The sequence below is a fragment of the Oncorhynchus mykiss genome, chromosome 22 (genome assembly GCF_057628025.1).
Source record: "Oncorhynchus mykiss isolate SJ-2025 chromosome 22, ASM5762802v1, whole genome shotgun sequence".
Lineage (NCBI taxonomy): Eukaryota > Metazoa > Chordata > Actinopteri > Salmoniformes > Salmonidae > Oncorhynchus > Oncorhynchus mykiss.
Genome location: NC_143043.1, coordinates 43,223,490 through 43,275,871, shown reverse-complemented (window position 1 = coordinate 43,275,871; position 52,382 = coordinate 43,223,490). Strand labels below are relative to the sequence as shown.

Below are 52,382 nucleotides of genomic sequence, written 5' to 3'. Positions count from 1 at the left end.
ATGTCCTGTTAAGCATTCAAAATGTAAAGACTACTTTTGGGTGTCAGGGAAAATGTATTGAGTAAAAAGTATATTTTCTTTAAGAATGCAGTAAAGTAAAAGTTGGCCAAAATATAAATCGTAAAGTACAGTTACCTCAAATTGACTTGTCGTACCTTACAGTATTTTTACTTAAGTACTTTACACCACTGCATTCCTCCAGATATATATATCACTGACACGTGGCATGTCAGTTAAGTACAAACTCTTATTTACAATGACCCCCTACCGGGGAACAGCTGTCTTGTTCAGAGGCAGAACTACATATTTTTACCTTGTCAGCTTGGTGATTTGATCCAGCAACCTTTTGGTTACTGGCCCAACACTCTAACCACTAGGCTACCTGCTGCCACTAACTCGCTCACACACACACTTTTTTACACATTTTGTTACGTTACAGCCTTAATCTACAATTGATTAAATATGTTTTACTCAATCTATACACGATACCCCATAATGACAAAGCAAAAACAGGTTTTGAAATGTTTGTACATTTATTAAAAATAAAAAACTGAAATTCCTTATTTACAGATGAATTCAGACCCTTTGCTATGAGACTCGAAATTGAGCTCAGGTGCGTCCTGTTTCCATTGATCATCCCTGCTATGTTTATACAACTTGATTGGAGTCCACCTGTGGTAAATTCAATTAATTGGACATAATTTGGAAAGCCACACACCTGTCTATATAAAAGGTCCCACAGTTGACAATGCATTTCTGGGCAAAAACCAAGCCATAAGGTCGAAGGAATTGTCCGTAGCGCTCCGAGACAGGATTGTGTCGAGGCACAGATCAGGGGAAGGGCACTAAAAAAAGTTTTGCAGCATTGAAGGTCACCAATAACACAGTGATCTCAATCATTCTTAAATGGAAGAAGTTTGGAACCACCAAATCAAATTTTATTATACAACAGGTAAAATACACTTGCCGAATACAATATAACTCTCCTTACAGTGAAATGCTTACTTACGAGCCCTTAACAATGCAGTTTTAAGAAAATCCCTAAAAAAGTAAGAAAAATAACCGAGCAGTTGCCATACCAGGCAGTGATGCAACCCCTCAGGATGCTCTCAATGGTGCAGCTGTAGAACCTTTTGAGGATCTGAGGACCCATGCCAAATCTTTTCAGTCTCCTGAGGGGGAATAGGTTTTGCCGTTCCCTCTTCACAACTGTCTTGGTGTGCTTGGACCATGTTTATTTGTTGGTGATGTGGACGCCAAGGAACTTGAAGCTCTCAAACTGCTCCACTACAGGCCCGTCGATTAGAATGGGGGCGTGCCAAGTCTTGGTTGGAATGGACTCCAACCAAGACTCTTCCTAGAGCTGGCCACCCAGTCAAACTGAGAAATCAGGGGAGAAGGGCCTTGGTCAGGGAGGTGACCAAAAACCCGATGGTCACTCTGACAGAGTTCCTTTGTGGAGATGGGAGAAAGTTCCAGAAGGACAACCATCTTTGCAGCACTCCACCAAACAGGACTTCAGGGTAGAGTGGCCAGACAGAAGCCACTCCTCAGTAAAGGCACATGACAGCCCGCTTGGAGTTTGCCATAAGGTACTGTCATGACGTTGGCCTGTGGGTAGGTTTATAACAGTCATAAATACCTCTTCCCCCCCTTTTTCCTCTCTCTACCCTACTGATGTTACATTTGCAAACACCTTGGTTAACATTGAGATTCTGGGAACATCAGAAGGTGGGGGTAAATGAACAATATTCTGGTAATCTGACCAATTGAACATATGCGGTGGTATTTAATGAATATGATGTCAGTTCGGTTGTCATCTGAGACATTCTCATCAATGATAAGATGACAAACTCTACAGTGGAAAGTCTAAATCAAATCAAATTGATTTATATAGCCCTTCGTACATCAGCTGATATCTCAAAGTGCTGTACAGAAACCCAGCCTAAAACCCCAAACAGCAAGCAATGCAGGTGTAGAAGCACGGTGGCTAGGAAAAACTCCCTAGAAAGGACAAAACCTAGGAAGAAACCTAGAGAGGAACCAGGCTATGTGGGGTGGCCAGTCCTCTTCTGGCTGTGCCGGGAGGAGATTATAACAGAACATGGCCAAGATGTTCAAATGTTCATAAATGACCAGCATGGTCGAATAATAACAAGGCAGAACAGTTGAAACTGGAGCAGCAGCACAGTCAGGTGGACTGGGGACAGCAAGGAGTCATCATGTCAGGTATTCCTGGGGCATGGTCCTAGGGCTCAGTTCCTCCGAGAGAGAGAAGGAAAGAGAGAATTAGAGAGAGCATATGTGGGATGGCCAGTCCTCTTCTGGCTGTGCCGGGTGGAGATTATAACAGAACATGGCCAAGATGTTCAAATGTTCATAAATGACCAGCATGGTCGAATAATAATAAGGCAGAACAGTTGAAACTGGAGCAGCAGCACGGCCAGGTGGACTGGGGGCAGCAAGGAGTCATCATGTCAGGTAGTCCTGGGGCATGGTCCTAGGGCTCAGGTCCTCCGAGAGAGAGAAAGAGAGAAGGAGAGAATTAGAGAACGCACACTTAGATTCACACAGGACACCGAATAGGACAGGAGAAGTACTCCAGATATAACAAACTGACCCTAGCCCCCCAAAACATAAACTACTGCAGCATAAATACTGGAGGCTGAGACAGGAGGGGTCAGGAGACACTGTGGCCCCATCCGAGGACACCCCCGAACAGGACCAAACAGGAAGGATATAACCCCACCCACTTTGCCAAAGCACAGCCCCCACACCACTAGAGGGATATCGTCAACCACCAACTTACCATTCTGAGACAAGGCTGAGTATAGCCCACGTAAAATATTACTAGGTCTTTAAGAGTTTATTCGGAAGATAACAGCTCTATAAATATTATTTAGTGGTGCCCCGAATCTCTAGTTAATTACATTTACATGATTAGCTCAATCAGGTAATATTAATTACGGAGAAATTATTTTATAGAATAGCATGTCATATCACTTAATCCGGCATAGCCAAAGACACGACAGTATCTAAAGGACTCGTACCATGAGAAACAATGTTCTCTGGTCTGATGAGATCAAGATTGAATGCCAAGCGTCACGCCTGGAGGAAACCTGGCACCATCCCTACGATGAAGCATGGTGGTGGCAACATGCTGTGGGGATGTTTTTCCAGAGGCAGGGACTGGGAGATTAGTCAGGATCGAGGGAAAGATGAATGGAGCAAAGCACAGAGATCCTTGATGAAAACCTGCGCCAAAGCGCTCAGGACCTCAGACTGGGGCGAAGGTTCACCTTCAAACAGGACAAGGACCCTAAGCATACATCCAAAAACAACACAGGAGTGGCTTTGGAACAAGTCTCTGCATGCCCTTGAGTGGCCCAGCCAGAGCCTGGACTTGAATCAGATTGAACATCTCTGGAGAGACCTGAAAATACCTGTGCAGCAACGTTCCCCATCCTAACTGACAGAGCTTGAGAGGATCTGCAGAGAAGAATGGGAAAAACTCAAAATACAGGTGTAAAAAGCTGTAATCACTAGAGGTCGACCGATTTATGAATTTTCAACGCCGATACCGATTATTCGAGGATCAAAAAAAGTTGATACGGATTAATCGGCCGATTTATTTAGTTGTAATAATGACAACTACAACAATACTGAATTGACACTTCTTTTACCTTAATATAATACATCAATAAAATCAATTTAGCCTCAAATAAACAATGAAACATGTTCAATTTGGTTTAAATAATGCAAAAACAAAGTGTTCGAGAAGAAAGTAAAAGTGCAATATGTGCCATGTAAGAAAGCTAACGTTTAAGTTCCTTGCTCAGAACATGAGAACATATGAAAGTTGGTGGTTCCTTTTTACATGAGTCTTCAATATTCCCAGGTAAGAAGTTTTAGGTTGTAGTTATTATAGGAATTATAGGACTATTTCTCTCTATTATACCATTTGTATTTCATATACCTTTGACTATTGGATGTTCTTATAGGCACTTTAGTATTGCCAGTGTAACAGTATAGCTTCCGTCCCTCTCCTCGCCGCTACCTGGGCTCAAACCAGGAACACATCGACAACAGCCACCCTCGAAGCATCGTTACCCATCGCTCCACAAAAGCCGCGGCCCTTGCAGAGCATGGGGAATAACTACTCCAAGGTCTCAGAGCGAGTGACGTCACCGATTGAAACGTTATTAGCGCACCCCGCTACCTAGATAGCCATTTAACATCGGTTACACCAGCCTAATCTCGGGAGTTGATAGGCTTGAAGTCATGAACAGCTCAGTGCTTGAAGCACAGTGAAGAGCTGCTGGCAAAACGCACAAAAGTGCTGTTTGAATGAATGCTTACGAACCTGCTGCTGCCTACCATCGCTCAGTCAGACTGCTCTATCAAATATGAAATCATAGACTTAATTATAACATAACACACAGAAATACGAGCCTTAGGTCATTAATATGATCGAATCTGGAAACTATAATTTCGAAAACAAAACGTTTATTCTTTCAGTGAAATACGGAACCGTTCCGTATTTTATCTAACGGGTGGCATCCCTAAGTCTAAATATTACTGCTACGTTGTACAACCTTCAATGTTATGTCATAATTATGTAAAATTCTGGCAAATGAATTACGGTCTTTGTTAAGAATAAATGGACTTCACAGTTCGCAACGAGCCAGGCAGCCCAAACTGCTGCATATACGGTCTTTGCTTGCACGGAACGCAAGAGAAGTGACACAATTTCTCTAATTATAAGAAATTCATTTTAGCAGGCAATATTAACTAAATATGCAGGTTTAAAAATGATATACTTGTGTACTGATTTAAGAAAGGCATTGATGTTTATGGTTAGGTTTGGTGCAACGACAGTGCTAAATCATCACCAGTTTGGCGAAGTAGGCTGTGATTCGATGAGAAATTAACAGGCACCGCATCGATTATATGTAACGCAGGACACGCTAGATAAACTAGTAATATCAACCATGTGTAGTTAACTAGTGATTATATTAAGATTGTTTTTTTTACAAGGTAAGTTCATGCTAGCTAGCAACTTACCTTGGCTTCTTGCTGCCCTTGCGTAACAGGTGGTCAGCCTGCCATGCAGGCTCCTCGTGGAGTGCAATGTAAGTTAAGTGGTCAGAGCGTTGGACTAGTAACCGGAAGGTTGCAAAAACAAATCCCCGAGCTGACAAGGTACAATTTTCGTTCTGCCCCATGAACAAGGCATTTAACCCACCTTTCCTAGGCTGTCATTGTAAATAAGAATGTGTTCTTAACTGACTTGCCTAGTTAAATTAAAGGTGTAAAAAAAAAAAATTGGCCAAATCGGTATCCAGAAATATCGATTTCCGATTGTCATGAAAACTTGAAATCGGCCCTAATTAATCAGCCATTCCGATTAATCGGTTGACCTCTAATAATCACTGCCAAAAGTGCTTCAAGAAAGTACTGAGTAAAGGGTCTGAATACTTGTGAATGTAATAGTTTTATAAATTTGCTAAAATTTTTAAAAACCTGAATTGACTTTGTCATTGTGTGTAGATTGAGTAAAAAAAATGGTGTCTGTAGGAAAAAACAATAATCGAAGTCTGTAAAACAATGTGTAAAGTCCAGGGGTCAGAATACTTTCCGAAGCTGCTGTATATAGAATATTTATCTGCAGTAATACAAAAGTAGTTTCATGGAACAAGTGTATTGCAGGAGTGGAAGGACTTTTCCATTTACCCAAACCAGTTGCTAATCAACTGGTACTTCAACAAAGTCTTATGCAGATCTGATTTTTTGTGGAAAATTCATGCATATTCAACTTGTTATCTGTCAAACTCACTCCTCAGCATGAAGAGTCCCCACTTGCACATCTAGAATATCTGCTTGGCAGGAGTATGAAAGAGGCAACACATCTAGATTCAATAGTTGACTTTATTATTGTAACAAAACATGATCAGAATTATTTACAATTGAATAACATAAGAAACAAAAACGAGGCAACCTATATTAGGATGAATGGAGGTTGTAACGCAAAAAGGATTATTCTACATATTTGCCAAGGATGTCAGCATCACGGAACAGGAAGTATTCCTGAAAGACAAATGTGGAAATTGAATAGACAATTAGAAGAATCAATTGCTTTTACTGTGGTCATAATTATTTATAGTCTAATGAACATGTAGATTACTCCCACAACTAATCATTGTATTAGATAAGGATGATATTTTATAGATAACATTTTTAGACATACCTTGTCTTCCAGGTGAACTTTAGTTCCTCCGTACTCTGGCAGAAGGACCTTCTCTCCAATTTTGACACTCATGGGTGTCAGATATCCTTTCTGAATGAGATCAGTAGACAACACATTTAGACACAACAATAGAGAATGATAGAAGCCTCTAGTGGCCAAAAGCCATTTTTGCATGGACAGCACCATTGAGGGGCTTGCACCATTTTAAAGTAGTCAACTGGGTGGGGTTTCCTATGAATAGTAGCCCCAATGGCACTGCCCATGCTGTCAGACGCTATAATGGCACATATATAAATATGCGTCCTCTATCTCTCTCTCTCTCTATGGCCACAAGCCAGAGCAGCAAGCTCTCACATCAAAAGATTACTATATTGTATCAATGTGGTCCATGAAGATAAACACTTCTAATCTCCTTGCATTGAAATCTGATCAACTGCACACCAGACAGACAAGCCAGTTAGTTCGACAGCACAGCCATAAGCTATTGTTTAGCCGGAGAGAGTGAAACAGGAGCAGTACGTTACCTGGTTGGTAGAGCCTGGTCCCACTGCCACCACTGTGGCCTGCAGCACCTTGCCCTGGGCCTTCTCTGGCAGCATAATGCCCCCCTTTGACATAGTCTCTGCAGCCAGACGCTCCACCAGCACCCGGTCAAACATGGGAAGGAATTTCCTGAAAGCCTATAAGACGAAGGGGAAGTATTTAATTTGACAGAGACAATGTACAAACAAAACACTGCAATCTAACTTAAAAAACAAAACAAACTTTGCAACTGATTTTAGTTAAATAGCACATCAGAGTTGAAGAGTTTTGGACTCTTCTACAGTGAGTGCTTAGCATTCAATGGTCATACCCTCAAATAGCCACTAGGTAGAGCCTGAGATCCATTGTGTGAACTGGTAAAGACTTGAGTAACAAAAGCAGAAGGGGGCCCCCCATAGTGGCCCCTTAAATAGCCAAAAGGAGATGCATTGTAGCCATCTGCCACTGAAAATAAGGACATTTTGGTGGAATATGTACATTTAAACCTTTGGCGTCTTCCCAGAGTTCTTGGTTTGGTAAGTTTGGTCAAGTTATCAACTAGGTATTCATAAACCTACTTACTACGGGTTAGTGGTACTCTCCTATACAGACCTCTGTAACAGCAACAGGAAATCAGAGGGTTCATTACATTAGAATGGGGGAGGAATATCCATAGGGATGGACCTTGATAACTAGCAGTGTCCATGCAATTTGCCAAGTAGAGCCTGCCAAAGGCAACAAAGAAACCCTTTGTATTCACTAATGACAGGTATAAAGAAAGCAATTGTTTGAATACTGATTTAGGACGATCTTCAAGCTTAAACTAAGACTACTAAGAAGAGTGTGGGTTCTTTATGTGGCCAGCACATTGCAAGGTACCAAAACAGAAGATTTGCAACACCAGCTGCCAGTCTGCTAGCAAATTTATCTTTGACCTTGAGTGAAGGGCATCTCTGAAACAGGGGAAACAGTGAGGGGGGGGGGGGATGTACTGCCAATGTTTACCATGATCTCAGTGAAGGACAGAACCCTGACCCACAGATAATCTTTTAGACTAATCATGGCGGGACTGTTGGAGTAAATTCCAGAACAAGTCAGCAAGACACACCCCTATACACACACACTAGCCTATATACTACAATAACTTTAGTATGCAACACAATTCCAAGTTGGAATACTACCCATTACCCCATTACCCTGGGGGATCTGAAGCATGAGACAAATCTGAAGAACAGACCTTGAATGTTTTCTCTGGAGGTCTGGGTCCTTGAGACGAAAGGCATGGCGACGAAAGCTTTGTGGGGTCTAGATAGTGGTCTCAAGGACCCAGACCTCCAGAGAAAACATTCAAGGTCTGTTCTTCAGATTTGTCTCATGCTTCAGATCCCCCAGGGTAATGGGGTAATGGGTAGTATTCCAACTTGGAATTGTGTTGCATACTAAAGTTATTGTAGTATATAGGCTAGTCTGAAATGTTTAAACAGGCAGCAAGTGCTGAAATTAATAATCAACTGAAAATGGTCAGTGCTATCCTGGACTTCCCTACCCTAAACCCTACCTAACCTCCCAAGGACCCTGGATAGCCCAGACCAAATTAAAATGCTCTGACGCAGTTGCACATGGGATCACGACGTCTGAAGCAACGTAAACCAGAAGTGGTTGATAAGGAGCCGGTATTTAATATTGTCGTTGTTCATTGTCGTGTCCTTGCACCAGAAAAAAACAGAATCGATCAATTAATGAAATGTAAAATGAGATTTAAAAAAATATATATAAAAAAATAAAAACTGATGGCTAACGTTTTGTGCACAAAGGATCATCCACACAGCATGCGGCCTCAGATTAGTTTAGGCAAAATATGGTTCACGTCACGTGTCATCACTTCATTCATTCTAAGTACAACGCTAGCAATACCAAATTCAGATGTATATTTTCACCAATAACCAACGATTGGAGATTTAATGTTTCAAGTGGTGTCTGTTAACTGTTAATGATCTGCTTTGTCACAATCATGCATGGCAGCTCGCTTGACATTGTCTGAAGTACTTTGCGCAGTGTGAAGCTGCCAAACTCATCTCATCCTGTATTCTTGCAGTGGTGCTAACAAGCTCGACTATTTGTGCGAACACTGAAAATGGCAACATCTGTCTGACCTTGTCTGAGAGAAAACAAGGCATAATTAGCAAGCTAGCTAGTTTGCTAACGTTATGAAACTCGTTATGCTAGCTAGCTAGCTAGCAAGTATGTTTGTGGCAGAACGTTAAGTATCCTAAATTATATCTTAGCTATGTGACATTGTTTTGAGAAAGAATGCCTTACCATCTTTAAGTGATAGTCGTTGAAACCTCGTGATGTTGAGCCCCGATTTCGTCTTGAGTGTGGATCTAACAGGCTGAAGCGGAAACTCCACGTGAGGAAATATCGAGAACTGGGACGCGCATGCGTGTCTTCAAATGTTCTTACTTTACGGTTCCCGGACAGTTTCCGTTCCAGAATATTCCATAACCTCTACATAACGCAAAAAAAGCACGTCGTAACACGTGCAAACATAACATGATCACACTTGTGCAGGGGGGACTCGTCAGGACAGTTATGATGAAATTATAACTAATACTTCATGAGTTTTTATGTGATTGCAATTCGCAGCAATGTTGCACAATGTGCCAACTTTGACCCCTCTTTTTTTTCTCCAATAGTACATTCTGGAATCTGGGTGCCCAGGAACGAGCATTACAGTGCCAAGTTCATTTTTTACACGATAAACTCACAAAATAAAGTAATTTACCTTATGCATGTACATAGATAGCCCATTAATTTGAAATACAATACATATGATACAAAATGTCACTCAATTTCAGCAAATATAATTTATATTTCCCCTATGCAGGTTTTGGGGCGGACCAGTAAATTACCCGGATGCAAAAAGCCATGTGCAGTGCTGTCTCTGAAGTTCGATTCACCACACCTCTGGTCGTTCTTCTCAACTCTATAACGTTAATCACTCAGTTTCCTCCAGACGACCAAATCGTGCCAGCCTAAAATCTTTCAAACGACAAGTAAGTACTATTATGTCTTTATAAATCTATGTAGCGCATCAGTCTAAACAGCATAATGAACTGTCTCAAACGTCAATGCTTTTGCGAGCATCGTTAGTATTTTCAAGCCTCCATCCAGCAAGGACAGTCAAGTAGCCATGCTCGTTTGGAATGGTAATTTACCTCCTAATGTCCCTGAATATCAGGCACTGGTAATTATGGCATCGCTACTTGTCGTTGTTTCTCCAGTATTTTCCGTAAATCTATCTATTTGGTAAGTTAAATTGGTAGTTAGCTAACTAACATTACAGCTTTTGAAGGTAGCTAGTTAACAATTAGCATTAGTTATGCAATTATTTTCACGTTCATTTCGATGTCATGTGCTCTGATCTTAATTCGGTAATGACAGATAGCCCAATTGGTGACGTTATCTGGCTAACATTGACTCATGCATATCCCTACAACCTATTTTGTCACCATCACAACTAGGCCTAATTCCAAACGATTGCTAAACGTATCATTTTTCTCATCTACATCTTCATCTTCATACATCTACATACCGGCGTGACAAATTAACGTAGTCCCAGTCTTGCCAATATTTTTTTTGTTTTAAATGCCTATTCAAAATCAATTTGGGATATCTAATAAATGGCTACCTCGGGCTGGTATCGGCTGCGATATAAATGTTGTTGTATGTAGCATTATTTGACAAATAATGCTTGTGCTGGACATTTTTACGACAAGTACATTTTTTTATTAATTAAGTAGTTCATTCATTGAGGTAAGGCATTTACTGCGCACTCTCCATACGCTGTGCGATTTTAACCTTGTGACGCATGACCTACGCACACGTGGGGAGAATCAGGAAAAGACCGGTTCAAGACATTTCAGAAACGATGTCGCAAATATCAGCAAACGCCCCATCACAGAAATAAATAATTTACGATTCCGAATGAACGTCTCAGATTAATTTGTAATCGGATGCACAACACTGTGCAATAGCGTGCCGGACATGGACTCAGGCAGCTAAATGCTACTTGTTCTCAGGACCTTGAGAAATGTGCAGTATGTTAACCTGAGCCCTTGATTTGGGTTATATAGACAATACATTCTGCCAACGTGTAAGCTCATTTATGATAGCCTACTGTGACAGTTTATTCAGATTCTCTCCTTTTGACGTTTTCCCTTTTAGACCATGTTCTGCTAAGTAAGATGGATATTTCTTTGTCTTTCTGCAAGACTTCAAACACACATTTGCTTGTAGTCTTGCTCTGGGTTATGTCCTTGAGATTTTCAGGGGTATTTCATCATGGGAATGCTGTCATTCATTGGTTAATTATTCCCTGATGACTCTTGCTGTATCATGGAAGGCCAATAGGTTGTACTGTATAGCTTGTTTTGTCACCTCCAGACAGTCATTATGTGACATATGGGCCGAGGGGAGGGGGGGGGGGGGGTAGAAGGAGTCTTTGGTATAATCCAGAAGATTCATTTGTTACAGGGCAAACATGGACTCCTGTTTGCTACTTTGAGATTTTACCAACAATTTAAGTGCAAAATAAAACAAGATAGCTAACAGCTGACAAATGACATTTTTTTTATTGGCTGCTCTGTGACTGAATGATTGGTAGTGTCGCCCCCCTATAATTTTTCTCTATCTCCCCCTTCCAGAGATGCTGCGTCTACCCACGGTGATGAGACAGATGAGGCCAGTCTGCAGGGCCCTGGCCCCCCACCTCACCCGAGCCTACGCCAAGGACGTCAAGTTTGGAGCCGATGCTCGGGCCATGATGCTGAAGGGAGTGGATCTGCTGGCTGATGCTGTCGCCGTCACCATGGGTCCCAAGGTAGGAGGAGGGAATTGCTATGACTATACCTTCTGCTATATTGCGGTGCCAAATAAATATATACAATTCTGTCCTATTTAAATTTCACCCAGGGGTCAGATGTCTGTTATGTATAACCAATTCATTATTGTATCACTTTTTATTTGGGTTTTATTTCCACCCGAAGAACCGTGTGCACCACGGTGTGTCTTGTTCGGGCAGGAACAACTGAACACAAGTGTTTTGAGCTGTATCCTTTGCCACATTCCTGCAGGGTCGCACAGTAATCATTGAGCAGAGCTGGGGCAGCCCCAAGGTGACCAAGGACGGCGTCACTGTAGCCAAGGCCATCGACCTGAAGTGCAAGTACCAGAACATCGGTGCCAAGCTGGTCCAGGACGTGGCCAACAACACAAACGAGGAAGCAGGAGATGGCACCACTACCGCCACCGTGCTGGCCAGAGCCATCGCCAAGGAGGGCTTTGACACCATTAGTAAAGGCGCTAACCCTGTGGAGATCCGCCGTGGCGTCATGCTGGCTGTGGAGACCGTCATTGCTGAACTGAAGAGGATGTCTAAGCCAGTCACCACACCTGAGGAGATTGCCCAGGTAACCAATTGTGTTAAGAATATGGATTGATCAAATAAGTCAATATTCATATTTATTCAATTGATACAAATAATTATTTAATAGACGGATGCAATATTTATATTCTACTATATATTAAGACAGCCTTCTTGGATGTTGAATGTAAAGTTTTCAATGCTCTGTTCTGTCTGCTAGGTGGCCACCATCTCTGCTAATGGAGACGTGGAGATCGGCACCATCATCTCCAACGCCATGAAAAAAGTGGGCCGCAAGGGAGTCATCACTGTCAAGGATGGCAAAACTCTGCATGATGAGCTTGAGATCATTGAGGGGCTGAAGTTTGACCGCGGATACATCTCACCTTACTTCATCAACACAGCCAAAGGTAAGGTCCCCCGTCTGCCATGACCCCACCACCATGCCCAGCTATTTTGTGGCTTTAAGATTAAAAGAAACTCCAGCACACTGGTGATCTTGATGATCTACAGATTTAATGTATTTTTATGATGTTGATTCTCCACATTTGGCCATTTTGGAGCTTTTATCTCATCTCTGTCCCTCAGGCCAGAAGTGTGAGTTTCAGGAAGCCTATGTGTTGCTGAGTGAGAAGAAGATCTCCACTGTCCAGAGCATCGTCCCTGCCCTGGAATTGGCCAACCAGAACCGGAAACCTCTGGTCATCGTGGCTGAGGATGTGGACGGAGAGGCCCTCAGCACCCTGGTTCTCAACAGGTCAGTTCCCTGTCCCTTTAGCACCCTGTGTCCCAGAGTAGCAGTTCTGATCTGGGATCAGTCTGGGCTTTTGGATCATAATTATATGCACAGGGGGTTCTGATCCTAGATATGCACAGGGGGATCTGATCCTAGATATGCACAGGGGGATCTGATCCTAGATGAGCAATCCTGCTCAGACACTTGGTGAATACAGGCCCTTGTCCTCAGCAGGTCAGTCAGTGTCCTTAATTTAACCAGTAAACACCCTTGAGGTAAAGGACCTGTTTTAAGGACCTTTCCCCTTCACATCAACACTGACTGAGCACCTGGGCCAATGGGACAGAACCAGCTCACATGGCTGCACTACTAATATAGAACACTGAGATATATCACCAACATCATTCAGCTCTGGGTATTGATAACTGAAGAGTCAACCTCAAAATAAAGCTGTAGACAATTTTGCTATTCCTGCCCTCCTTTATGTGTAGATGCTGGATGATGTCAGTTTGGGTGTGTTCATTTAACCTCTACTCTGTCTTTAGGCTGAAGGTGGGACTACAAGTGGTGGCAGTCAAGGCCCCAGGCTTTGGAGACAACAGGAAGGCCCAGCTGCACGACATGGCCGTGGCCACCGGGGGCACTGTAAGCACACTTTACACTAATCATCACCGTAGGGCCTATACAGACATCAATCCATTTCTACTGTAAGAACACTTTACACTGTAACCATCCCAACTTATATCAGTCAATCACTACTTGAGAAAAGGAATAGGAAAAACAGGATAAGTTACAGTACAGCCTTTTCATTGCGGTTGTCATTCCCCCTGCACACAGAAACATGTCTTCTCCTATCCCTGTCTGGCTGCATCCCACAGCAGGCCAGTGTCCCTACACTTGGTCTCAGACACGTCTGCACTGGCATGATTCATCAATCAATCAATCAATGAATGTTGCAAAGTCTTGCTTATCCCATGGTTAAGGGTTTAGCTCGGCACCCAATGGCCCTATTCTAATAATGGTGAAGTGCACCCTCTGTCCCCCTCTTAAAAGATGGATACCATTTTTAAAATATTTTATCAGGGCCAATGATTACCTGTTCAAATCCTGCCCTTCCTTTACTGACATCCCTCCTCTCTCTTCCTTAGGTGTTTGGTGATGAGGCGGTGGGCATTGCTCTGGAGGACATCCAGGCACATGACTTTGGCCAGGTGGGCGAGGTGTCAGTGACCAAGGACGACACCATGCTGCTGAAGGGGAAGGGAGACACGGCATCCATCGAGAAGAGGCAGGCTCAGATCGCTGAGCAGCTGGAGAACACCACCAGCGATTACGAGAAGGAGAAGCTCAACGAAAGGCTGGCCAAGCTGTCTGACGGAGTGGCTGTGCTCAAGGTCAGAGGAGAAGAGGTCGGGGGCTGTATGGAGGGGATTGAAGAGAGAGAGCTTAAGAGGGATAGGTGACAGTATAATTGCATTACATTTGTTTAGTCCTTTTAATTGTCCTGAATATTGTCACATTTTAGTCCTGGCTATTGAAATAAGCCTAGAATATACCCAATGGGCTGGCGATTCACGTCTTTAAAAATAAACGTATACCAAACTTCGAAATCAGTCAATCCGCCATCAACACAATGGGAAAATTATTTATTGAAATAGCATGGGTGATGGAGGAAAAACAATGAAGCCTTGTGGCGAACAATAATGCATGCGGTCTGGGCAGATTTGTGTGCTTCTGTAAGTTGTTGTTCGTTTGTATACGGAGCAAAAAAAACAGGGTAGGATGAGTTGACATTAGGAGATTCCTAATGTGAGACAGGATTTACATTTGAGTTGCTCCTGTATCCACCATGCATGAAAGAGATAGTCACCCACTGACTGTTCTGTTTCAGGTGGGAGGAACGAGTGATGTGGAGGTGAATGAGAAGAAGGACCGTGTGACCGACGCCCTGAATGCCACCAGGGCCGCTGTGGAGGAGGGCATCGTGCCCGGGGGTGGCTGTGCCCTGCTGCGCTCAATCCCTGCCCTGGATGCCCTCGTGCCCATCAACTCTGACCAGAAGATTGGTAAGTAGAGTTCTTAATCTTTACCCAACTTGCCAATAGGCTTTCATCTGGTCACATGGGAGTGGCGAGATACATTTCAAACTTTTAGACAGAAGTAATGTAGCTTAACTTGGTATATCGCTTCCTGTCTATAGGAATTGACATCATCAGACGAGCCCTGCGTGTGCCAGCCATGACAATTGCTAAGAACGCTGGTGTGGAGGGCTCTCTAGTGGTAGAGAAGATCCTTCAGGCCGCGGTGGAGATCGGCTACGATGCCATGGAAGGAGAGTACGTCAACATGGTAGAGAAGGGCATCATTGACCCCACCAAGGTATGGATGCTTTAGCTCGGCACTACAATGTCATTTCGCTGTCATTCACCCAGCATACAATAGACATGTTCATTTTATAGTGATGGAAAATGTACAGAACTAATGTTGGCAAAGTTTTATATGAATGTTTATTCATACAAGATTGATTAGTTGCTGCAATAAGGTTTACAGTGTATGCTTTCACTAGACTGAAGTTGCATAGACAGCAAATGGCTGCTAGTGATATTACAGGTTCTCGGCTGAAGTGCTCTGGCTCCCTCTCTTGGTGTATGTCTGTATTACAACAAGGACTGAGTCTTGTCTCCCCCTACAGGTGGTGAGGACTGCACTAATGGATGCTGCAGGTGTCGCATCCCTTCTCTCCACTGCTGAGTGTGTGGTCACAGAGCTGCCCAAGGAGGAGAAGGAGGGTGGCATGCCAGGAGGTATGGGCGGCATGGGAGGTATGGGAGGTATGGGCGGTGGCATGTTCTGAGGCCCACCTCAAAGCGCTGTAAAAACTTAATGGCAGTGTGGGGCTAGGGGGCAAATTGTCCCTCCAACCCCCAGACTTGCCAAAACTGAATGGCCGTGAGTTTTGTTGGAGCTGCAAATGGATGAACCACACTACTTCTGCTGATTGTCTCCCCTCCACCCTCTGGAAGAACAGACTAGCCTGTCCTCGCTCAGCCTCTCTCCGTCCCTCTACCCGACCAGCCTGTCCTCGCTCAGCCTCTCTCCATCTCTCTACCTCTTTAACTGAGGCTCTGAGACCCCAGTCTGCCCTGATGATCCCCCCCTTATTAACTGAGGCCCCCTCCATTTACCTCACAAACATGGCCGTCTCATCATCCATCAGCAACATGCAGAATATTCACTGTTTATGAAAGATGCTAACCAGTGCGAATAATGCAATGCTGGTATTGATAAATTGTAATTTCTATCAAATGGAAGTAATGAAGCCTGTAACTTCCTGACATTAAAGACGAGGCTGATTTGAATAAATGGTTAAACACAGGATAGCTGTAGCTAGAAGGGGGTTTGCTGGAGAAAGGAAACTTGGCCAGGCATGCCACTGTCAATTTTTGTCGTAACCTTTTAGTTTTAGCTTTGTCCTGTTTCACCCAAGTAATGTTGGGAGGAACCGTAACCTTTTCAGTTGAGTTAATGAAAATAAAATAATTGCGGCGCATGAGCATTCCTTTACTTTGTCTGATTTCAATACTCAAATATTCTAGAACTTTGGAACCAAAAGATTCATATCAGAATTCTATAGGATGGTTATTGTGCATTAAGATAGCTGAATGTCTTTCTAGCAGAGGTGGACTGTAGGTTGGTCGGACTAGTTACAGCAGTTTGGGCCAAGCCACAAGTTAATGTGAAACCCATTGATGTCCTCATGACCGGATTTGTACTTACTGCTCATAGATGTTTAGCCTACGTTTACTGTGTGTTCAATCAGTACTATAAACAACCGTGCAGTCAAGAAGTGTTGAGCTGTGTTCCTCCTCCCCCCAGTACATTATTTCTTTGCAAATAACCAATTGTGATCATTTGACATGTTTTGTACAATGTAGACATTAATTTGTTTTTATTTAATAAAACCAAATGTTCTGAACAAAACCATTGTGCTTTCATGAACAAACACTTCACATATCTGATCATTTCATTGTACAATGCCAGACATACTGAACTGGAATTCTGGAAAACGCAATAGCTAACATCACTTAGATAATCCACCCCAGAATGAAATTCCTGTCAATTTGGTGATCGTTTGTTAGGGCTCACCCACCCTGTTCCTGGACTACTACTGTCCTGTAGGTTCACTCCAACCCTAATCTAGCACACCTGATTTCAAGAATTAGCTAGTTGGTAACCTGAATCGGGTCATTTAGAATTGTGTTTGGAGTGAATATCTACAGGTTAGCTCTCTAGGAACAAGGTTGGAGAGCCCAAGTCTACATTGAGCTCTCCTGGTTAAATATGTAGTATTAGTATCTTAGCTCATGTCTCTGGCAAGGTAACCTGTTGGTATGGTATTTGGTTACAGCATTTCTGTCCTTGAAAAATTGTTTCCTCTTGTGCATGTGGTTCTGTATTTGTCCAGCAGGAGTCATAACTTACTGTCAGTTCTATTCTTACCTCTCACATGATTCCCTCGTCTATAGTCAACCAATCAGATGTTGACAACTCTAAACCCGAGGAAGGCACAACACCGAAACAGACTTCCCATTAAATGTTCTGGAGTCTACATTAACAGTGCAACTAGAACTACACACACCACTTTAATATAAAAATAGTTTATACATATTCGCTCATTGAAACACCTCCGTTTGCACTATAAAACAATCCCCAAAACAACAATTATAGTTCAGCCAGCACTCTTATCTGTGGTCTTTAAAACAATATGTACATGTTCTTATCTTAAATATCTTTATAGGAGTAGAATGCTTAAAGTTATAAAATATAAATATGATTCCACTAGGATCAGGTCAAAGGTCACTGGGTGTACATAAGAGTGACATCTTTAAAAGGTTCTATGGTAAGATACCTCACTGACAGTATTCTGACTGGCAGACAAGAAACCAACATGTTAACTTATTCCCTTTATAGTGCACTACTTTTGGTCAAACGTAGTGCATATAGTAAACTACTTTTGACCAGAGCCCTATGGGTATATTGTATAGGAAATAGGGTGCCATTTGACACACAGTTTGGATGACACTGTACCCTGCCTAGCCAGTCTGGGCCCTTTTAAACAGTGGATATCTCTAGGGAAAAAGTAGCTGCATTTAGAAAACTAAACACATATTGCACAAGTGCCATAACTGAACAACATGCCTCCCATGGTCATTAGAGAACAATGTGCTATATGGGATGCAGCAGAAATGTCCCCGGTAACATTGTTGCAATACAGCACCTCTTGAACAGGTATGTGTAGGTAGGCACGGCCGTGTGTATACATCTGCTCGGCAGTGTTGTGACATTCCTTTAGGAAACGTCGATCTTCAAGTGCTCACACTTCATTCAAAAATGTACAAGCCGATCCTTTGATACAGCCTTTCACTATAAACAGACTTTATTTAGGCCTTAGTAGAAGAGTTTTTATATCTCCACAAGAGGGCTATTATGAGCCCTGTGCTCACCGCATGGGGAAAGCACTAAGCTCTGAGATGTGCCTACTGGCCAGAGGTGCTGATGGTTTCTTTGGGGTGAGAGGGCACCAGTAGGGGTCTATGGTGGTACAGGGGGGAGGGTCTTTTGGGGGGGCAGGGAGGGGGACAGAATCTAGCCACAAGCAGTTAATGGGTATAAAATCATTGGTTTTCTGATAAGGCACTGCAGTGTTCAGGCATTTAACCTCTCCCCCCCTTCCCGCCGTGTGTGTGTGCGCAGAGAGAGGATGAACCGTTGGGGCACGCTACGTGTGGTGCACCTCATGAAACATGAGCTCTCTGGGGATCATGGTCTGTGCTCCGTACAGTTTCCCGGCCCGCCTCTCAAACGCCGACACGTTCTGCTTCACCACCTCGTCAAAGAACACCGTGGCCAGCTGGGAATGCAGCAGGGAGCGGAACTCAAAGGAGATCTGGAGAGGTGGAGAGGTGGAGAGAGGGAGAGGTGGAGAGAGGGAGGTAGAGAGGGAGAGGTGGAGAGAGGGAGGTGGAGAGAGGGAGGTGGAGAGAGGGAGGTGGAGAGGTGTGGAGAATGGTTGAGAAAGTGATCTAGACATATGATCATGTATACATGCATGTGTGCGAGAGAAGGAAAAAAAAAACGTTGAGAGAAGAAAACAGTGCCAAAGATAGTAGAGATGCATAGCTAACTCTTATGGAGACGCATACATGGTTAGTGTATTTTATGTGTGCCCCAGATACCCACAGTGCAGTGTGTTGAGGTACTTACAGAGAAGTCAACCGTGCAGGTACGAGGGTAGCCAGGGAGGCCAGGGCTGAAGCGCCACACCGTCTCCAGGTGGTTGAAGAGCTTACCGTCTGAACAGGCTGCCTGAGGGTCAACACAGCCACGGTCAGACTGCTGATATAACCACAGTGGCTGCATTCCAGGTCATCTTTATTAAAAAGGCCCACTGCGATATTCATAAGATTGCTATATAATATGTATGTAGTTCCTGAGATGGTAAACACTTCTCCAGACAGTGACATCTGATCAGCTATTCAACACAACAGCAATTAAGACAAACAGGAACACACCCGGTGTCCATCTACTTCACAGCTGCTTATCTTAGATCTAGCCAAGTACCCTCACTGCATATACAGTAGTGGTGGGAGTTACCAGCTGCTACTGCAGTGCCTTACCTTGACCAGGTGGGGGCGCACTGTGGTGACCAGCGAGGTGTAGTTTTCCACTACCGGGGGGAAGCCAACTGTCAGCTTGGCCTTACAGAACCCCGAGCGCCGGAACACCACGTCAGACTTCTTACACCAGGGAACGAAGTGAAGGTAGTTCTCCACCCCAGCTACCACTTCATACATCTCCAACATAGAGTACCTGAGAGAGAGAGAGGAGGCCTGGGTCAACATCTCTTACAGAGGGAGGATAGTCCTCCAAACTCTGACCTTAAATTCTATTTGTAATGTAGGTGAAGGTCATCAACGGAAGAAGACTGTTACTTAACAGGGATGATTGACATTCTCTGCCCCCATGTCTCAACTTGCCCGGGGACTAACGCAGTCAGACTATTGCAATTTCCCAGCCAATCATTACATAACAGCCTGGCAAATAGCCCAGGACACAGAATGGGCTGCTTTTAATATAGCCCAGGACACAGAATGGGCTGCTTTTAATATAGCCCAGGACACAGAATGGGTTGCTTTAAATATAGCGCAGGACATAGAATGGGTTGCTTTTAACAGTGTAAAATTGAGTGATTATGACCGTCACTGGATATATGAGAGTCATTGGTGGGAGCAGGACAGACAATGCATAGAGAAACCAGAGTATCTATATTCATTTCTAGGAGGCAGACTTGGGTTTAAATATTATTTGAAATAATTTCTAAATGGGCAACTTTGTCTGTGCTCCACTGAACTGTTGCAATAGAACTAATAGAGAACTCCTAAACCATGACCACCTGGCAAACCATGACCAACTGGCACTCCAGGCAGCCTAAAGCAGACATTCAAATTATTTGAAAGATTTGAAACAGTATTTGAACCCAGACAAAGGCAGGTCTGATTTCAGGGAGGCACAGTGACTGACCCCATGACGCGTCTCTCAGAGTACTCCTTCCTCTTGTTGAAGGTGTCAGCCAGGTTGAAGAAGGAGCGGGTGGGGGCCACGATGACTGTGGACCTGGGCATGACCGCCAGGAGGGGTGGCACCCTCATCATCAGGATCCCACATGAGGAGAGATATCTGTTCCGAAACAAGGAGAGAGGCGAGTCAGAAAACATCATAAGGGCCAAACATTTGCCAGTTTTCCACACACATATCAGCGTCAAATTCACAATAATTTCTAAGTATCTAATTCCTATGTATGGACTGGCTGCATGACAGAATTCTCTGGACACCTCTTCCCGATAGCTGAACAACCAAACCGTCGGTGTACGTATGGGATTAGAAACGCTACGCTCGGCTGCTGCAGGGTGCCCTTTTAAAGCTAACTATGTCAAGATCAATGGTCAGTGGCCAATGGTTCATCAGAGCCTCAGGTCTCTGAGCTCATGTTCTCACACTGCAGACGTTTACAAAACCACCATGTGAAGGAGCCAATACATCCACAGGGCAAAAAAACAGGACATTTTCTGGTGAAAACAGGTAGTGTTGGTTTCTAAGATCAACTGCTTTGAATCCCTTTTCCACAAGCTACCAGTAACCAGAAATATGCAAAGTCAAACACAACATGCTTGGCTATACTTGCAGAAATAAAACAAACTAAAAAAAATACAGTGAAAAGTCTGGGCATTTAATTAAAACTCTAAGAATCATAAGTCAACTCAGTAGGTTTGGCGCTATACTGTAATTTGTGCATGGCTAAAGAAACCTATAGCTTGGGTCTCCAAATTTCATCAAGTTATAAGGCCAGCATTTCATTAACTTCACTGTGGGAAAAGTGATGTTGATATTAGAGGTCGACCGATGATGATTTTTCAACGCCGATACCGATTATTGGAGGACCAAAAAAGCCAATATTTTTTGTTGTTGTAATAATGACAATTACAACAATACTGAATGAACACTTATTTTAACTTCATATAATACATCAAAATCAATGTAGCCTCAAATAAATAATGAAACATGTTCAATTTGGTTTATATAATGCAAAAACAAAGTGTTGGAGAAGAAAGTAAAAGTGCAATATGTGCCATGTAAAAAAGCTAACGTTTAAGTTCCTTGCTCAGAACATGAGAACATATGAAAGCTGGTGGTTCCTTTTAACATGAGACTTCAATATTCCAAGGTAAGAGGTTTTAGGTTGTAGTTAATATAGTATTTATAGGACTATTTCTCTATACCATTTGTATTTCATATACCTTTGACTATTGGATGTTCTTATAGGCACTATAGTATTGCCAGTATAGCTTCCGTCCCCCTCCTCACCCCTACCTGGGCTCGAACCAGGAACACATCGACAACAGCCACCCACCCAGCTAACTAGCTAGCCATTTCACATTGGTTACACCAGCCATTAGGCTGATAAGCTTGAAGTCATAAACAGCGCTGTGCTTGCGAAGAGCTGCTGGCAAACCGCACGAAAGTGCTGTTTGAATGAATGATTACGGGCCTGCTGCTGCTCAGTCAGACTGCTCTATCAAATCAGATTTAATGATAAAAATAATAACACACAGAAAAACGAGCCTTTGGTCATTAATATGATTGAATCCAGAAACTTGTATTATTTCAGTGAAATATGGAATCGTTCTGTATTTTATCTAACGGGTGGCATCCATAAGTCTAAATATTCTTGTTACATTGCACAACCTTCAATGTATGTCATAATTACGTAAAATTCTGGCAAATTAGTTCGCAATGAGCCAGGCAGCCCAAACTGTTGCATATACCCTGACTCTGCGTGCAATGAACGCAAGAGAAATGACAATTTCACCTGGTTAATATTGCCTGCTAAACTGGATTAGTAGTTATAACTAGTGATTATGATTGATTGTTTTTTATAAGATACGTTTAATGCTAGCTAGCAATTTATCTTGGCTTCTACTGCATTCGCATAACAAGCAGGCTACTCGTGGAGTGCAATGGTTTGAGCGTTGGACTAGTTAACTGTGCGGTTGCAAGATTGGAACCCCTGAGTTGACATGGTGAAAATCTGTTGTTTTTCCCCTGAACAAGGCAGTTAACCCACAGCTCCTAGGCAGTCATTGAAAATAAGAATGTGTTCTTAACAGACTTGCCCAGTTAAGTAAAAGGTATTAAAAAAAAAAAAAAAAAAAAAAAGTTAAAAATAATAATAATCGGAAATCGGCGCCCAAAAATATCAATTTCCGATTGTTATGAAAAATTGAAATCGGCCCTAATTAAATCGGCCATTCCGATTAATCGGTAGACTTCTAGTTGATATGCTTCAGTTTGCTGCCATATGACTGGTACCACATTTGTTTTCAGCAACAAAAAGGTAAAACAGATCTAAAACAATTGTCATTTAGAAACCCCAAGTTGTAAATGACAGTACATGGAGAACGGGGTTATTTCTATCTGAAAGAATGAAGTAGAGGTTGTTCCACTTGGAACCGATAGGTCGCTCGACCTCATTCATCGTTTCATCACACATAAAAGATGGTGGAATTAAGTCATGCTCAGAATTCGGCGTATCTGTAGACACACCTTCATCTCTTTGATCTCCACCCCAAACAAATAGCAGGTGTATAGTATGCTATTCTCATGCTTACGTTCAAGGTCAGTATAGGCATAGAGAGAACAGTGCATAACAAAGGGAATTACGTTCCATTTACACCTGCTTAACTAGTGTTGATCTTCTCTATGTGACTAGCCCAATGAAAGGCTTGTCAGCTACAGAGGCTTGAAGCTGAGAAAGACAGGGTCCTCCAGGTGTCACATTTTCGGTTCAGTAAGCAGTAAAGTGAACGTACTGAATTCTGCACAGTGAGCACACCTGCTGCTGCCCCAGTGACAACTATTTCAGGGTAAAAAAAATACAAAATTAAACACTTGCAAAGAGTGAGTCAGAAAATACCTTTGAATCTCTGACTCAGAGGACAACCTCTCAACACACACCTAGGACTATTCAAACAGTGGTTTAATTCCAATGAAAGACTATATGCACACCAATACACACAACTGACTCAAATGAAATGCTGTAAATCCCTAATAACTGAATAGTAGGAGCCGGTAGGATTATGGTGAAAGCCTGTTAGTTCCTTTCAACGCAATAGCTGCGTTGAAATAGCTGTGAGTGAGTGACAGAGAGAGTGACAGAGAGGGAGGCGCATTAGTGGAGAACATGCTTGTGGTGGCAGCTGTGTCCCTGACAGAAACAGATGATGGCCATCTGCCAGGTGCCAGCAGCTTAGCCACCGCTGCACCTGGCTGGTGATTGCCACACAACATACCTGGAGGTCAGCATTGGGGAGAATGACTGATTTGACTACAGTAGTTATCATCACCACCAGCTTGGGTATTGTCACTTTGCTGCGTGATGTTATTTTGTGTAGCATTGCATGGTGTGAGGAATACAAAATTGTGAGTTCCACGAACTTCAATCCATTTATGTTTTCAAGACACTGATAGTCAGATTAAGAGCACCTACTGAATTCACCTACAGCGCAGAAGTAGTGTGTTTTTGAATGGGAACTCCTAAGATTCAGTGCAATTGTAAACTATTTAGCAGCTTCCTAAAACATCCTCCTGGCATAGTGAGGAGTGCAACTAGGAGTTTGGTTTCATCACTCTAGGCAGTGCCTAATGCCTAGATCACACCGACAGGGTCATTGCATTTTGGGTTAACCAGAACTCCATTAATTTCTGATAATTAATTTCCCTCCATTTGACTTTCTGCATTGCGTTGCAGTTGCAGAGCGTTCTGTGTGGTGCATACGTTGGATTTAGCAAACGCATGCGTCAAACTATATGCGTAGACGGTTTGACAAAAATGATAACAGAAAGTAAATGTTTTACTTTTATTGCACACATATCCATATGATGTCGTGTACCATTTTGCAAAAGGACACTGTCCGTGTTATCATGCGTTAAGCCCCAGATAATGTCCAAAGACAGATTGCGTAACACAGGTAGCTGGATACATGGAAGTTTTCCAGACTTCTCTAATAACTTCAGCCACTTAGCTAAGTGGATGAATGCCTTTGACATGTTAACCATTTCAGCCAGAGGCAGAGACACTGCACTGACTGATATCGGAGGTAGTAGACAGTCTAGCCAACTAGCATTCTAATTGTAAACATGCCATAGATAAAATAACAATTTGTACAAGCCTCAACTAACGTTACATACCAATGCTTCAAAGGAAACACCTTGGATTTTATTATTTAACTAGGCAAGTCAGTTAAGAACAAAGTCTTATTTACAATGACAGCCTAGGAACAGTGAATTAACTGCCTTGTTCAGAGGCAGAACGACAGATTTTTACCTTGTCAGCTCAGGGATTTGATCTAGCAACCCGTCAGTTACTAGTCCAATGCTCTAACCACTAGGCTGCCTGGCGGTGCCCAGTTCGAGAACCAAATGAGAAATCCTCCAACGATTAAAAAGAGTGTGTGATTATAGATGTATTCTCATAACTCGCAACCCACCCACTGTGTCCCGAATTCCCATGAGTACCCCTGCCATAGCTAACATTTAGCAATCAGGCAGCAGCCCTAATTAGTTGTCAAAACAGTTAGCTAAAATGACATGTTTGGCTAGTTATACGAATCTGTTAGATAACTTAAGTAAGTAAGCTAGCTAAAGTAGTCTGCTAAAGTTAATTTGAGACAGAAAAGCAGATTGACCGGCTTGACACAAAGCAGCTGAGGCAAACTAAACTAACAACCTGCTAGCGAACTTTAGCTTCATCGAGAAAAAATGCGAACTGTAGGTAGGCTAATGCTAGCAGTAACTTGACCATATTCAGGATTTACATTTGTACATAAAACATGAACAGCAGTTACCTTACGCCAATCCTTTTAGGTGTTTCTCGGCTGGCTGTGACGGGTAACTTTTTTATACATTCTAGTACGACTCTCCTTAGTCCCCGCATTCCTCTCGCCATCTTCACTGCGATGATCGCTTCTCTCAGCCACTAGCTACTTCTCCCGCAGCTTATTCCTTCGTGGACGCGCCTTCTCTAACTACTGCAATGATTGGAGAATAGTTATCTGTTAAGAGTTTTCATTGGTCACTGTATACATCCGTCACCCTAAAACTGTTGACCTGTGTTTTTTTTTCCATTGTGCTGTGAGTGCGTGTGCAAAAATGTCACGAGATGTGGGATTGAGTTGCCTTGACTTGATCGACCTACAGTGCATAGTTGACTCTGAAAGGTTAGTGCTAAATTTGTTGAAAGGACACAACGTAAGCAGGGTTTTCTCGCGATTCAATTTGAAGGGCTTTATTGGCATGGAAAACATATGTTTACATTGCCTAAGCAAGTGAAATAGATAATAAACAGAAGTGAAATAAACAATCAAAATAAACAGTAAACGTTACACTCACAAGCGTTCCAAATGAATATAAACATGGAATATGTCATATTATGGCTATATACATTGTTGTAATGATGTGCAAATAGTTAAGTTACAAAAGGGAAAATACATAAACATAAATATGGGTTGTATTTACAATGGTGTTTGTTCTTCACTGGTTGCCCTTTTCTTGTGGCAACAGGTCACAAATATTGCTGCTGTGATGGCACACTGTTATTTCACCCAAAATTGGGTTTGTTTTCGAATTCTTTTGTGTAATCTGAGGAAAATATGGGTCTCTAATATGGTCATACATTTGACAGGAGGTTAGGAAGTGCAGCTTAGTTTCCACCTCATTTTGAAGGCAGTGTGCACATAGCCTGTCTTCTCTTGAGAGCCAGGTCTGTCTATGGGAGCCTCTCTCAATAGGCTATGCTCATGTGACCGATGTGAAATGGCTAGCTTGTTAGCGGTGGTGCGCGCTAAGAGCGGTTCGATCGGTGACGTCACTCTGAGACCTTGAAGTAGTGGTTTGTGGAGCGATGGGTAACGATGCTTCGAGGGTGCCTGTTGATGTGTGCAGAGGGTTCCTGGTTCGAGCCCAGGTAGGGGCGAAGAGAGGGACGGAAGCTATACTGTTACACTCACTGAGTCTGTATGTAGTCAACGCTTTCCATACAGTGGTCAGGCATTCTGCCAGTGTGTACTCTCTGTTTAGGACCAAATAGGGTGTCAAAACCATCACTGTATATTTTCATCCCCTTGCCGCTAGTTCTTCCCCATAGCATGGTTCTTGTAATGCTACTGACTGAGTAATGTGATATGGAGACAGGTTATGCTTTTACAAGCATATCTGGCCAAGCATATTGTAATAACATTGACTGTATTAATAATATAATTATAAAATGGTCATTTAGAATTTAAGCTAGTTTCTAGACAAACGTCAGCTAACCAATGTACGTAAGGGTGATTGTTATCAATATCAAAGGAAAATAACCTCACACTCAACGTCAACAAAACTAAGGAGATGATTGTGGACTTCAGGAAACAGCAGAGGGAACACCCCCCAATCCACATCGATGGAACAGTAGTGGAGAGGGTAGTAAGTTTTAAGTTCCTCGGCGTACACATCACAGACAAACTGAATTGGTCCACCCACACAGACAGCATCGTGAAGAAGGCGCAGCAGCGCCTCTTTAACCTCAGGAGGCTGAAGAAATTCGGCTTGTCACCAAAAGCACTCACAAACTTCTACAGATGCACAATCAGAGCATCCTGTCGGGCTGTATCACCGCCTGGTACGGCAACCGCTTCGCCGACAACCGTAAGGCTCTCCAGAGGGTAGTGAGGTGTGCACAACGCATCACCGGGGGCAAACTACCTGCCCTCCAGGACACCTACACCACCTGATGTCACAGGAAGGCCATAAAGATCATCAAGGACAACAACCACCCGAGCCACTGCCTGTTCACCCCGCTATCATCCAGAATGCGAGGTCAGTACAGGTGCATCAAAGCTGGGGCCGAGAGACTGAAAAACAGCTTCTATCTCAAGGCCATCAGACTGTTAAACAGCCACCACTAACATTTTTATTTTTTTTATTTTACCTTTATTTAACCAGGCAAGTCAGTTAAGAACAAATTCTTATTTTCAATGACGGCCTGGGAACAGTGGGTTAACTGCCTGTTCAGGGGCAGAACGACAGATTTGTACCTTGTCAGCTCAGGGGTTTGAACTCACAACCTTCCGGTTACTAGTCCAACGCTCTAACCACTAGGCTACCCTGCCGCCCCTAATGAGTGGCTGCTGCCAACACACTGACTCAACTCCAGCCACTTTAATAATGGTAATTGATGGGAAATGATGTAAAATATATCACTAGCCACTTTAAATAATGCTACCTAATATAATGTTTACAAACCCTACATTATTCATCTCATATGTATACGTATATACTGTACTCTATATCATCTACTGCATCTTTATGTAATACATGTATCACTAGCCCCTTTAACTATGCCACTTTGTTTACATACTCATCTCATATGTATATACTGTACTCAATACCATCTACTGTATCTTGCCTATGCCGCTCTGTACCATCACTCATTCATATATCTTTATGTACGTATTCTTTATCCCCTTACACTTGTGTCTATAAGGTAGTAGTTTTGGAATTGTTAGCTAGATTACTTGTTGGTTATTACTGCATTGTCGGAACTAGAAGCACAAGCATTTCGCTACACTCGCATTAACATCTGCTAACCATGTGTATGTGACAAATAAAATTTGATTTGATTTGATCTCAGGTACCACTAATGTGCCATTGAGCAGGGCACTTCATCTTCTCCAGGGGTGCTTCCCTTCAGCTTACCGTGTGCTACTCCCAGCCTGGCCTGTGTCTATTTATAATAGATACATTAAATATATACTCTATTCTATGGTGGTTTACGTTTGGATTTTCAGCATACATTTATAAACAGTTCCCTCAAAGTGCTACTTTGATTTAAAACCCAATGAATTGGTTAGTTTATTCACAATATTAAAACTTCCTGTTTTCTCATAGCCAAACAAATTTTTAGGGCGTTAAGTATTTTAATTGAAATTTAAAAACCTCAGCTATGTCCCTCTCAAGCAACTGGGAACTGTGATATTTAGACACAAATGCACATTTTCTCTGTTTTACACACGCCTGCGCATCTATTTTTGCAGAACGGATATTAATTAATTTTGATTTCCGGTTTCAGTCTTACTGAACCACCAAAATGGCGAAGATCGCCAAAACACACGAAGGTAAGATTATTTATTTACAAAGTGTTTTAAAATACTATTATAATCTAATTTTACTAACGTCAGTTTCATAGTAAATATACGACAAAATGCATCTGTTGTTTATAAGTCAGCTAGCTCTATTTTCATTCGTGACATGATGTTGACAATCTAGACGCAACGAGGCCGGGCGCATAATAGATAATGGCGTCCCGCTAACTACTAAGCTAGCTAACCTAGATAATACAGAATTTCAATAAGCATGATTGCCTTAAATATATATATATATTAGTGTGCTCGTGATACTATTTATGGGAGGTTTGTGTAGATGTAGACATGCGTAACTTGCTATGATATTGATATGGCTACAGCGTCACAAACTGGTGTTGTAAAAGCTACCTAGTTAAGATGGCGTTGAAGGTAATGCTAAAGAACTACATAACGTAACTAACTAACCCTGCCGGATATTCTGTAAGTTGCTAGCTATGTGGTTTATCTAGTCGTTGGCAAGCTACAATTGAAACTAATTTAGCAGGCCCTACTTTGTCAACACAGCGCACGATTTGAGCATGGCAGTCAAGCTTAATAATTAGTTGCAATGGCATCTATTTTAGTTAATGTATAACCTGTCACTGCTGCTTATTCATTTACATTAATGTAAAATCGCATTTGATTTGGTAATATGCTTGACATCATTGGTGATGTTGTCAACATGCCCAGATGGTCAATGACTGTTGTTCTTCCCCCCCAGACATCGAGGCCCAGATCCTGGAGATCCAGGGCATGAAAGCTGCCCTGGTGGAGGAGGGAGGAGATCAGGGTGTGGGCCTGGACTCTACTGGATACTACGATCAGGAGATCTACGGTGGCAGCGATAGCCGCTTCGCTGGATATGTCACCTCCATCGCGGCCAATGAACAGGAGGATGTAAGTCCTGATGTCAAATCCTGTGATGTGATGATGCATGTTTTCTTTGTAACTTGGGAAAAGTGTTGCATGTCATCTGCTATATGCAACACTGAAATCCTCTTTCTCTTCCTAGGGGTCAGACATCAGCTATTCCACAAGAGTCTTTGTTTTTAATGGAGTTGGCTACACCAATATGTCTTGTTGTCCTCGAGCTGGGAGAGTCTGCCTTAAATGGCTAGGCTTGACCAGACTCTTGTCTCTCTCTCTTATTTTCAGGATGATGAGGAGGACTCGTCAACGAGTCTACTTGGACAGAAGAAACCGGGATATCACGCTCCGGTGGCTATACTCAATGCAATACCACAGTCAGATGAACAGGTTTGCAACACCATCTTCCTCTCTTCCTGTAGAATTCTACATTGGAGTTCAGAACTGACAAGAGTACCTTTCACCAAATCTTAGTGCTAATGTTTTGGATTTGCATAATTATCCTGCTCATATCTTGTCATAGACACCATTTTTATAATGGCTACTTATCAAACTCTGTAATGTTTACCATGATGACATGTATTGTAACATGCTGTGTTGTCTCTCCTCTCAGTACGACCCGTTCGCCGAACACCGGCCCGCTAAGATTGCAGAGCGTGAAGACGAGTACAAGGCCAGACGTCGACAGATGATCATCTCTCCGGAGCGTCTTGACCCCTTTGCAGACGGTAAATTTCACCCCTCCATGTTCCCTCCATAGTGTCCTCCCCTGATATATGTTATGTGTAGTACTGTAACTGCCATGATCCCATGGATGCCTTTCAAGAGTTCCAACCCACCTCTTGCTGCTTAGCCCTTCGAGCACTGTGCACCTGCTTGCTCCCCAGACTAAGACCTTCCCGTGGTAATCTTTTCTGGCCCGAGGGTGTCTTTTATCACTCATAATTTTGGCTCAATAAAATCTCTTCACTTTTGGGGAAAACGGTCTACCTGGCAGATGCAAGGCTTTTTTTTCTCGAAAATGAGAATAATTGTAAACTAATAAAGTTGTGCGAAATACAACTTTTGCCAGTAAGTGGGTCCATATGTTATTAGGGAGAGGTGGTTAGGTGGTTGTTGTCTTGGTTACAGACTATTATACCTAATACTACATGGGTGGCAGGTCGGCTGTGAGTGTCTCGAAAGGTTAACAGACCCATGTGGCTATCTATATCATGAACTGTTTAATTTAAAGAAAGGTATTGGGTAATGTGAGTAGCAACATGTTTTTAATTGTTCGTGATTTAATGCTTATCCTTGGGGTAATTCACCTGCTCATACAATGTGCTGCACCCTGCTGTACCCAGTAAGCGGTAACACAATGACCCCATTACCGCACACACAAACCACCCTATCACGAGGCAGTCAGAAGCCAGAAATGTGCTGGCTGTCTGAAGCTTGGCTCCCAGTCAAGGAATGCCCCAGATTGCCGACCCACCTGGGTACAGATCTGAGACTTCGAAGTATTCCTGTGTAAAACAAGAACACTCGTAATAAGCAATGCTATTTTACCACCCTTTTCTTCCAAGTGGCCCTTCCTCCTTCACTCCACTATAGTATCATTGTGCAAGTTTATGGTCAGTTACCACCACTGCAGGCTTGTCAGACTTCTAGGGGCGAGGGAAGTTCCATTAGAAGAGATGAGGACATAGTCGATTATGAGACTCACACACAAACTATAGTGCAGTTGTCATCAACAATACTAGTGAGTTATGGTTTCAGATTTCAAGCCCATTTTAAATGGCATTTAGTCCAGGTCTGGTCAGGGATCTTAACTTGGGCTCCAGGAGTCTAAGTAATAGAGTGGATTACAGTGACGGTATAATCCTTGGCCAAAGGGCGTTGTCTCCAGTATTGTCCTGTCCCTTACCTCTCACAGGGCACGGAGCCGTCACTTGCATATATTCCCATTTCTCAAAGCCTAAACCTGGCTACAACTTGTTTGTCTTGCCAGCTTAAATGTATGTTTGTTCGTTAGAATGAACTGCATAGCCTGTCAGTTTAACCAAGGATGACCTATTTCTCAGACTACAGCTTGACTAGCCATTAAGCTTTTGATTAACTAAACACATACCTTGTAGATTAAGTTTACAGTATGTTTATTTACACGTTGCAACAATTTATTTGTAATGCAACAATTTGCCTGTAGGGTCTGAGATTTAATTGGCCTTAGTGCCTCAATGTAGTCTGGGGGTAGGGCTGTATCAAACCTGCATGTAGACAGCTCTGTCATATACAAATATGTTGTGGAATTATATTTCTATTTCACATCTTTGTAAAATAGAAACATATCAAGAAATCTGTGTGCCGCAATTCCACAGGCCCATACTAACTGTCCTTAATTTCTCTCCTACAGCAGTACTGCTTTGCCAGTCCTGTACTGCAGTCTCTTAAGGGTGCAGCAACTCATCCTGTGTAGGTTATGGTGAACAGACAGAAGTGTGCGCTTGTCAGTTTTGTCAGGGTCCACTGGCTGGTTGTCTGTCTGGGTGGGGGAAAAGCAGCTATACCCCAACAACCTTTTATTTTGTCTTCTACCAAATTGAAACCTCTGCCATTTTATGGTGGTCTTTTGCTTTAGATTTATCTTGTAATTCATAATATATATATATATATTTTAAAAACATTTTTCTAAAAAGGAAGTCAAGATCTACATTTACGAAGTTGGAATAGCAGTGGACTCCAAGGTCAAACTAGCGACTGTTCAGTAGCATGTGGCCAGTTCCCCTGAAACTAAGGTATTGATCGTATGGATCTAAAAGTTGCCTCCACTGCCCCTCAGGTATACGTGTTACTACATATATATATATATATAGATATACTCTCCCTGCCCTGGGTTACATAAAGTAGCTACACATTTATCTCACAGAACATTCCTAGATTTGGTTAAAAAAAAATCTTGACTTCATTTTCTTAAAATGCTATCAGTAATTCGCACTCTGGGGGATATTTTATTTATTTTTACTTTGAAGTTTGAGCCCCAGGAGGATTTTTCTTTTGTGACGTTAAAAAAAACAAATCACAGGTGGTATGCTTATGTGTGTGAGTTCCAACCCTTTTCCAAAGTGTTACTAATGGTAAAGAGACATTTTCTAGGCTTCTTTTCTGCCGGTTGAAGTCTGACTGCAGAAGGACCCTTGGCACTGAAAGTGTACGTATTCTGGAGAGCACAGCCCAGGACCCCTGCATCAGTGATGGCTTTATCCTCTCCTGTTATCTCCTTGAAAGAAAGACAAAACAACCTCCGCTGTTTCTCAATGTATCTGCCTGTTTTTTTTTAGACAGCTATGTTTGTATGTAAGGCAAGCAAGAGAGGACTGTCTGTATGTTGTGTATCTAGGGTTGTCTTGTTGTGATTCAGCTTAAGGAACTAAACCAGTAAATGTTTCCTAAAGAAAAAGTGAGGGCCTAGCTGAGCTGGCTGTGTTGTTGTGCTTGCTGTCTGTGTTATGAAGCCGGGTCCTGGGGGCGTTTTCTAATCGGCTGCCCTGTGTCTTGTTGGTGCTCTTTCGCGCAGGGGGCAAAACGCCGGACCCTAAGCTGCAGTCCAGGTCGTACATGGACGTCATGAAGGAGCAGCACCTGACCAAAGAGGAGGTAAGACAGACCACATAAACCCCCTTTGTGGTCTTCCAGTACCCCCGACAGTACACATTTGTATTGGAATCCTGGATAAGCACACCTGATTCAACTTGTCAACTAAACATCAAGCCCTCAATGAGCTGAAGGAGGTGTGTTTGTCTGGGGCTACAATGAAAGGGTGTTCTGGTGTGGGTACTGGAGGACCAGGGTTGGTAAACACTGCTTTAGACCAAGGGCATGGCTTTGTCTTGAGGTTATGTTTCTGAGTGCTGTGTGTCCATAAAGGATATACTTAAGCAATAAGGCCCGAGTGGGTGTGGTATATGGCCAATATACCATGGCTAATAGCTGTTCTTATGCACTTCGCAACACTGAGTTCCTGGATACAGCCCTTAGCCGTGGTATATTGGCCATATCCCACAAACCCCTGAGGTGCCTTATTGCTTTTATAAATTGGTTACTAATGTAATTAGAAAAGTAAAAGTCACGTTTTGTCATGCCTGTGGTAAACAGTCTGATATACCATGGTTTTCAAACAATCAGTCTTCAGGGCTCCAACCACCCAGTTTATAATAAATACACCCACACAATGAAATTGTATCGTTCAGTGTGGTGTATCGTTGCCTACAATAGACTTAAGTCCTACAAATCCCACAGGAAACTTTCCCCTGCCCTGTTGTGTGTATCCTTTGGTTGGTGTTCTCACGGTCTCCCTGCTTTCCCTCCATACAGAAAGAGATCCGTCAGCAGATGGCAGAGAAGGCCAAAACAGGAGACCTGAAGGCTGTCAACGGCTCTGCTGCCTCCCAGGCTGCTGCTGCTGCTGCCGCCGCAAAGCGTAAACGCCGCTGGGACCAGACGGCCGAGAAACAGGACCAATCAGGAACCCCCAGCAACGCCGGCACACCTAAGAAGATGTCCAGCTGGGACCAGGCCGATCAGGCTGCTGAGGTAAAACTTATTATCTTAGTTCATCAGATCCCGTTTGTATCCTTACAATTATTTTTTGGGGTCTGGTGTTCGATCAGCAAATGATATAGAAGTGTTTTTGGGGCAGTTTATTTGCCTTGACTTAAAATGTGCCTTTTAAGATCCTAGTGGAACAAAGTAACTCAACCGTGCTTCTCCAGTTTACATTTCTGTACTGTGAGAACTCACTGAGCCCTTTATTCCTGGACACGCCCTACCACACATACAGCAGACCCCAGGACACACCCCTGGCCACACCCCCTCCAACAGCCGCTGGGACGAGACTCCCGGAAGGAACAAGGGCAGTGAGACCCCAGGGGCCACCCCCAGCTCCCGAATGTGGGACCCCACCCCTAGCCACACCCCGGCTGGAGCAGCCACGCCAGGCAGAGGGGACACACCGGGACACACCACCCCTGGACACGGGGGAGCCACAGGCAGCGTGCGCAAAAACCGATGGGACGAAACCCCCAAGACGGAGAGGGAGACCCCTGGTCATGGGAGTGGTTGGGCCGAGACCCCCCGTACAGACAGAGGAGACGAGTCAGTGGGAGAGACCCCCACCCCCGGGGCCAGTAAAAGGAAATCCCGTTGGGACGAGACCCCCGCCAGCCAGATGGGCTCTTCCACCCCACTGATGACCCCTGGGAAAACTCCCATCGGAACCCCTGCCATGAATATGGCCACTCCTTCTCCAGGTACTGTTAATCACCTAGCCTTCCTGTCAGGCCTTTGAAAGCCATTTTAAATTCCTTAGAGGTAGATTATCAATTAACACTGATAACTGTTGGTGAATTGATATTATGTACTTGTTCATTTACTAGTAGTAGGAATAGAAGTAGTAGAATGTTCCACTAAGTCATGATACTGGGTTATTGAGGCATGTTTACATTATGTATGCATTTCCTATCCTGTCAGGTCACCTGATGAGCATGACCCCAGAGCAGCTGCAGGCCTGGCGTTGGGAGAGGGAGATAGACGAGAGGAACCGACCTCTCACAGACGATGAGCTGGATGCCATGTTCCCAGAAGGATACAAGGTACACACCCACTCCCCAGCACATTGGCAAAATAGAGCTCAACCGTCACTTGTCACATCAAATGCAGTATCTATATTAAGTGATTGAATGGTCTTCGGTGATGATACAATGACGAGTTGGAACGGGACACATTCTGTCTCTGGGTTGGGATCCCCACAAGCAGCGTGTCTCTTCAGTTGAAGACATTGAGGCATTTGTCTGCGAAGGGCTCGATTCCAGTACAGAGAAAGGGTGAATGGAACTGAAGTAAATAAAGTGAATCACTAAAGTATGATAAATGAACAGTACTAATGTTTCATCCCCCACCTCCCTCCACAGGTCCTTCCCCCACCAGCAGGCTATGTGCCCATCCGTACCCCGGCCCGGAAGCTATCTGCCACCCCCACCCCCATGGGGGGCATGACGGGCTTCCATATGCAGCAGGAGGACCGTTCCATGAAGCAGATCAACGACCAGCCCAGTGGGAACTTGCCCTTCCTCAAACCAGACGACATTCAGTACTTTGACAAACTGCTTGTTGAGGTGGATGAGTCCACTCTGAGCCCAGAGGAACAGAAGGAACGTAAGATCATGAAACTACTGCTGAAGATCAAGAACGGAACACCTCCCATGAGAAAGGTGAGACCAGATACCAACTGTCCTCATAGTCTTGACTAGAGTTCGACCGATTAATCGGAATGGCCGATTAATTTGGGACGATTTCAAGTTTTCATAACAATCAGAAATAATTTTTTTGGGGCGCCGATATTTAATTTACATTTTATTTTATTTATTTTTATTTTTTTATACCTTCTTATTTAACTAGGCAAGTCAGTTCAGAACACATTCTTATTTTCAATGACGGCCTAGGAACGGTGGGTTAACTGCCTCGTTCAGGGGCAGAAGGACAGATCTTCGTCTTGTCAGCTCGGGGGATCCAATCTTTCAACCTTACAGTTAACTAGTCCAACGCAATAACGACCTGCCCCTCTCTCGTTGCACTCCACAAGGAGACTGCCTGTTACGCGAATGCAGTGAGCCAAGGTAAGTTGCTAGCAAGTGTCACGGTGCTGACTTTAGCCCAATACCTGCAGCAAAAGCCTCTACCCCGTCCTCTGGCTGGGCAGAGTACTTTAGCATTTTAGTTACTTCGGTGTAACAAGGGCCTAGCTGTGCGGCCCTACCAACCCTTCTATTTATTCGTAATGGCCCTTCGCGTGAGTTGGGTTTGTTCCTTCGTTCACGTTGTCACTCCCTTATTTCCCGGTCTAGTATGGGGCCTTGGATAGATGATTACTGTATTACTTTATGTTTATAGACTCTTCCTATACTCCCTTACCTTGTCTTCTTCTCTTATATCAATACCTAATAACTCATCTTCTGTTAGTTATTATGCTCGTCAGCTAGTAGTCACTTGGAAACTAGTATTGGTATATGTTTTGACTCTCCTAAAAATATATTATTGTCCACACAATGAAATATTCTTTAGTGCAATCACTTTAACCTATAACCAGGGTCACTTTCTGTTCAGTGAGAGTGTTAAAGGCGTTTGCTCTCCAGATCGTTCATCTGGCCTAGTTGTCAAAGTTTCAAGCTTTTATTAAGTCACTCTGTTTTTGTCTTATACACATTATTACAATTCAATGGTTATACAGTCCTAATACGTCAATAGTGCTCAATCAATCCTTAATACACTTTATACTAATGCCAGATAATATTGCAAAACTTTAAATGCGTTAACACTTCTAACAATATTGACTAAATAGCAAAAAGAGGTCAATTACCTTAAATGCTCAGTCCCTTGGTCACTTTCCTGTAATCGGTATTCTCTCAGTAATAATGCTTGATTCCGAATTCTAATACCTTACTACTATTCACTTCCAACTCTGTGTATAGACTCAATATTACTATGACTGGTATTTGGCTGTTTCTTTAAATTGTTAATCACTTCTGGACCTGATGTGTCACACTGCGAATGCTGCTTTGTCTGTGATCAAGAGGTGTCAAGACCCCTGTGTTTCAGAGACTCAGTTTCGGGTTCGCAGAGCTTAACCAGGTAGATTCAGTTAATGATCCAATTAATACTTAAGCAAAATTTAACCAGTTCTTGCATATTGTTTAAGTCTGGCAAATAGAGAATAGTGCAATAGTACATTTACCTATGATGATTCTCCATATGAAGTCTGTCTCATATGTCAGTGAGAATCATGGTTCTCTCATGATCTCTGTTCTCTTTATATACTTTTTTTTACAGGGGAAGTTCGCAAAGTGCTGGACCACACTGCGCAATGTTATGGTTTCTGTAAAACGCACAGTGATAGCTCTCTTCTTACATCATTCTGATTCACCCTTCTAAGTCTAAGTCACAGAGTACTTGACGCCCATAGCTCTGCTTCCGTGTTCTGATGAGTAGATTACACTTGATGATACCAGCTGGTTGTTTCCACTGTTGGGTGTGGTGTTTCAAGTCTCAGCTTAGAGAAGTCTATGATTGGTATCTCCTCTGTCTCCCCCTGGTGTCCATTATCAGTAGGTGTAGTCCATGGTTTCACGAGGTCCCATGGATGTCCTGTAGCAGAGTTGTTTTCCCATGTAGAGGGAGTGTGCCCTTTTGGTTTTTGTCACACTAGCATTAAACTTATCTTATAAAAAACAATCAATCATAATCACTAGTTAACTACACATGGTTGATGATATTACTAGATATTATCTAGCGTGTCCTGCGTTGCATATAATCTGACTGAGCATACAAGTAACTGACTGAGCGGTGGTAGGCAGAAGCAGGCGTGTAAACATTCATTCAAACAGCACTAGTGCGTTTTGCCAGCAGCTCTTCGTTGTGTGACAAGCATTGCTCTGTTTATGACTTCAAGCCTATTAACTCCCGAGATGAGGCTGGTGTAACCGAAGTGAAATGGCTAGCTAGTTAGCGCGCGCTAATAGCGTTTCAAACGTCACTCGCTCTGAGCCTTCTAGTAGTTGTTCCCCTTGCTCTGCATGGGTAACGCTGCTTCGATGGTGGCTGTTGTCGTTGTGTTCCTGGTTCAGGCCCAGGGAGGAGCGATGAGAGGGACGGAAGCTATACTGTTACACTGGCAATACTATAAGAACATCTAATAGTCAAAGGTTAATGAAATACAAATGGTATAGAGGGAAATAGTCCTATAATTCCTATAATAACTACAACTTAAAACTTCTTACCTGGGAATATTGAAGACTCATGTTAAAAGGAAACACCAGCTTTCATATGTTCTCATGTTCTGAGCAAGGAACTTAAACGTTAGCTTTCTTACATGGCACATATTGCACTTTTACTTTCTTCTCCAACACTTTGTTTTTGCATTATTTATACCAAATTGAACATGTTTCAATATTTACTTGAGGCTAAATTGATTTTATTGTTTATGATTAAAATGATTTTATGTATTATATGAAGTTAAAATAAGTGTTCATTCAGTATTGTTGTAATTGTCATTATTACAAATAAAATAAAAATCGTCCGATTATCAGTATCGGCTTTTTTGGTCCTCCAATAATCGGTATCGGCTTTTTTGGTCCTCCAATAATCGATATCGGCGTTGAAAAATCATAATCAGTCGACCTCTAGTCTTGACCACAGAATTTAATGTAACATTTCCCTGACCAAGATGGCTGCCATTATCAGCACAATCGGATTTATGAAGGTTTGACAAAGGCCTATCTAGTGTTACTTTTCATCTCTATAGGCTTAGCTCCATCTTCCTTTTTGTGTATAACTCTCACCACTGAAAAGTCAACCATCGAGTCTAACCCCCTTGCGTCCCTTCTCAGGCTGCCCTGCGTCAGATCACAGACAAGGCGAGGGAGTTTGGAGCAGGGCCCCTGTTCAACCAGATCCTGCCCCTGCTCATGTCTCCTACTCTGGAGGACCAGGAGCGCCACCTGCTGGTCAAGGTCATAGACCGCATCCTCTACAAGCTGGACGACTTGGTCCGCCCATATGTACACAAGGTGAGTCGTCGCGTGTGAGAGCGAGGGACTCACTGACTCGGTTTACAATATGTCTCCTGTGCCAAGATTGGCCCTCACTAATTGACTCTCTGTTCCCCAGATCCTGGTGGTGATTGAGCCGCTGCTGATTGATGAAGATTACTACGCCCGAGTGGAGGGCAGAGAGATCATCTCTAACTTGGCCAAGGTGAGCCCCACTTCCAGCCCTATAATGTACTCACACACCCACCACAGTTGGGTCGTATGCCTGTTGGTCCGGTCCTTGGTCAGATCAGGGCTGGTACTTCGTTAGATGAAAAACCAGCAGGAGAAGTAGCCGGTCTGACATCCAGTTAATTTCTGTTCTCACCTTGTACCCGTTGGTCACATTCCTAAAGCAAGTAGCTAATACATTTTGACCTGAAATCACATTAGAAAAGTATACTTAGGATGTCTATGCAAGCACTATCATAAACACCTATTCATCTTAGTTGATCTCTTACCCTCCCTTCCTCCCTCCCCCTCTAGGCTGCCGGCCTGGCCACTATGATCTCCACTATGAGACCTGATATTGACAACATGGATGAATACGTCAGAAATACAACAGCCAGAGCTTTCGCTGTCGTAGCGTCCGCTCTGGGTATCCCCTCCCTCTTGCCCTTCCTCAAAGCTGTGTGTAAGAGCAAGAAGTCTTGGCAGGCCCGCCACACGGGCATCAAGATTGTCCAGCAGATCGCCATCCTCATGGGCTGTGCCATCCTGCCCCACCTGAGGAGTCTGGTGGAGATCATCGAGCATGGTGAGGGACCACTGCCTGAGGATGCTATTGGACCTGGGGGGGTAGATTCATTTTTTTAGTTATAGTACATTAGTTATATTTAGTAGTGACTAGTATATTTGACTCAAGTAGATTAGTTTTCTAGTATCTAGGGTGCGAGGGATGACATTTCAAGTTTATTTTAAAGTGTATTGTTGGTCACAATACACTTTACAAAGAAGGATAACATGGTCACAATACACTTTACAAAGAAGGATAACATATATGATGATCTGACCTCCGCCGTGTCTGCCCCCCTCAGGTCTGGTGGATGAGCAGCAGAAGGTGCGGACCATCAGTGCCCTGGCCATCGCCGCCCTGGCGGAGGCTGCCACGCCTTACGGTATCGAGTCCTTTGACTCCGTACTCAAACCCCTGTGGAAGGGAATCCGACAGCACAGAGGAAAGGTGAGGACACATTGCTTTGTCGCATGCCTGCGAATCATTCTCGCCTGTTGGACTGGTCCGTGGTCAGATCAGAGCTAGTACTTCACTAGATGGACACCAACATGAGACCTGTCAGATCTGACATCCACCCTGCACCTGTTACGTTCCTAAAACAGGATAATACAAACTAGTTTACTTGACATCACAACACAACTTCTTTTCAGGATCTCGCCTGTACAGGTACCAGTGTTTCCCCTATATTCATTCAATAGTGGCCGCCACCCCCCAAAATATGATGTGCATTATAATACAAATAAAATATGATGTACATAACAAAAATGATAGAAGCAAAAAAATTTGGGACGTTTTTAGTGTGAATTTAAACGTTATGTTTGAGTCACTCAGATGGCATGAGAACACGGCATAAGCCATGGAAAAAGGTGTAGAATTACAGCAATTCTATCTTTTAAAATGGCAAAATTGTCTGGATACAGTAACGGAGTTAACTCTCACCTCTCCCCTCTGGGTCCCAGGGTCTGGCTGCGTTCCTGAAGGCCATTGGCTACCTGATCCCTCTAATGGATGCTGAGTACGCTAACTACTACACCAGAGAGGTCATGCTGATCCTCATCAGAGAGTTCCAGTCCCCTGACGAGGAGATGAAGAAGATCGTGCTCAAGGTGAGGGAGGCTGCGCGCGTGTGTGTTCGACTCATTCTCGCTTGTTCGACCTATCAGATCAGGACTAGTACTCCACTAGATGGACACTAACATGAGACCTGTCAGATCTGACATCCAGTTCACTTCTGTTCTCACCCTGCACCTGTTGGTTACATTTCCAGAACAGAAATAAGTTACACATGCTACGTGTTACACTTCAAAGTGAATTGGTGTGTGTGTGTGGCCTGTTTCTAACCCCCGTTGTCCCCCCTCTCTTCCAGGTGGTGAAACAGTGTTGTGGTACTGACGGTGTGGAGGCCAACTACATCAAGACAGAGATCCTGCCTCCCTTCTTCAAGCACTTCTGGCAGCACAGGATGGCCCTGGACAGACGCAACTACAGACAGGTAGGTACAGACGCAGCTCAAACAGGAACGACTCCATGCATATCCCTTATGCTGACTGGCTTGATTACCGATCTAAACTAAATGTTTAACCAATCATAAATCAGTTGTAGTCAATTTTATGACAATAAAATCTCTATATATTTTTAGCCTCAATGGGATAAACTGGTAAAATACAAAGAAATACAATAACTCATTAACATTTAGAATCTGGTCATAGTTGATTCATGTCTGGTGTTTTTTTGGGTCTGTGAGCTAACCTCTTCCCTGTATGTCTGCCCATCTTCTAGCTGGTGGACACCACAGTGGAGCTGGCCAATAAGGTGGGAGCAGCAGAGATCATCTCTCGTATTGTAGATGACCTGAAGGACGAGGCAGAGCAGTACAGGAAGATGGTGATGGAGACCATAGAGAAGATCATGGGGAACCTGGGAGCTGCTGACATCGACCACAAGCTGGAGGAGCAGCTGATCGACGGCATCCTGTACGCCTTCCAGGAACAGACCACAGAGGTGAAACCCGGGAGAGGGGGCACATTCAGCAAGGAACAATGTTGTGGAAAGTTCAGATAGAAGTGGAACTTCCCAGTGTTCTACCGTTGTGTCTTTCTGACAATGGTCTGAGATGTAACATTCATTTCCCAAAACACCTTACAGAGAACAGTCGTATGTGTCAATATTGATAAGATTGGAAGAAAGGCATTGCTGTTCTCGGATCAGCTTTCTCAGTTAAAATCTTACCTTAATTATAAATGTTATGTCACAATACTGACATTGGATCAGCTCCTAAAGAGATATTACCACCTACGGCTGCAAATATTGAGGCGGCTTATTATAATGCTTACCCAATAAAAATTGCCACGTTAGGCTACACATGAAATATAATGAGACAAATTACAAACAATAGTCTACAAGTAACAAAATAGAACTCAAATGATTGAAAATGAACTGTATTTCAATATGATTGACGTAGAGCTATAGCCTACTGTTTATATTTTTAAAGCATTTTTTTTAAAGACCGCGTCACTTGTTTGTATCAATTGTCAAGACATTGGCAACTTTGTTTTTGTAGTCAACTTTGTTCTGAAGTTACCCGTGGTCACATAGACAGAATCACGTGGTTTATCTATGTTTAGAGGAGGTCTTCTGTATCTAACGAGGCACTTAGCTGTTCTACGAGTGGTCTGAGGCAGGCGTTAGATTGCGAGCGTTTTCAAGTGCACCGTTAATAACGATGGTTTTGGGAAACAGCTCTGAGATTTAACGATGCTCCTACGATGTTTCTAATGAAGAACCGAGCCTTAAGATGCTTTTGGGACACCGGGCCCGGAACGTTTGCCTGCTGAACCTGGCTCGTGGTATAACATCGGGAAAAGCCTGTGCTGAAACAAGATATCCCTGTCTGAACAGCAGTGTGGATTTATGGGAATCTGAGGCTTGACGGGAGATTCATTTTGATTTGAATGGGTAACTGCTGTTGTCCGAAACGGTACCCTGTTCCCTTTATACCCGAGCCCTTTGGGCCTTGGTCAAAAGTAGTGCACTCTATAGGACGCCATTTTGGACACACACACTCTGTCTGTCATTAGCCTACCTGTGTAGAATATGACTGACTGTAGGACTTGACCTCTGACCCCTGTAGGACTCTGTGATGCTGAACGGGTTTGGTACGGTGGTGAACGCCCTGGGGAAGAGGGTGAAGCCCTACCTGCCTCAGATCTGTGGTACGGTGCTGTGGCGTCTCAACAACAAGTCTGCCAAGGTCCGCCAGCAGGCTGCTGATCTCATCTCCCGCACCGCCGTGGTTATGAAGACCTGCCAGGAGGTTAGTCTACCCAACCACTCACAGATGGTCACGCATGCACACTCGAACACACACACACGTATTGCACACACGCACATATATACAGTCTCTCTCACACATATATATATATATATATATATATATATATACAGTGCCTTGCGAAAGTATTCGGCCCCCTTCAACTTTGCGACCTTTTGCCACATTTCAGGTTTCAAACATAAAGATATAAAACTGTATTTTTTTGTGAAGAATCAACAACAAGTGGGACACAATCATGAAGTGGAACGACATTTATTGGATATTTCAAACTTTTTTAACAAATCAAAAACTGAAAAATTGGGCGTGCAAAATTATTCAGCCCCCTTAAGTTAATACTTTGTAGCGCCACCTTTTGCTGCGATTACAGCTGTAAGTCGCTTGGGGTATGTCTCTATCAGTTTTGCACATCGAGAGACTGAACATTTTTCCCATTTCTCCTTGCAAAACAGCTCGAGCTCAGTGAGGTTGGATGGAGAGCATTTGTGAACAGCCGTTTTCAGTTCTTTCCACAGATTCTCGATTGGATTCAGGTCTGGACTTTGACTTGGCCATTCTAACACCTGGATATGTTTATTTTTGAACCATTCCATTGTAGATTTTGCTTTATGTTTTGGATCATTGTCTTGTTGGAAGACAAATCTCCGTCCCAGTCTCAGGTCTTTTGCAGACTCCATCAGGTTTTCTTCCAGAATGGTCCTGTATTTGGCTCCATCCATCTTCCCATCAATTTTAACCATCTTCCCTGTCCCTGCTGAAGAAAAGCAGGCCCAAACCATGATGCTGCCACCACCATGTTTGACAGTGGGGATGGTGTGTTCAGAGGGATGAGCTGTGTTGCTTTCACGCCAAACATAACGTTTTGCATTGTTGCCAAAAAGTTCAATTTTGGTTTCATCTGACCAGAGCACCTTCTTCCACATGTTTGGTGTCTCCCAGGTGGCTTGTGGCAAACTTTAAACAACACTTTTTATGGATATCTTTAAGAAATGGCTTTCTTCTTGCCACTCTTCCATAAAGGCCAGATTTGTGCAATATACGACTGATTGTTGTCCTATGGACAGAGTCTCCCACCTCAGCTGTAGATCTCTGCAGTTCATCCAGAGTGATCATGGGCCTCTTGGCTGCATCTCTGATCAGTCTTCTCCTTGTATGAGCTGAAAGTTTAGAGGGACGGCCAGGTCTTGGTAGATTTGCAGTGGTCTGATACTCCTTCCATTTCAATATTATCGCTTGCACAGTGCTCCTTGGGATGTTTAAAGCTTGGGAAATCTTTTTGTATCCAAATCCGGCTTTAAACTTCTTCACAACAGTATCTCGGACCTGCCTGGTGTGTTCCATGTTCTTCATGATGCTCTCTGCGCTTTTAACGGACCTCTGAGACTATCACAGTGCAGGTGCATTTATACGGAGACTTGATTACACACAGGTGGATTGTATTTATCATCATTAGTCATTTAGGTCAACATTAGATCATTCAGAGATCCTCACTGAACTTCTGGAGAGAGTTTGCTGCACTGAAAGTAAAGGGGCTGAATAATTTTGCACGCCCAATTTTTCAGTTTTTGATTTGTTAAAAAAGTTTGAAATATCCAATAAATGTCGTTCCACTTCATGATTGTGTCCCACTTGTTGTCGATTCTTCACAAAACAATACAGTTTTATATCTTTATGTTTGAAGCCTGAAATGTGGCAAAAGGTCGCAAAGTTCAAGGGGGCCGAATACTTTCGCAAGGCACTGTATATACACACAGCTCAAAAAAATAAAGGGAACACTTAAACAACACAATGTAACTCCAAGTCAATCACACTTCTGTGAAATCAAACTGTCCACTTAGGAAGCAACACTGACAATATATTTCACATGCTGTTGTGCAAATGGAATAGACAACAGGTGGAAATTATAGGCAATTAGCAAGACACCCCCAATAAAGGAGTGGTTCTGCAGGTGGTGACCACAGACCACTTCTCAGTTCCTATGCTTCCTGGCTGATGTTTTGGTCACTTTTGAATGCTGGCGGTGCTTTCACTCTAGTGGTAGCATGAGACGGGAGTCTACAACCCACACAAGTGGCTCAGTAGTGCAGCTCATCCAGGATGGCACATCAATGCGAGCTGTGGCAAGAAGGTTTGCTGTGTCTGTCAGCGTAGTGTCCAGAGCATGGAGGCGCTACCAGGAGACAGGCCAGTACATCAGGAGACGTGGAGGAGGCCGTAGGAGGGCAACAACCCAGCAGCGGGACCGCTACCTCCACCTTTGTGCAAGGAGGAGCAGGAGGAGCACTGCCAGAGCTCTGCAAAATGACCTCCAGCAGGCCACAAATGTGCATGTGTCTGCTCAAACGGTCAGAAACAGACTCCATGAGGGTGGTATGAGGGCCCGACGTCCACAGGTGGGGGTTGTGCTTACAGCCCAACACCGTGCAGGACGTTTGGCATTTGCCAGAGAAGATCAAGATTAAGATCATCAAGATTGGCAAATTCACCACTGGCGCCCTGTGCTCTTCACAGATGAAAGCAGGTTCACACTGAGCACGTGACAGACGTGACAGAGTCTGGAGACGCCGTGGAGAACGTTCTGCTGCCTGCAACATCCTCCAGCATGACCGGTTTGGCGGTGGGTCAGTCATGGTGTGGAGTGGCACCTCCATGTGTTCGCCAGAGGTAGCTTGACTGCCATTAGGTTCCCGAGATGAGATCCTCAGACCCCTTATGAGACCATATGCTGGTGCGGTTGGCCCTGGGTTCCTCCTAATGCAAGACAATGCTACACCTCATGTGGCTGGAGTGTGTCAGCAGTTCCTGCAAGAGGAAGGCATTGATGCAATGGACTGGCCCGCCCGTTACCCAGACCTGAATCCAATTGAGCACATCTGGGACATCATTTCTCATGTCTCTGCACCACAGACTGTCCAGGAGTTGGCGGATGCTTTAGTCCAGGTCTGGGAGGAGATCCCTCAGGAGACCATCCGCCACCTCATCAGGACCATGCCCAGGCATTGTAGGGAGGTCATACAGGCACGTGGAGGCCACACGCACTACTGAGCCTCATTTTGACTTGTTTTAAGGACGTTACATCAGTTGGATCAGCCTGTAGTGTAGTTTTCCACTTTAATTTTGAATGTGACTCCAAATCCAGACCTCCATGGGTTGATAAATTTGATTTCCATTTATCATTTTTGTGTGATTTTGTTGTCAGCACATTCAACTATGTAAAGAAAAAAGTATTCCATAAGAATATTTCATTCATTCAGATCTAGGATGTGTTATTTTAGTGTTCCCTTTATTTTTTTGAGCAGTATTTATATACACACACACTGCAATGATTTCACCTTCACTGGCGGAGTTCTTCTTTCATTTCTAATCCTTCCTCTCCCTCTCTCTCTCTCTCTCTCTCTCTCTCTCCTCACAGGAGAAGCTGATTCCCTTTCTAAACCTTTCTCTCTCTCCTCCACAGGAGAAGCTGATTCCCTTTCTAAACCTTTCTCTCTCTCCTCCACAGGAGAAGCTGATTCCCTTTCTAAACCTTTCTCTCTCTCCTCCACAGGAGAAGCTGATTCCCTTTCTAAACCTTTCTCTCTCTCTCCTCACAGGAGAAGCTGATTCCCTTTCTAAACCTTTCTCTCTCTCCTCCACAGGAGAAGCTGATTCCCTTTCTAAACCTTTCTCTCTCTCCTCACAGGAGAAGCTATTTCCCTTTCTAAACCTTTCTCTCTCTCTCTCCTCCACAGGATAAACTATTTCCCTTTCTAAACATTTCTCTCTCTCCTCCTCCACAGGAGAAGCTGATTCCCTTTCTAAACCTCCCTCCCTCTCTCTCTCTCTCCACAGGAGAAGCTGATGGGTCACCTGGGAGTGGTGTTATATGAGTATCTAGGAGAAGAGTATCCTGAAGTACTGGGAAGTATCCTTGGTGCTCTCAAGGCCATCGTCAATGTCATCGGTATGTAAACGTTATCCCCTCACTTCTACAACTCCCTGTCTTCTGACCAATAGCACGTTGACACTAAGGTTGATGACCCTTTGGTCTTCAGTCACATGCCTGCGAATCATTCTCGCCTGTTGGACTGGTCTGTGGTCAGATCAGAGCTAGTACTTCACTAGATGGAAACCAACATGAGAACTGGCAGATCTGACATCCAGTTCACTTCTGTTCTCACCCTGCATCTGTTGGTTACAAATGAAAAGTCATTTGGGGTGGCAGGTAGCCTAGTGGTCAGAGCATTGGACTAGTAACCGAAAGGTTGCAAGATCAAATCCCCGAGCTGACAAGGTAAACATCTGTCGTTCTGCCCCTGAACAAGGCAGTTAACCCACTGTTCCCCAGTAGGCCGTCATTGTAAATAAGAGTTTGTTCTTAACTGACTTGCCTAGTTAAAGGTAAAATAAAAAAACATTTGTTTTATTTTCCAAAATGCTCTGTCTTGTAGCTCCATACACTCTCAGCCCACTAATTTTGTCCCTCTCACTTCCTAAGAGGAGCTGAAATCATTTGAGAAAGAGCTCGAGTGGGTAGAGCTCGAGTGGGTAGAGAGATGCCTCTGAATGACTTGTGTTAACTCATTGAGTTCAGTGAAGAACAAGTATTGGGCTGGTGTAACAGCAGTAATGCTATAAGAGTGGTTATGATTAAGTTAGGATATGTAGAGCTGTTAACACTTGGTGATATGCATCCAGAGAGCTGATTTTATTGTCTGTGCTGTCACTCAGGTATGCACAAGATGACTCCACCAATCAAAGACCTGCTACCGCGGCTGACGCCAATCCTGAAGAACAGACATGAGAAGGTGCAGGAGAACTGTATTGACCTGGTGGGCAGGATTGCTGACAGGTATGTCTGTAGCAAAGGAATCACACACACATACAGACATTCACCAGTACAGTCCAATCTTTTACACACACATTCACTAGTAAATTCCAATATGTGACTCTTGTGTAAATATGGTATGATAGTAGATGTTTCCTCAACCATGTTGTAACTCCTACCCTGGTCTGTCTGTGTAGGGGTGCTGAGTATGTGTCGGCCAGGGAGTGGATGCGCATCTGCTTTGAGCTGCTGGAGCTCCTCAAGGCCCACAAGAAGGCCATCCGCAGAGCCACCGTCAACACCTTCGGGTACATCGCCAAGGCTATCGGGTGAGTTCTCCAGTCTCTGGCTACTGCCCAGTACTCCTCTCAAGAGATGTTGAACTCCATTACTTCACATTTATTAGGGTTTCTGAGCGTCCATGAAAAATGTTGTCTCAAAGTTGTATTATAATGATGCTTGATGATACTTCACCTGTTACTGTCATGGTAACCAGTATATATTTAGCCTATCATTGACCTCTCCACTCCTCCAGACCCCATGATGTGCTGGCCACACTACTCAACAACCTGAAGGTTCAGGAGCGTCAGAACCGAGTGTGTACCACCGTAGCCATCGCCATCGTGGCTGAGACCTGTTCTCCTTTCACCGTGCTCCCCGCCCTCATGAACGAGTACCGTGTGCCTGAGCTCAACGTGCAGAACGGCGTGCTCAAGTCCCTGTCCTTCCTGTTTGAGTACATCGGGGAGATGGGCAAGGACTACATCTATGCTGTCACGCCCCTGCTGGAGGACGCACTGATGGACAGGTGACAGGACCAAACATTGTAACTAACAATCAGTCTGGTGGGCTGACTAAAGTCACAGTGACCCTGTAGTCAATAAACCAAAAACATAAGGTTTTCCAGGTATTGTAAATGCATCAAGCTACATGGCCACACGATCCTGTCCAAGATCAGTTCTGTCTGTAACAGGGATCACTCGGTTGAATGTGCTGTATCATGCCTGTAAACACGCCTGTTGGACTGGTCCGTGGTCAGATCAGGACTAGTACTTCATTAGATGGACACAGAACTGGCAGATCTGACATCCAGTTCACTTCTGTTCTCACCCTGCACCTGTTGATTACAAATGAGAAGTCAAGTGTCATTCATTGTCATTGTGGATTTCCTCCACAGAATTAGAATATATATAGTAGGATCCACCTGCTCCTTTGCACCTTTCGGCTGGCTCCATGGTAACCCTGTTTTTCTCCTCTCTCTCCTCCTTGCAGAGACCTGGTCCACAGACAGACTGCCAGTGCCGTGGTGCAGCACATGTCCCTGGGCGTCTACGGCTTCGGCTGTGAGGACTCCCTTAACCACTTGTTGAACTACGTGTGGCCCAACGTGTTTGAGACGTCGCCCCATGTAATCCAGGCTGTCATGGGGGCCCTGGAGGGCCTCAGGGTGGCTATCGGCCCCTGCCGCATGCTGCAGTATTGCCTGCAGGTAAACCTGACTGATACTACATCACTGATCTCCTTGCTCTGACAGACAGGTAGCAGATTGACTACTATCTGCTACTAGATGGCTAGGATCATTCTAGAATAGTGTTGAGAATTAACATAAAATATCCATAAAGATGTAAAAAGTGATATCACTATCAACAGCAACATACCGTTATGAAGTCTGTGAACGAACTGCGGTGGATACACTATATATACAAAAGTATGTGGACACCCATTCAATTGAGTGGATTCAGCTATTTTAGACGCACCCATTGCTGACAGGTGTATAAAATTGGGCACACAGCCATGCAATCTCCATAGACAAACTTTGGCAGAAGAATGACCTTACTGAAGAGCTCAGTGACATTCAATGTGCCACATTTCCAACAAGTCAGTTCGTCAAATTTCTGCCCTGCTGGAGCAGGCCGAGCAGCCACAACACAAGCCTACGGTCACCATGTCTAACGCCATGCGTCGGCTGGAGATGTGTAAAGCTCGCCGCCATTGGACTCTTGAGCAGTGGAAACGTGTTATCTGCAGTGATGAATCAAGCTTCACCATCTGGGACTAATCTGGGTTTGGCGGATGCCAGGAATATGCTACCTGTCCCATTGCATAGTGCCAACTGTAAAGTTTGGTGGAGGAGGAATAATGGTCTGGGGCTGTTTTTCCTGGTTCTTAACGCTACAAGCATACAATGACATTCTAGATGATTCTGTGCTTCCAACTTTGTGGCAACAGTTTGAGGAAGGCCCTTTCCTGGTTCAGCATGACAACGCCCCCGTGCCCAAAACGAGGTCCATACAGCAGTAGTTTGTCGAGATCGGTGTGGAAGGTCTTGACTGGCCTGCACAGAACCCTGACCTCAACTCCATCGAATGGAAGCCCAGCAATGTTCTAACATCTAGTGGAAAGCCTTCCCAGAAGAGTGGAGGCTGTTACAGCAGCAAAAAGGGGACAAACTCCATATTAATGCCCATGATTTTGGAATGAGATGTTTTACGACCACATACTTTTGGTCATGTAGTGTATTTCATAAAAAGCAACAAACCTTGTGGGAAGGGGTGGAAAACATGGTTTCTGGGGGTGTTTGGTGGGGGGGCTTGAATGGGAACATAATGGGCGGAGGACTACTGTTTAGTTTTTTCCTGTTTTATACTGAATATATTATTATTAAACACTATATATTTCTTACCTACAGGTACATGTTTTATCAACTTAAAAATGTGCAGAGATGATGTACCTGTAACCCCCTAAACAAAAAATGTCTAAACAAACGAGCCATAATGATACTAGCACTGTAAGTGCAGCCGTTGAGTTGGTAATGCTCTCTAACCTTGTCTCCTCTCTCCAGGGTCTCTTCCACCCAGCCAGGAAGGTTCGAGACGTCTACTGGAAGATCTATAACTCGATCTACATCGGTTCCCAGGATGCTCTGATAGCTCACTACCCCCACGTCTACAACGATGAGAAGAACCCTTACCTCCGTTATGAGCTGGAATACTTTTTGTGATTCTGCTCTCTGTTCACTCTCTCTTTCTCTCTCTGTTCACGCTCTCTCTTTCTCTCTCTGTTCACGCTCTCTCTTTCTCTCTCTGTTCACGCTCTCTCTCTCTGTTCACACTCTCTCTTTCTCTCTCTGTTCACGCTCTCTCTTTCTCTCTCTGTTCACGCTCTCTCTCTCTCTCTCCACTCGCTCTCTGCCGATCTCTTCCCCTTTCCCTCCTCTCGGTCTTTTCCCTCGTTGTCCTATCTCTCTTGGTGTGTAGATAGGACTTGGTCCATTGTTTTGTATGATTTAGCCCCTCTGTCTTTGTAGTGGGTGTGTCCAACATGGCCACAGTGTCTGTGGCCCAAAATTCATTTTTAATCAAATAAAAACAGTATATGATTAGGGAGACAGAAATATAAAACTGAAACATTTCTTAGAGCTTATGTATTGTTTTATTTCTTTTATAATTTCCAGAAGGAATGATAGACACATGCAGTACAGTGACGTGCAGGATGTAAGTTAGCCATGTTAACGAATGGAAAAGCAAGTTAGTGAGTTTTGAAGTTCTTTACAATATTGTCATGGTTTCTGTGTACGGTCCTCTGTAATGGCCGTTCCTTCTCAATCCTCTGCTCACCTATCAGTGATCACACCTTTTGTTCTTATCAGAATGTTGCTTTATTTGACTAAATAAACGTTTGTGTATAAAATAAATGTCCACCTGTGTTTTATGTTGAGTTGGTCACAATAAAGCGCGAGACATGTCTTCTCATAGGAGTGATAATATGCTATATGGAAAGCAGTCTATGCAAAGTACCAACTTTTTTCGCTATAGCTGGAACCCTATGGGTAGAATAAGTCGTTGTGGAATATTCCACTGGATTCCACTTCCACACGGATCACCTTCGTCACCTAGTTCAATGTCACAACCTCATGTTCCACAACCTCATGTTCCAGGTTTAAATGAATGATTTTTACTGCAGTTAAATGTACACAAGCAGGAGTAGAATATCAACCACCCCAAATGAACTATATTTGGGCAGGTAGCCTAGCGGTTAAGAGTGTTGTGACAGTAACCAAAAGGTTGCTGGTTTAAATCACCGAGCTGACTAGGTGAAAAATCTAACTGTGGCCTTGAGCAAGGCACTGAACCCTAATTTATCCTGTAAGTTGCTCTGGATAAGTATCTGTTAAATGACTGAAATGTACATTTCATCCAGAAATGCCACTACATTACATGTCAAAGGCTACAGCTTGTTCAGAAATGTTAATAAAAGGAAACCTTAAACCCCTTTTGTTCCATTATCAGCCCTGTCGACCAAGGAGAAGGAGTGCTCTGGG

At 43.6% G+C, this 52,382-nt stretch overlaps 4 protein-coding genes across 6 annotated transcripts; 2 read left to right on the top strand and 2 right to left on the bottom strand.

The window, feature by feature from the left end:
- Window positions 1-5,910: 5,910 nt before the first annotated feature.
- Window positions 5,911-9,890, bottom strand: LOC110501840 (10 kDa heat shock protein, mitochondrial). Its single transcript, XM_021579688.3, has 5 exons — window positions 9,682-9,890; window positions 9,089-9,277; window positions 6,772-6,927; window positions 6,248-6,337; window positions 5,911-6,087 (listed from the first exon to the last, which is right to left on the bottom strand). Exons 1-5 carry the CDS (start codon window positions 9,697-9,699, stop codon window positions 6,037-6,039), a joined length of 504 nt encoding a protein of 167 aa, XP_021435363.1. The 5' UTR covers window positions 9,700-9,890; the 3' UTR covers window positions 5,911-6,036.
- Window positions 9,702-16,914, top strand: LOC110501838 (60 kDa heat shock protein, mitochondrial). The gene is made up of 10 exons (XM_036959264.2): window positions 9,702-9,825; window positions 11,476-11,651; window positions 11,905-12,240; window positions 12,415-12,604; window positions 12,783-12,951; window positions 13,476-13,575; window positions 14,079-14,324; window positions 14,822-14,996; window positions 15,131-15,309; window positions 15,623-16,914. Exons 2-10 carry the CDS (start codon window positions 11,478-11,480, stop codon window positions 15,782-15,784), a joined length of 1,731 nt encoding a protein of 576 aa, XP_036815159.2. The 5' UTR covers window positions 9,702-9,825; window positions 11,476-11,477; the 3' UTR covers window positions 15,785-16,914.
- LOC110501836 (coenzyme Q-binding protein COQ10 homolog B, mitochondrial) lies at window positions 16,851-25,533 on the bottom strand. Its single transcript, XM_021579685.3, has 5 exons — window positions 25,392-25,533; window positions 20,512-20,667; window positions 19,608-19,800; window positions 19,195-19,296; window positions 16,851-18,877 (listed from the first exon to the last, which is right to left on the bottom strand). Exons 1-5 carry the CDS (start codon window positions 25,490-25,492, stop codon window positions 18,710-18,712), a joined length of 720 nt encoding a protein of 239 aa, XP_021435360.2. The 5' UTR covers window positions 25,493-25,533; the 3' UTR covers window positions 16,851-18,709.
- Window positions 25,534-25,650: 117 nt separating this feature from the next.
- LOC110501835 (splicing factor 3B subunit 1) lies at window positions 25,651-51,755 on the top strand. Of its 3 annotated transcripts, none has more exons than XM_021579683.3 (24): window positions 25,651-25,763; window positions 28,652-28,697; window positions 29,425-29,600; window positions 29,859-29,960; window positions 30,184-30,298; window positions 33,127-33,206; window positions 33,924-34,142; window positions 34,390-34,858; window positions 35,079-35,200; window positions 35,519-35,818; window positions 38,990-39,169; window positions 39,270-39,356; window positions 39,677-39,947; window positions 40,228-40,373; window positions 40,886-41,032; window positions 41,293-41,418; window positions 41,706-41,927; window positions 43,057-43,239; window positions 47,086-47,197; window positions 47,965-48,085; window positions 48,259-48,390; window positions 48,597-48,869; window positions 49,334-49,550; window positions 50,904-51,755. In XM_021579683.3, exons 2-24 carry the CDS (start codon window positions 28,670-28,672, stop codon window positions 51,060-51,062), a joined length of 3,987 nt encoding a protein of 1,328 aa, XP_021435358.1. In that variant the 5' UTR covers window positions 25,651-25,763; window positions 28,652-28,669; the 3' UTR covers window positions 51,063-51,755. The 3 variants fall into 3 exon arrangements, with proteins under 3 accessions (XP_021435358.1, XP_090072275.1, XP_021435359.1); XM_090216149.1 differs by having other exon boundaries at window positions 25,670-27,399; XM_021579684.3 differs by lacking the exons at window positions 25,651-25,763; window positions 28,652-28,697; window positions 29,425-29,600; window positions 29,859-29,960; window positions 30,184-30,298 and adding an exon at window positions 30,886-32,760.
- Window positions 51,756-52,382: the final 627 nt, after the last annotated feature.

Excerpts from the sequence above, each read along its gene's own strand:
- LOC110501835 (XM_021579683.3), top strand. The coding sequence starts at position 28,670 with ATGGCGAAGATCGCCAAAACACACGAAG. Across the intron at positions 39,170-39,269 it reads TCCGCCCATATGTACACAAG|ATCCTGGTGGTGATTGAGCC; the intron begins GTGAGTCGTCGC and ends TCTGTTCCCCAG. Across the intron at positions 39,357-39,676 it reads TCATCTCTAACTTGGCCAAG|GCTGCCGGCCTGGCCACTAT; the intron begins GTGAGCCCCACT and ends CTCCCCCTCTAG.
- LOC110501836 (XM_021579685.3), bottom strand. The coding sequence starts at position 25,492 with ATGGCGAGAGGAATGCGGGGACTAAGGAGAGTCGTACTAGAATGTATA. Across the intron at positions 20,668-25,391 it reads CCTAAAAGGATTGGCGTAAG|ATATCTCTCCTCATGTGGGA; the intron begins GTAACTGCTGTT and ends GTTTCGGAACAG. Across the intron at positions 19,297-19,607 it reads TGCGCCCCCACCTGGTCAAG|GCAGCCTGTTCAGACGGTAA; the intron begins GTAAGGCACTGC and ends GTTGACCCTCAG.
- LOC110501838 (XM_036959264.2), top strand. The coding sequence starts at position 11,478 with ATGCTGCGTCTACCCACGGTGATGAGACAGATGAGGCCAGTCTGCAGG. Across the intron at positions 12,605-12,782 it reads CTTCATCAACACAGCCAAAG|GCCAGAAGTGTGAGTTTCAG; the intron begins GTAAGGTCCCCC and ends TCTGTCCCTCAG. Across the intron at positions 14,325-14,821 it reads ACGGAGTGGCTGTGCTCAAG|GTGGGAGGAACGAGTGATGT; the intron begins GTCAGAGGAGAA and ends GTTCTGTTTCAG.
- LOC110501840 (XM_021579688.3), bottom strand. Across the intron at positions 6,928-9,088 it reads ACGACTATCACTTAAAGATG|GCTTTCAGGAAATTCCTTCC; the intron begins GTAAGGCATTCT and ends TTCGTCTTATAG. Across the intron at positions 6,088-6,247 it reads AAGTTCACCTGGAAGACAAG|GAATACTTCCTGTTCCGTGA; the intron begins GTATGTCTAAAA and ends TTTGTCTTTCAG.